This window comes from Ornithodoros turicata, unplaced genomic scaffold (assembly GCF_037126465.1).
Source record: "Ornithodoros turicata isolate Travis unplaced genomic scaffold, ASM3712646v1 Chromosome62, whole genome shotgun sequence".
Classification (NCBI taxonomy): Eukaryota; Metazoa; Arthropoda; class Arachnida; order Ixodida; family Argasidae; genus Ornithodoros; species Ornithodoros turicata.
The window spans coordinates 38071-110159 of record NW_026999386.1 but is presented as its reverse complement, the minus strand read 5'-3'; the positions used below and the strand labels follow the sequence as shown (position 1 = coordinate 110159).

General features: G+C 45.6%; 3 protein-coding genes across 3 annotated transcripts; all 3 read left to right on the top strand.

Annotated features, from left to right (window-relative positions):
• Positions 1-33719: 33719 nt before the first annotated feature.
• Positions 33720-47939, top strand: LOC135374449 (small ribosomal subunit protein uS13). Its single transcript, XM_064607408.1, has 5 exons — positions 33720-33826; positions 33994-34092; positions 34160-34246; positions 37664-37857; positions 47832-47939. The coding sequence occupies exons 1-5, from the start codon at positions 33824-33826 to the stop codon at positions 47908-47910; spliced, it is 462 nt and encodes a 153-aa protein (XP_064463478.1). The 5' UTR covers positions 33720-33823; the 3' UTR covers positions 47911-47939.
• Positions 47940-54410: 6471 nt separating this feature from the next.
• On the top strand, positions 54411-55154 carry LOC135374453 (uncharacterized). Its single transcript, XM_064607411.1, has one exon. The coding sequence runs from the start codon at positions 54411-54413 to the stop codon at positions 55152-55154; it is 744 nt and encodes a 247-aa protein (XP_064463481.1).
• A 1782-nt stretch (positions 55155-56936) lies between these two features.
• LOC135374452 (uncharacterized protein K02A2.6-like) lies at positions 56937-58358 on the top strand. Its single transcript, XM_064607410.1, has one exon. The coding sequence runs from the start codon at positions 56937-56939 to the stop codon at positions 58356-58358; it is 1422 nt and encodes a 473-aa protein (XP_064463480.1).
• Positions 58359-72089: the final 13731 nt, after the last annotated feature.

Below are 72089 nucleotides of genomic sequence, written 5' to 3'. Positions count from 1 at the left end.
ATTATTCTTAAGCCCCTCTATTGGAGAATGAAAGGGAAAAGCAGCTGACGTCGCCATTTATTTGTTAATTGTTTGTGGAATGGAAGACTTCACGTACCATTAGCTACCTCAATTGCATGAAGTGGATAGATCGCGTTGCATTTGGTAGTCAAAAGAAAAAAAAAAAAGAAAATGTTAACATCATGACGATAGAAGATGAAAAATACAAAAGGTGGAAGCTGCTGGTTGGAATCCTGGAACTGAGGTAGTGGTGCGGGCGTGGTTAGGATCACGGAACCCAAGCAACAAACAAAGGTTGGGCCAAGCTGGGCAATAGTTAGGCTGGCCTACCTGGCCTTGCATGGTACGTCATCGGCCAACAAGCTTGTTTCTTGATACGGATCTGTACCCTGGCCAATGATTTGCCAAGCATTGGCCAGCCTACGTTGTACCAAGCTTGTGCCAAGATACAGACCAAAGCATTCCTGCGGTGTCGCTCATTGTCATACTCAGTTGTCTCGCGGTGTAAGATAACGATATATCATTTGTTTGTTTTGCTCGTATTTCCCACGACGACAAGTGAGCACGACGTTTCAAAAATGCAAAAAAAAATAATAAAGAGCTTTTTAAAACTAAAAAAAAGCCCGTAAGATGCCCGAGACCACAATACGACCAAACACACAACGGCATGTGTTTCCTGAGGAAAAACAGATACTATACATAGCTTGTTTCGTGAGCTACCGCAAATTCGAGAGTCCTGTTCGCGTGTGTGTCAAAATGAAGGGTGAGGTGTCTAAGTATAAGTTGGCGTGTACAAAAACTACACTGAAATGATGAATTTCTTGTCGTATTAATTCGCCATGAAGGTAACGCTTCTGTTTCTTACGATTTTAGTTTTGAGAAATTCCTTTTGTCCATCGAAAGTCGAACTTATGTAGCGCTACACCATTCTACGTTACCCTCTCCCCCAGGCGAGATTGGTCTAAGCTTTGGCAAGTGCTTGGCCAACAAGCTCGTTTCTTGATACGGATCTGTACCCTGGCCGACGACTTTCCAATCCTCGCTCTGCCTATCACTATGCAACGTTGCGCCAACGTTGGATGGCCGAAAAAGTCGTTGGCCAACTGTCATCCGACCTTTTGCCAACCGTCAGCCATCGGCCATTGCTTGCTTGGGAAATTTCCGTGGGATTCGGAGTCGAATGTGAGCTGAACGGCTGAAACAAAACACGTAATCAGAGCGCGATGAAGCGGTTCTGATAGTACATGTATCGCGAAGCGCGCAAAAGCCTCCTGTTTCATTCACCTTGAAAGAAGTCGGAGCTTGGGCGAAAAGACGGGAAATTCGTGACAGAGTTCTGTCGTATACGCTGTGAAAGTGCGTCTCTGCGCATGAGAGGAGGTAGTGAGAGGGAAGAGGGAGGGCGCCGCCTTAGCCAATGGGGCTTCCCGAGTGGAGTAACCGGGAGAGGAGATATGCGCAGAACGCTCGGTTACTTGCAGAGCGTATTGTCCCTTCCTTCCGCAGCTCAGAATTTATCCAAGTTCCACCCAGGCATTTATCCACCAGCTAGCCTGCGCCTATGGTACATATTTTATCTGAAACCTGTTCACACGAACGTACCGACAGACCATCGACAGAATGGCGTAAATGCAGGCTAGCTGGTGGATAAATTCCATGATAGGCAAGCCTGAGCGATGGGCAAGACACGACAAACCATCTTACAACTGTGAAGGTAAAGAAAAGTAATATTACATATAAAATCCCATTTCGGACACACGCACACAAAAGTAATAATAATAATAATGCTGGTCAGTAATAAATCCGGCTCACATGCCTTTGGGCGCTCGCCTGGTCCTCAAAAACCATGTCACACAATCCGCATCGGAAGAGTGTTGCCATTTCCGTGTCCAGTTGTGTATTGATAACCCGTCGTGGAGATCGAGGCTTTTCGGCAACGAAACGTTCAGCTGGTTTCGATACCGCGCTTTTGCGGAAAAGAGCAGACGACAAAAGCATGACGTCATTACTCGAGCGAACCTTCCCTGACCGGCCTTCGAAGGAGAGTTGAATTGAGTTAACTCTCTGGTTACTCTACCTTGTTTTGGAACGTGGGTAGTGACGGCATCGAGTTACTCGACCAGGTTTTGGAACGGCGCTTCGGGTAGAGAGCTACCCCCGATTTGACTCGAATCATGGAGGAAGGAAACACAAGGAGCGGCCCCTCCGACAGTTTCCTATCGGGACGAGCGTAGCCGGCCTCGCATTGCATTCTGGGATGCTCCTGTCTACCACGTGATCACTCACGTGACCCTCCAGACAGCATGGCTCCAGCAAAGCAGACGACGCGAGCTGTAGTTGTGTCGCAGTTCAGATGGCAGTATTACGTTGAACGCGTACTTGCACTTTATTTCTGTGTGTTCGAATGTTTACTGTTCTATTAGAAAACCAGTCACAGTGTGCAGAACGCAAAAGGAGTACGCGGGACCGGAAACATCACGTGTGGCAACGGTTTCTTCCAACGTATGTACTTTTCTTGACTAAGTGGGTAAGAATGCGGTCCCATTAATCAGATTTATACAACAGAAGATATGAAATGAATCTGCGGCAGAGTTTGAGGTCCCAAATGAACAATTCAAGATGACTCGAAGACACACGGGCGACTAAAGCAAGTTACCGTGTACTAAAGGGCGACCCGCATACGACGTTTTCTCGACGCAAGAGCGCCGAGCGCTCGGCATTTTTACGTTCAGCTCCACGAACAATAGCCGTCGAGCGGGGACGCCGACATCTGAGGCGAACAGATCGGGGCGGCAAGCGCAGGAAGCGACGTGTCGGTCTTGACCAATCGCATGCTTGGCCGGAAACGACCGTCTCCACAGACGCTCTGCTGTGTGGGCATAGACGGTGTGGTCGCGAAGTACGCGCAAGTGGAAGACGGAATGAAGTGGACCAGGCAGAATTGGCAGGAAATGAAAATGAATGTGGACACTGGAGCGACAAAACGCATACCATCCCACTTGCTAGCCGTTGTTCGATTGTCGTTTCCCTCTGGCTTAGATATCGCTGCACCCAGTAGAGTGTTCTCAACGGTCTCCTTCAATCCTTCTACCGCAACATCTGTCACTTTTAGAGAAGAAACAGTTCTTCTTTATTTTTTAACAGCAGCAGCAATTTTCGCCTTTGGGCCATACTGGGAGACGCGGGAGAACAGCGGACGGAAGCGGAAGTACAAGCAAGAAATTTTCACGTTGATGGTCGGCGCGCCTTGGTTATTGCCTTTGGTTACCAGATATTGTATTTACACAAAGTTATGCTGCATGTTTTTCAAGTGATATCTGTCGAGTATGTTATGCCAGCCTGTGACCTCTTACTCATGACGAGAAATGCCACCAGGGGCCTCGAGTACAAACTTGGCGCCGGCTCCTAAGCTGCGCCGAGAAAACGCCGTTTGCGGTAGGGCCCGACGTTTCTCCATCGGGAGTGACGTCACGACCTCAAAGCTCGGCGTATCTGCGTCGAGAAAACGTCGTATGCGGTTCCCGCTTTACGAACAAAACGCGTTCCCGTGGAGCTGCTTTCAGTTCAACGAGAGCCGCAGCCGGGACAGGAACACATTACCATACGTCGTTTCTACGACGGTGCTCACATTTTCACAATAAATTACTTCAAAGAAGCAAAATCATACGGAGAGCAGCGCGAGAAACAAAGCCTTGCAAAAGCGAAACTTTAGAGGGGATCACGTGGTGGACCGGAAACAATGGCGATTTTGACTCGAGCGACCGCTAGAGGGTGGCTAGGCTAGTCTGGAGGGAAGAGCCGCTCCTTGTGTTTCCTTCCTCCATGACTCGAGTAGGTTTTGGAACGCACCCAGAATCTGTGCCGGGAGGACAAGATATCCGGCTGCCTCCGACTGCCGCTCCGGAGATCAGAAAGTGGTGACATAGCGAAGAGCGCCGGTCACGTGGCACCAGAGAGGGGTGACGTTGTCTGCCGCCTGAGCGTCAGCACGCAGAAAAATGACTCGTGTGAATACAGGGTAACTGGTGCATGAGAACCCTTGTGCTTGTCTTCGTGTCCCGTGTCTCTCGGTTATTCGTTCCTTCATCATCTGTGTCTAAGACCAGACACGAATTCCGCAGTTCCCCCTTGTAGGGCGGCGAACATAAGCATGCCAATGACAATGGGAGTGTACAGCGGCATCTGTGGACCGCTACCATCACCACATCGGCTTGCCTGACGTGGTGCATTTTTGCGTGGGTGACTCTCATGGTGTTTCTGCTAACAGTTCGTTACTCATTTCTACGATGTACCAATGTTCTTGCATTTTGAGAGAATATATGTCAGGAACTATCTCGTTTGAACAAACTTTTAAAAGAAAGTTCATGAAGCCGGCTACTTAGCCCATGACTTAGCCGACAGAAGGTTGGGGCATAGCCTCCTATATACTTCAATGCCTGCCCAGTTGTGGCGGAACGGCCGTGGACTATGAGGCGGCGGCGCCACATGCCTGGGGTTGTGACAATCATATCGCTGCGCTTGCTGGCGCGTGATGTTTGACTTGATACCTCAAAATAAACGAAGAGCATAAAAATTTCCCAGTTCATATCTATAGTGACAGGCTTGCAAGCAGATGAGGGTATCGGTTGACACCAGACAGACAGAACAAGCTGGCAGGCAGACGACGCTGCAGTCACACGCGAAACCGAAACGTCATGCGCCAGAAAACAGAGCGATATGATCAGCATACCCCGTGTATGTGGCGCCACTACAGTGGACGGCCGGTTCGCATGGGTTCCGCTTCGACTGGGCAGGCATTGAAGTATATAGGATCGGCTATGGTTGAGGACACTGATCACTATGTATATGATGCATATAGACCGTTTACAGCAGAGTTATCTGGGCGCCGCCATCTTAGCGCACGTGACCTTGCGCACCACTATTGCCTTCTCTTTCGGCTGCCTGTTGGCACGGCGCACGTAGTACGGCGGTGCAACCCAGAGACGCTTCCTCCGATTTTAAATTTTTTTGCAATGAATAAACCTCTACCCGAGAAATGTCATCATGACGTTGGTAGACACACCGAAACCAAAACAGATCGGAAGGGGAGAGCTGGGTTCCACGAATGGGCAATGGACCATTTCCGACAACGCGTATGCGCATGCCCAGCCCTTGAGTCTGCCATCTTTGAGAGGAAAACATCGCTATGGACCCACCTGCGGGAGACTGTCATGTTCACTGTGGGGAGATAATCGGTTTCAAGGTTACGCGGACGTTTGAGCAGTGGCGTAGCCAGACCTCCATGGTAGGGGGGGCTCATACGAAAACTCGCCCCCCTCATACTTTGAAAGCCATTCAAGAGTGCCCTCGCTCATACTTTGAAAACCATTCAAGAGTGCTTCTTAGATAGACGCCATGAACTGCAAGAACTTTCGCGATCGTCACAGTGGTCCCCCCCCCCCCCCATATATTATGTTCTCGGATTTGCACGATTTGTGTGGGTCGGTCCGTGGCAGGTAGGGGGGGCTCGAGCCCCCCCTAGCCCCCCCGTGGCTACGCCACTGCGTTTGAGGTCTCGTAACGAGTACAATGCGCTTCCACTCTTTCCGCATTCTACTTCTAATATTCTCTGACTACTTTCCCACGTAACGCGCCAGTCCGAAAATCCCGTCACCATTATTGGGAGGAAAGACACGACGTTCTACATTCCGTCGCCAGGGGCGACGCGAATATGGAAATGGTCCATTGTTCCCAACCTCATATTAAAAGAAAAGTAGGACCGAAGGTCGCGTCCTTTTCAGAGACCATCGTAATCCCCTAAAGACCGTGTCTTTCGGGCGCGACCTTGTTCGCCACTAGCTTTGAACGTAGTTCAACTCTAGCAAACTCGTGGCGCTGTCGGACATTATGACGTCATTTGTTTACAAACAGGTAGAGGTCTATTCCGGATGGAAGGATGACACGAGGCTTTGGCCGAAGCTTCAAAGGTCAGGTGAGTGCATTTGCTTGATTTAGAGAGATATTTCTGTCCTCGTGCGACGCAGATGATCGGCCTCACTATGCTCGAGTTACTACATATTTCGGCGTTTTTTTTTTCCTTTTCTTTTGTTGCGCATACGTTTGGGTACATTCATAATGTAATATCGTAATGTCGTGATTTCTTGCTTTTTATCGCAAGAGTTGCCGTACAACTACCTGAGAAAGATATGTATGTAAGGGCTGTTATGTTGACGTTATGAAGTAGCATACTTTTTTTTTTTTTTTTCAGATGTATACAACCACATGATCAACGAGCTAGAGGGATACGGAATGCCTGCGCTGAACTACAGAGAATTTGCAAAGGGAACGAAGCTGTTTTAGACAACTGCCATGTCGGTGTAGTACTGTGCCAGTGCAACGATGGTGTATGAATTTTAAGGGCCGACATCAGGTCGACACAAACAGTGAGAAGAACGTGTAGTACAGAGACTCGCTTCGGGCCACTTTGGCGGCAACATGCACATGTAAAGCGGGTTTGAGCAGCAGGTGCAGTAATATTTGTACACCGCTCATCAAGGTTGTAGAGGCGACAAACAAGGGGCTCACGTGTGCTTCGTGCACTGACAAGGCTTGTACACGGAACCGTTCAACTGCAAGGAACGTGACCCCTGCTACTATGGGGGAAGTATATTCTCACAAGCAGCAGCCAACGCCTTCATCGGAGTTTGGGGCTCACACAGAAATGCTGCGCCACCTTGAGGGCTGCATTACTTACCCTCGCTGACTCTCTCGGCTTGAAATCGTTCCTCTAAAGATTCGATTACTACTGTTGTTGAATCAGCTTTTTTTCTCTCTTTGTGGTAAACCGTTCATTGCAAAAGGCCTTGAACGCGGGCAGTCTTTGTATAGCGACGGCTCGTGAATTTAACAAAGAGCTTCGTCCCACACGATCAGATCTCTGTCACAGTTTGTACACTCAATCACGGAACAAGTCTTCGATCCGTCTGCTTTTCCAGATTTTGCACAGAACTGTAGCACAGCGGCAAAAAAGGTCGGAAACACTCACATGGGCAAAGGCACACAGGCACCCGCAGAAGACAAGCAATGGCGTGGCTACTGTGGCGCCATCTATTAGCGCCCGAAGCAACTGGCTGCTGTCCCCTCGTCTTTTATTTTATTTATTCATGAATACTGCAGGCTCTCTGGCCCAAGCAGGAGTGGAAAAACTAAAGAAAAATTACTTTGCATTTGTAATAATCATATGTCGAGACAGCATCCACAACATCTACATCTACATCATCATCACATCTACAACATCTACAAGGTCCGTATAATATATGCAGAGCAAACAGAGCAGCCATTGCTATAGGATACCAGCCACACACGATAACCACCAACTACGTTAAGAAGTATTCTCTTGGCAAGGCGTTCCATTCGTCAACAGTTTTAGGAAAATATGACTGCTTGAAGGATTGAGTTCTGCAAAAAAATTGTTCAAGTATGTGTACGTGTGTAGATCGCAGTGCTCGGCTTTGCCTTTGTGAAATGTAATCATCAGGATTTAAAAGAAGTTTGCGGTTATAGAGCATATGCAAGAATTTCATCCTATGTTCTTTCCTTCTTTCCGCTAACGTCGAAAGCCCGGACCTAGCAAAACGTTCAGAAACCGAGCGTCTCCGATCATAACAATTGCGCACGAAGCGAATGGCCAGGCGTTGAACTCTTTCGAGCTTTGCAATATCAACTTTAGTATATGGATCCCAGACTATTAACGCATATTCTAGTTTTGGTCTAATGAGCGTTTTATATGCATTTAGCTTTACATCAGTCGGTACTTCCTTAAGTTTCCGGCGCATAAAGTGCAGCTTTCGTAATGGCTTTGAACATATCTTTTCAATATGGCTCGTCCACTTTAACTTACTAGTCAAAGTTACTCCTAAATACTCATACTCAGACACCTCAGTAATCGGCACGCCCCCTAATGTGTACACAAACCTTTCTAGAGTCCTTTTACGAGTTATAGGCATACATACAGTCTTCTCAGAGTTCAACGTCATTCCCCACTCGGTACACCACAGCAAAATTTGGTCCAATCCCTTATTTAGCCTTTCCTGATCTCTTCTATCGTTCACAGTTGTAAACACGACACAGTCATCTGCGAAGAGCTTAATACTCACGCCGGGTTCGACCCTCTCAACAATATCATTAATGTACACTAAAAAAAGTAGTGGCCCCAGGACAGAGCCTTGGGGTACACCGGAGCTTACTTCTAAATTAACTGAGACTGATCCTCCTACATCTACGAACTGCTTCCTGTCTGTTAGATATGCCCTAACCCATGCCACCAAGTATGACGGAATTGTCGAAGGCCTTCGTAAAGTCGAGAAACACTATGTCAACCTGTCCGCCGTTATCTAGCACTTTCAAACAATTATGAACTGTGGTCACAAGTTGTGTTACTGTTGAAACTCATTTCCGAAAGCCATGTTGCTCTTGTGAAAGTATGTCATTCGTTTCTAAGAATTCACTGATAACACTTGCAATTATATGTTCGAAGATGGACCAAAAGCCAGGGGACATGTTTCTTTAATAGTATGAAGTAAACACTGGCTTGCATAACAAGTTGTAAAAGGAAAAGCGTGAACGTTTCAACGCCTATTCGGGCGTCATCATCAGCACAGGAAAATGAAACGGGGGTTTAAAACGGGAATCCTTTACCCCTGACAGGCATTTATCTCACCATGAATATGCCAAGACTCAAGGAATTTTCTCACCTCCCATCTGTGTTCAAAAGTCAAGGTTGTCGCGTTGTCAAAATTGAAAGAATGTCCTGTTCTTAACACGTGATCGACAAGTTCGGTGCGTTGATTCTTTACTGGTGGTTTTGTCAATTGTGCCTTGTGCTCCTTCATTCTGGTGACCTTCTTCCTCGCAGTTTCCCCTAAGCACGTGTCGCATTGTTGACATTCCAGTTTGTATACAACCCCAGCTTTGTACATGTGGGGCAGAGAGTCCTTGGGATGGTACAGAATGTTGCGTAATGTTTGACGGGGCTTGAAAGTGGTTGTAATACCAAGTGGCTTTAAGTGGCTTTTAAGGCCACGTACGTAAGGAATGCATACAATATTGTCGCCCCCGACAATATTGTATGCATTCTTTATGTACGTGGCCTATCAGAGTCGGTACGAAGGCTATTAAAGCTGCTTGGTATTATAACCGCTGCAAGGAACACCGAAGTCGTAAACCTCTCTTCCAATACCTTATCAAAGGAACAAGAAGCTGTATGATGAAAGATGAAAGTCACTGAAAAGGTTATCCAGCTGTAGGATTCGAACCCACATCTTCTTAATTTAATTCAGAAGATGTGGGTTCGAATCCTACAGCTGGCTAACCTTTTCAGTGACTTTCATCGTTCATTTCTTAGGCAATTTGAGGCTTTGTATGTGTTTGTCCTTTCTATGTTGTTCCAGCCTCAGAACACCAGTTCTCTCTTGTTCAACAGTTGCCGCTTGCGTCGATCCCGTCGTATGAATGTGTGTATGAGTGAGCAAAAATGTAAGAGTGAAAGGAGGATCAGTGAGAGAGAGCGGCTGGTTTGTTCCTTCAGATGGACGCACCTTTGGAAGTCGCTGTGAAGGCGTGTTAGCTTAGCTCAATTGGTAGAGCCCTGGACCGGTAATTCAGAAGATGTGGGTTCGAATACTACAGCTGGCTAACCTTTTCAGTGACGTTCATCTTTCATCGTTCATTTCTTAGGCAAGTTGAGGCTTTGTATGTGTTTGTCCTTTCTATGTTGTTCCAGCCTCAGAACACCAGTTCTCTCTTGTAAGAAGCTGTTCTCGGTAGAGGTTTGAATCTTGCCCCTACTAGCAGTAAAATACCACACAGAGACATCGTAGCAGAGGTCGAGGAGAAATTCCGTTCCATAAAGGATACTGGTGCTGTAAACCTAGCTAGAAACCGCCTCATGGGAGTCATCTCGAAGAAATGGGAGCTACCACAGAACAACTTGACAAGAAACGAAAGGCAAGCCCTGCAAAAACTGAGAATGGATAGCACCATCATGATACTTCCACCGGACAAAGGGAAAAGTACCGTAGTCATGGATAAGGAAGCATACATCAGTAGAATCACACCTGGCCCACTCATTCGGCAGAGCTTCACACCGGGCACGAAAGTAGCGACAGACGAATGACAGGACCACAGGTGCATAAGCTACAGTGACACGCAGACTTGCCTCGAACAGCGGAACGCGTGTCATCGGGCGCTGATAGACAGCTGGAAACGAGATTGGGATTATCCCGTTGAAGGGAGGGGCGGTACGCACAACGGATGCGCCTGATAAACGGTGCGGTATGGCGAACACATCCGTTGCGCGTACCGACCCTCCCTTCTAGGGGATAGTGGATCATCCCAATCTCGTTTCCAGCTGTCTATCAGCGCCCGATGACACCCGCTCCGCTGTTCGAGGCAAGTCTGCGTGTCACTGTACCTGCGCGAGGTCAACGGGACACACATGAATCTGCAGTACGCATCAGTTAACCACAACATGAAGTTTGTGTACCCCGTGACGGGCACTAACACCCAGCGTATAACTACCGTACCCTAACGTCTAACCTAACCTAACCTAACCTAGAGGAGAGCACTACCATGTATGGAGTTCTAGATTGAGCAGTGCGGCAAATATAAAAATGGAAGCCATTGACATGCTCATTGGAATGAGTCGTCCAAGTAATCCGATGAACGGTGGAGGTTGTAGCGCAGATAGGGAAGGCAATCTCACGTTATTGATAACATTGAGGCGATAAAGAAATTGACATTAGAGCACCAGAAACTGAAATACTTCTTGATGCTTTCGATAAATGTATATGGTAAGATAAATTTGTAGAAGTGAGCGAGCGGTAGCGTATTTCTTCATTTATCTATTTTTGTTCTTGTCGAAAGTACAATGATTTGGAAATTGCAAATTATCATTACAACTGCACTTTACAGGCTTTGTCGATTGTTCTAGCAATGACTCAGACAAAACAGCCAGGTATGCCTCACGAGTCATCAAACGTACCATCCAAGACCTATGTACACGGTGTTTTACCTAAGGTAACAAAATATTCTAAATGGCTGCGTACTCGCCGGAGGATTGTCGGACTTTCGCCAATTACCTTCTGGAAAGTTTTGCAACGATTGAGGAAGGCTTTGGACAATTTTTAATTGCGGGAAATTTATTTTTTCAATTCAACTTTTAAAACTGCTAAGCGAACATCACTTTTTTTTCATAGAAATATGAAGCCCCCCACTGATAAGGACACACCAAACCGAAACTATGTGCTGTATAGCAACAGAAATAGTCTAAAAAATTAGTAAAAATTTGGCTTTAGCCCCGCCTACTTCATTGTCGCAAAGAAAAGCGCACGGTATTTGTGGGGAGAGGAGAAAGTCTTCCCGCCTCTTGTTTTGCCTTTCTTTGTGCTGCGTTGACCTTGATGCTGGTGACAACTGACTTATCACAGCCTCGCAGGTGGTCAAGAATTATACTCGGATATCGTCTAATAATTTGGACATCATCAGAGGACTGTCTGTTGCATAACTTAGAGGAGGACGATGGGCGACCAGGTGCATGGGATTGCGATGAGCGCGCGGCGCCTGGCTCGAGTTGGGATTCTGGGCACTTGTTGATTAAAGCTTGTTGGGGTTAGTCATCTGGAGCCTCGGTCCGTCTGTCTCATTTACGTACAATCCCAAAATTCGCGGTCACCCCCCCGCCGGCGCACTCCGTCACTATACTCAGCCGCTATGCGGGAAGCTGCCTTACAGGATGTTAATTCAATGGGAGACAGCGTTTATGCCAATTAACAGCAAAACAGAGTAAAATTTTTAAGATGTCATCGCCTAATAGAGAAGAACACCATGTAAAGAACCCCTGGAGACATGAAAGGCACCAGCAGAATGTAAGCCTAGTGCACCCTGGCCAAATGAATTTTAATGCATTGCGCCTATGGGGATTCCGTCGATTTTTGCACATCGCCCATGTTTAGACTACGATTTTTCGACAAAGGCAGTCAAATTCTGCAAATGTCATCGCCTATTTTCGTTCAGTACGTCCTCCAGGCCACATACCAACCACGGCACGATGTGTGAGTGTTAATCCTGATGCACCCAGGGCCTTCAAAGTTGCGACTCAGACAGGGTTCCCCTCCTAGGCGCTCGACGGACTAAGTCCCAGTATTATCGTAATAGGCATGCGCTGAGACTGTACGGCCGGTCTGAAGTAGTTCGAAACGAGAACTGTCATTTTTTTCAGAACTCGAAGTGGCTGACAGAACAGACAACTTTATTTTCAGTGAGTAATAGAAATGATACCGTCTTGTATTTTATATCACTTTTATATTAAACTATACAACTTGATAAAACTGTCCATTTGGAGTGCCGTTTTGGAAGTGATTTTGTCAAACGCGACCTTTCAGGGTGCAACAGGAGAACAAGGTACGGGGCTCAAACCCCGTGATCGTACTTTCACATATACATACACATATACATTACATTATATAATCAGCTTAGGATGATGAAATTCGCCATTTGGCCGTTTTGGAAGCGATTTTGTCAAACGCGACCTCTCAGGGAGCAACAGGGGAAGATACGGGGTTCTAACCCCGTGATCTTACTTTCACGTATACATATTATAATATCAGCTTAGGACATCTTTAATATTAATTTTATATCAAATGATAATAAGCCCCGACGTTTATGAAATTGGCCACTTGGCCATTTCGAGTGCCGCTTTGGAAACGATTTTGTCAAACGCGACCTCTCAGGGTGCAACAGGGGAACAACGTACGGGTTTAAACACCGTGATCATACTTTCACGTATACATATTACAAAATTAGTTAAGGACATTTTTAATATTTTTATATCGAATGATATTGAGCCCCGAAGTTGACGAAATTAGCCATTTGGCCATTTCGAGTGCCGTTTTGGAAGCCATTTTGTCAAACCCGACCTCTCAGGGTGCAACAGGGGAACAAGATACGGGGTTCAAACCTCGTGATCTTACTTTCACATATACATACTACAGTATCAGCTTAGGACATCTTTAACATTATTTTTATATCCAATGATATTAAGCCCCGAAGTTGACGAAATTCGCCACTTTGCCATTTCGAGTGCGGTTTTGGAAGCGATTTTGTCAAACGCGACCTCTCAGGGTACAACAGGGGAACAAGATACGGGGTTCAAACCCCGTGATCTTACTTTCACATATACATATTACAAAATTAGCTTAGGACATCTTTAATATTATTTTTATATCAAATAATATTAAACCTCGAAGTTGACGAAATTTGCCACTTGGCCATTTCGAGTGCCGTTTTGGAAGCGATTTTGTCAAACGCGACCTCTCAGGGTGCAACAGGGGAACAAGATACGAGGTTCAAACCCCGTGATCTTACTGTCACATACACATACTACAAAATCAGCTTAGGACATCTTTAATATTATTTTTATATCAAATAATATTAAACCTCGAAGTTGACGAAATTTGCCACTTGGCCATTTCGAGTGCCGTTTTGGAAGCGATTTTGTCAAACGCGACCTCTCAGGGTGCAACAGGGGAACAAGGTACGGGGTCCAAACCCCGTGATCTTCCTTTCACATATACATATTACAAAATTAGCTTAGGACATCTTTAATATTATTGTTATATCGAATGATATTAAGCCCCGAAGTTGAGGAAATTGGCCATTTGATCATTTCGAGTGCCGGTTTGGAAGCCATTTTGTCAAACCCGACCTCTCAGGGTGCAACAGGGGAACAAGATAGGCGGTTCAAACCCCGTGATCTTCCTTTCACATATACATACTACAAAATCAGCTTAGGACATCTTTATTATTATTTTTATATCAAATAATATTAAGCCTCGAAGTTGACGAAATTTGCCACTTGGCCATTTCAAGTGCCGTTTTGGAAGCGATTTTGTCAAACGCGACCTGTCAGGGTGCAACAGGGGAACAAGGTACGGGGTTCAAACCCCGTGATCTTATGTTCACATATACATACTACAAAATCAGCTTAGGACATATTTAATCTTATTTTTATATCAAATGATATTAAGCCCCGAAGTTGACGAAATTGGCCATTTCGAGTGCCGGTTTGGAAGCCATTTTGTCAAACCCAACCTCTCAGGGTGCAACAGGGGAACAAGATACGGGGTTCAAACCCCGTGATCTTACTTTCACATATACATATTACGAAATTAGCTGAGGACATCTTTAGTATTATTTTTATATCAAATGATGTTAAGTCCCAAAGTTGACGAAATTGGCCACTTGGACATTTCGAGTGCCGTTTAGGAAGCGATTTTGTCAAACGCCACCTCTCAGGGTGCAACAGGGGAACAAGATACGGGGTTCAAACCCCGTGATCTTACTGTCACATACACATACTACAAAATCAGCTTAGGACATCTTTATGATTATTTTTATATCAAATAATATTAAGCCTCGAAGTTGACGAAATTTGCCACTTGGCCATTTCGAGTGCCGTTTTGGAAGCGATTTTGTCAAACGCGACCTCTCAGGGTGCAACAGGGGAACAAGGTACGGGGTTCAAACCCCGTGATCTTCCTTTCACATATACATATTACAAAAATAGCTTAGGACATCTTTAATATTATTGTTATATCGAATGATATTAAGCCCCGAAGTTGACGAAATTTGCCACTTGGCCATTTCGAGTGCCGTTTTGGAAGCGATTTTGTCAAACGCGACCTCTCAGGGTGCAGCAGGGGAACAAGGTACGGGGTTCAAACCCCGTGATCTTATGTTCACATATACATACTACAAAATCAGCTTAGGACATATTTAATCTTATTTTTATATCAAATGATATTAAGCCTCGAACTCGACGAAATTGGCCATTTGGCCATTTCGAGTGCCGGTTTGGAAGGCATTTTGTCAAACCCGACCTCTCAGGGTGCAACAGGGGAACAAGATACGGGGTTGAAACCCCGTGATCTTACTTTCACATATACGTATTACGAAATTAGCTTAGGACATCTTTAGTATTATTTTTATATCAAATGATATTAAGTCCCAAAGTTGACGAAATTGGCCACTTGGACATTTCGAGTGCCGTTTAGGAAGCGATTTTGTCAAACCCGACCTCTCAGGGTGCAACAGGGGAACAAGATACGGGGTTCAAACCCCGTGATCTTACTTTCACATATACATATTACGAAATTAGCTTAGGACATCTTTAGTATCATTTTTATATCAAATGATATTAAGTCCCAAAGTTGACGAAATTGGCCACATGGCCATTTCGAGTGCCGTTTAGGAAGCGATTTTGTCAAACCCGACCTCTCAGGGTGCAACAGGGGAACAAGATACGGGGTTCAAACCCCGTGATCTTACTTTCACATATACATATTACGAAATTAGCTTAGGACATCTTTAGTATTATTTTTATATCAAATGATATTAAGTCTCAAAGTTGACGATATTGGCCACTTGGCCATTTCGAGTGCCGTTTAGGAAGCGATTTTGTCAAACGCGACCTCTCAGGGTGCAACAGGGCAACAAGATACGATGTTCAAACCCCGTGATCTTACTTTCACCTATACATATTACAAAATTAGCTTAGGACATCTCTAATATTATTTTTATATCAAATGATATTAAGCCCCGAAGTTGACGAAATTCGCCACTTGGCCATTTCGAGTGCCGTTTTGGAAGCGATTTTGTCAAACCCGACCTCTCAGGGTGCAACAGGGAAACAAGGTACGGGGATCAAACCCCGTGATCTTCCTTTCACATATACATATTACAAAATTAGCTTAGGACATCTTTAATATTATTGTTATATCGAATGATATTAAGTCCCGAAGTTGATGAAATTGGACAATGGCCATTTCGAGCGCCGGTTTGGAAGCGATTTTGTCAAACTCGACCTGTCATGGTGCAACAGGGGAACAAGGTATATGGTTCAAACTCCATGATCTTAGTTTCAGATATACACATTAGAAAATCAGCTTTGGACATCTTTAATATTATTGTTATATAAAAATATATTAAGCCCCGAAGTTGATGAAATAGGCCATTTGGCCATTTCGAGTGCCATTTTGGAAGCGATTTTTAAAACGCGCCCTCTCAGGGTGCAACAGGGGAACAAGATACGGGGTTCAAACCCCGTGATCTTACTTTCTCATATACATACTACAAAATCAGCTTAGAACGCTTTTTCCTTAGGGAGTGTCGTTTCGGAAGCAGTTTCTTCAAACGCGACCTCTTCATGTACGGCCTGGCACCAGGATTAAAGGGGCTTCGCACGTTTTAAAGGGCTCGACCTGCTGCCGAGCGTTGCGGTATCCTCTGTTACAATCCCAGTACAAGCCGTTCATAGTATCTTTTTGGCACAATGATACAAGTCATTTGAGTCATTGTAAAGGGCCCTGCTGCCGCCTTTTCCAAATTTTGCGGTGGTTTCCGATGCAATCACAGGAGAGGGGCATAACATAAGCCGTCGCGTCTTTATAGGTGTGTAAAATGTCGGCCACCATGATTAAAGGAGTTTTTGTCCGTTTTAAAGGGCTCTGCTGTAGCCTTTTATGGAGTTTGCGGCCGCATCCGTTATAATTCCAGTAGAACGGCAATAGCATGCATAACCCATTGCGTATACTTATATGACTTTGGAACTATGATACAAGGGGTATCGACCGTTTTAAAGGGCTCTGCTGTCGCATTTTCCGTATTTTGCGGTAGTCTCTGTTACAGTTCCAGTAGAAGGGCATAGCACAAGCCATTGATGACATGTCATCGGCAGCATGATACAAGGGGTCTCGCCCATTCTGAAGGGCTATGCTGCATCCTTTTCCGATATTTGCGGTCGCCTGTTTTATGATCTCGGTAGAATGATATAGTATAAGTTGTTGATAATATGTCTTTGGCAGCATGACACAAGGGGTTTTGCTCGTTTAAGAGGGCCCTGCTGCCACGTTTTCCGAATTTGGCGATCGTCTGTGTTATAACTCCAGCAGAATAGCATTGCACCCAAGTCACTGATAACTTTCTTTCTTTCGCTCCATGATACAGGGACTATCGCCCGTTTTAAAAGGCCTTGCTGCCGCCGTATCCAAATTTTCGGCCCCCTCTTGCGCAATTCCGGTAGGAAGGCATAGCATAAGCCGTCATGAATATGCCTTTGGTACCATGATACAAGGGGTTTCGTACGTTTTAGAGGACTCTGCTGCTGCCTTTTCCGAATTTTGTGGCAGCTTCTGTTGCGATCCCTGTAGAAGAGCATCATAAGCCGTTGATAATATCTGTTTGGAACCATGATTAAAGAGGTTTCGCCCGTTCTAAAGGGCTCTGCTGCGGTCTTTTACGGATTTTGCGGTCGCCTCCGTTACAATCCCAGTGGGAAGGGCCATAGCATAAGCCGTCTCGAATATGCCTTTGGCACCATGATACAAAGGATTTTGCCCGTTTTAGAGGCCTCTGCCGGCGCTTTTTCCAAATTTTGCGGTCACCACTGTTAAAATCCCAGTACAAGGGCCTAGTATAAGTCGCTGATAATGGCTTCGCTATGCAGAATACACCATTGACTCTTTGTGGTGTATTCCTTGGTTGCCACTGCCATCATCGGGGTTGCAGAAAGGTTACTTTTTACTTTTCTCAAAGAAGTTAGCAAGTGATGCCATGTTTCAGAAGGATACTGTGGGTCATTTCTTGCAGGTCGACGTGTAAGCGAATCATGGACGACTTTATGCGTGCTGCACTTCGACAAAAATTGGTTGATTACCATGAACAGTGAAATTCAAACGGCTTCGTAACGGATATGTATTTTCATCTATGATGTCTTTTCCTCAGACTTTAGCACCAGTGCTCGTAGGTGTCTGTTGCCGTGTAAATGTTCGGACCGCCGGCGATTTGCCGTGCAAGTTCACTTTTGTGCCCCGTATCTTGGCAAGTTTTTTTTTTTCCTTGCCATATCGTCGCGGCTCTCTCATGCTGAATTCAAACGGAAGGTATCAGACTTTGGTCCGTTGCGCCACTCGTATCAGCAGCGAACAGGAACGACAATTTATTCTTTGTCATTGTTGTTGCGGCTGGCACTATCATCAATGAGCATAGAGGCCAAGATGCGGTACCCGGCGTGATAAGATGTCTGCGTGATTTCGAGTGGAGATAACCATAGGGTGGTATATCTATATGGATACATATCTATGCGTATATGCATTGGTGGCCAAGGTGTATCGGGAAATCTCATGAATTAGAGGGGAGTGGATGGAAAAATTCAGGGGGCGTGTACACCTCCCTGGGGGGTGGGGGTAATCACCCTAGAAAGGACCGCAATTATAGCAAAGTACCTTAGCGTAAACAGCTGAGCGGTATAGTTATTAGGCATTCGCATAATTCTCCAATGAGAAACTTCACTTGACACACCAGCAGAGACAAATGAGCTTCTTTTCCAAATTAGACATTGAAAATTTGAAAGGCGTTGCAAGTTCTTCGTACATCGTTCTTCACGAACGATTATCCCAACGTCCAGGAGCACTGAAATTGTCGGTTTACACACTGTATTGCTGATTTTGCTTGCATTTTCAACGTGAAAAAGAAAAAGGAAATCAGGGAAAGAGAAATAATTAAAAATATTCACACAATGACCCTCGAACATAACTATCCGCGCATGATATCCGGAGAGGCATCTGCTATGCTGTAAGCAAATAAACTTAGTGTAATAATTAAGATGATGTCATTCTCTGCACTTGTCTCCACTATAACTTCTCAATTATCATATTACTTACAGTGTAGCTTATCAAAATGCACGTTCAGACCAGATCGCTAATCGCTATAACTACTAGCTGAGGTTCATGAGTCACAAGAACTGCTCGAATGTGAATGTCCTTCCTAACGTCGACAGGAGCAACACTACATCGAGCAAGGGTAAAAACAATGCCTGAAAACCTGGTTTCATTCCCACTTCTTCATTATTGGTGTGCGTGTGTGTGTGGGGGGGCAGCTTTATTCTATTTAGTGGTCAAGAGCCCTCGGGACACAGGATAGCGACTGCAAGCCATGCACATGCGGCCCGCGTGTGTGAGAGCCCTGATTGCCCTGATCTAAGCATTACTTCATCTTAAGCGAGAAATAAATAATGTACTCGAGGGCGCGTAGCACTTGTTTAGCGTTATCTCCAAATCTGGTATTTAGTTCTGCTCCAAAATATCTGGTCCAAAGAAGTCGCGTTTGATCAAACTATTGCCACTCGCGTCGCCACAGCACTCGCAGACGCCAAACTGTCCGTATCTTCCATTTCATTTAGTAATAATTCTGGATGTAAACGTGATATCGAAGATGTCATCACTTAATTACGTAGTCTGTGTATCCATGCTTAATAGCTATGAGTCCGCGGCCCATACCTGATTCCCTTGCCAGAGCCCGCGAAGTAGCGTTTGGTCAAATCATTCATTTTCAAGCGACCAAAGAACAAACAGGAGACAAGATCAGACACAAGTCGCTCTGTTGTTGTTTCGTGTTTGTTCTTTGGTCGCTTGTGGATTTACACCAACCAGCCCAATCTATATACTTCAGACATTTTGCCAAATCGTCGCCCAACAGGCACTCACTGGCACCAATTTGTCAGTTTCCTCTATTTTAGCTCGTAATAACTCTTGATACCAATTTGATACTGATGGTATCATCATAAAATTACGTAGTCTGTGTATCGTCTGCGGACCGTAGCTGCTGTCCTTGCTGCACTCTTAGAACTCGCATTTAGTGAATTTGTCGTCCAGAACCAGAAGGCTATCACAGGCGCCAACCTGTCAATTTCATGCGGCAATCTCCCGATATCTGGAAAGTCTCATGCTCGTTCCCACAGTTATACATCACGTCTTATTCTTTATCTTATGCGAATGCTCCCGGGCGTGTTATCGGTGTTGTTATCAGGTCGGGGCGTGAAAAGGGAATTGTTCGCCTCAGATATGTCCTCCTCTCCCTGCCCAGATCTGTTCCTCCTCACGTACTCACGCACCACCCTGTAAACTTAGCTTCCTTGCGTAGTCCTCTGCTATCAGGTCAAGCCGGGTTTCAGAGGGGGTGTCCCTGAATGCTGCTCTTGACACATTTTGGTGCCGAAACCCGGGATTCGGACCGCGCTCCGGATGTCAAGCGAAGCACTCGACGGCCTACTGCGTACTCGGGCAGGAACCCGCGACGGGGTCACCCATGCCACCGAACATCTCGCCGTACTTCTGTCTCGACCGGTAAAAGTTAAGGCAGCAATTGAAGCAGACCTCCGATGCCTGATTGCCGGGAAGGCAGCCCTAGCGGAGCTGGACGCCCAGGTCATGGGTTTGATAAGTGATGAGAGATTCGATGACGAACTGCAAGATATACTGGAGCAAGAATGGCAAGTGGAACTGGCAATTTCGAAAGCGAGAAGCGCACTCCGCCTGGCTCTCTTGCCTACCTTGCCTACTGGGACGTTCACTGTGTGGACCAGGGGAACAGTTCATCTCACTACAGCTGGTCAGCTCGGAAGTCAAGTCTCGGTCAGCCAGCCTCCTGCTTCTCCAGCTGGCGCAATTGAAGGTCAATCAAATTCGACGGAGAGTGACACAATTCAAGAACGCTCGATGTCACGCCATCCGCACCAGTCGGACCTCACAGCAAACATTGAGGCATCTTTCGAGGAATGGCGATGGCACCATACGAACAGCGCGACCACAGAACACCAGGAAACCGCTGAGGGTCAGTGTGATGCAAAAGTATGGCAAGCATGGCCAGAAGACTGCAACCTCAGTAAGCGACCAGGGAAAGACTGCACTGACTGTAAGGATTCGCTAGTTCAAACCAGGTTGTCGGAAGGCCTACCTCCCGTCTACACGAGCAACATAGCACAAAAATCGTCGAACTCCGAATGTGATTCGCACGACGTTGTGCAAAGGCACCAACGATCTTCGCAGATCTTCGCTGAAAGAGAAATAATCCCTCCAGCTCTTTTTGAAGCCGGCTCTAAGATAGGGAGAATGTCGTCGAACGTCGGCAGCAGAATCAACGCTCAACCGCAATCGGCGGAGGACCTTGGCAGCGCTTTAGAAGCCACACCTTTGCCCACAGTCGTCCACGTTTGCACGAGTCAGCAGACACCCGCATCGGTCTCCTTTGTGACACTCAGCGACCCAGCGGCAGCTGCCACAGACCACAGACGGTTCGCCAAGGACTACTGTACAGCACACCATACCCTGTGCCGCACCGCGAGGATGTTTCGGATGTTTTGGGGTCTTCACGTCAGACGACGACGCGGACGATTGAAATATTGCAAGTCTTCGTAAACCCAGACCGTGAGGACACCTGCCTCGATCGGCCACGTCCCCACCTGATGTCACTTGGACACTGCACAGATATGATCGCCGCCAACGCGGTCACCCTGTCGGCGCGGGAGTGTGTTGCATAACTTAGAGGAGGACGATGGGCGACCAGGTGCATGGGATTGCGATGAGCGCGCGGCGCCTGGCTCGAGTTGGGATTCTGGGCACTTGTTGATTAAAGCTTGTTGGGGTTAGTCATCTGGAGCCTCGGTCCGTCTGTCTCATTTACGTAACACTGTCTGCATGTCAGAGCATTCGATTGTCCTCATGTTATTGTATTGGGTCTATTGGTTGTACGTTTTTGCCCCCCCCCCCGTCCTCCCTTCGCGAATTCTTTGCACTACGCTGAAAAAAAAGTCACAGGGACGCCCATGGTACAGACAGAGAAATTGTGCCAAAAATGCACATAATTTTACAAAGAATACGAAGGGGACCAGCTCCGGTGGCGCAGCGGTAACGCGTGCGCTTGGAGACTGGGAGGTCCGCGGTTCGAATCCGCGGGCCGGCTGTGCCGTCTGGGGTTTTTCCTGGGTTTCCCTCAGATGTGTAATAGGCGTATGCCGGCACAGTTCCCCTGAAGTCGGCCCATGGACGCAGCTATCCTCCCCACGAGCGGATTCCGCTCGGTCTTCCACTTCACCCTTTCCTCCTGTCCACCATCTTTCCCTTCCCGAGAAACATGCCGCCTAATCAGGCAGGCAGACCTCTCGGGTTCCTCCCAACGACACACCTCCTCCTCCTCCTCCTCAATACGAAGGGGAGACAACGATACGAAGCAACACAAGCTGCTGCGTAAGGCGTGTCCTGAGGCTGGAACATACAGACGGACACGTGTTCGTGAACCTTCCATTTTTCTGTAACCGGTCTGTAGCCTCGATCACTACGTTCACATAATCCCCTCCACACTCTAACAAAGCAGCCATTCACTCCAGCCGTAAAAGCCCGTACGGAACCTTTCTTCCCTCCGGGCTGTTGACCCACAATTCGCATGAACCTTTAAACACGTCACACCTAACCCTTTAAATACCATGCCAATGATGAGGACGGTGCCCAGAAGAAGAACAGTCTCTGTTCGAAATATCGGCGGCTTCTGTCCTGAGGCAACTCCCTTCCTAGACGGACAAACAGAACGACCAGCCCCGCGTGATCCAGTATCGCACCTGACCGGCAATCATGATGTACAGGTGCATGTCCCACCGTTGTTTGCTTTTCCTTTTTTCTTTTTTATTGTTGTTGTTAATCGCTGCGACCTTCCATGGAGTCGAACCCATCAGTGCTCACATGCTCCTTTCCCTTGACGACCTTCACAGCGTGATGTCACCGGTGGACTATAGCTGGTGGACGTTGACCCCACCGAGACGAGGTCGCGTTCACGAGGTACATAAATACTTTTTTTGATAACCCACACCATATGCGCAAGTTGCACCACATTACATGCTATAAATTCATCACTGTCAAGTTGAAAGTGCCACTCCGTTATGGGGTACACGACCCCACAACACAAACAAGGAAAAGTAAAGGAGATCAGTACAGACCATGGGAGTACGGGGGAAGGGGGTGGGGCAGGCGGGGGTAGTTCGGGCTCTTCACTCGCAGCTAGGTAGTCAAGAACTATACCCGGTTAACCTTTCCTTCTTTTTCCCGGTTGAGCTAACCTTTCAGTCTTTTTTCTTTTCTTAATAAGTTAATCCCCCACCCCCAGTTATCATCATAATGATTTAAACCTCATCAGCGGACCGTCTGCATATCCGAGCTTTCGATTGCCCTCATGCTAGTCTTTTGCCTATTAGTTGTAAGTAATTCCTCCGCCCCTGAGGGAATTCTTTGTGGTAGTACAGAAAAAGGCAAAAGAAAAAGACAAAAAAGGAAGATCCAAAACAAAAACAAAAAGAGAAAGAAATCGTGCGAAATAAAAATGCACACAATGTTACATAGGATAAGAAGGAGAGAAAACGACACGAAGCAACACAAGCGGCTCCGTAAAGTGGGCCTTCACCTGATACCAAATTGCTAGATTTCGCCATTCATGGCGAAAACTTACGTACAGTTTGGCCACAATGGTAAGTTTTGTAAGGTGGGCTTCACCGCTTCACCTAATGCATTCGTGCGCTAGGTGAAGCTGACTTGGGAAATGGTGACGCCAACCAAAACAATGAACCTAGGAGCCAACCAGCCAACAGAATCCGAAAACCACACTACCGTAGCTTCCTCTTCCGCAAGTCTATACCAGTAACTACATGAGTAACAAGTATAAAGAAGTATAGTATAGTAATAATAATATGTATAGTACATCAGTATAGAGGATATGTCATTACGTCGCTACCATGCTCGCTACTGCGCTCACGACCTACTAGATTATAATGACTACATAACGACCATGTCACAATCAGAAAACCCTATGAGGAGCCTGTCCGCACGATCCGCCAGGGGCGCTACTGATCGGCACAACACGATTGGACGATGGAAATTTGAATTCTGAACGCGCAGAAGCGTGTGTACGACTAGAGTCACTAAATAAGCTTATTTAGTGACTCTATGTACGACTACCCACTGATCTCGATTGTAAAAGGCTGGATCGCGGATAGGGAGCGCGAGCGTGAAGAAACCGGCCGCCATCTTACTGTACCCACAACAGTCGCCGCAGCGATCATGGCAATTACGGTTGTACCAACCGTACTGGCAAGGTTACAGGGCCTAAATTTATACAGGTGAGTCACTCTTCATCAAGGAATAAATAGGCGTCCATTCTGTACATTTAGTTGACCATTATGAAGTGTTTTTTTGCCCAAAACGAGCACTGGATGCAGGTTGCTTGATCGCTCTTCCGACGTTCAATCGAGCACACTTGCATTTTACCCGGCGGCAAATACAGTTTGAGTGCATAATATGCTTGAAAGAACACGTTACACTACGCAGGTAGTGTTGTCATCAATATATGTGCGAGCACTCGAGCGCTTTTTTGCATGCATTGCTAGCATGGTACACCGTGTTCTCTGCGGAAGCAAGTGCCACATTCATTTCTTTGAATTACCTTTACGCACAAGTTCGGTATTACGTCATAATGAGACCACGATTGTCACCTTTTTTCATGTATTGGTATTGTTTTGTGCCTTGGTTTGATTTGTGACAAAGAATCTTACGTAACGGTGGTGTGGCGAGACTTGAATAACGCCTTTGTGTCTGAGCTTTGATCGTCAGCTTGTTACGATAGTAATAATTTGTAGCGTGTCGTGCTATTTGTAGCAGTTTTAAGGCAAAAGTGGTCTCTCAATACAGGTTTCGTCATGAGGGCTGCCCAGTGAATAATCTGTGCAGTGTGATACGGCTGGGGGTACAGGTAAGTATCACGTTCCTCATCCACTGGTTTCTACTTTACAGGAAGGAACAACCTCAGTGCACGCACTGTGGTTAGCCTCTCTCAGTTTTGCATATTTTCTTACATGTTCACCGTCAGAAACACACCTTACACTTTAGGCTCCTTCACCCAGCAATATAATAGAGATTATAATTCTTTTTAGAAGAGTTTTTAATCTTTTCAATTTTTAGAAGATACAGGGATTGTAAACCATGTTTTAAACTGATGTTTTAACATTTGTCCAATGCATTTATTAAACAACATATTCATTTTTAACTGGTTGCACCCAAACCAATGTTCTGATGTATTATTTCCTTTGTTGTTGATGCACCATAAAAATTGGAATAATCATCATCAATGCAGGTTACTTCACAGCTGCCTCGACATACTCAAGAAATTGGTGCAGAACCTGCGTAATGCCCACAAACTTTGACTACCACAGCACCTCCAGAAAGTAAAGGCATATGTGTCACATGGGATTTTTAAAGGCATTCACAGTATATAATACGTTGTATGAACTGTTGTAGATCTAAGCAGCCTCTACAGTACACTCTCAGAAATTAAAACTTGTCAACTGTTCATACTGTGATAATTGTGAACTGTGATAATTGTTTCAGTTAATAGGCATGCACATATACGCTATAAGAAGAAATTTATTGAGAATGCACTTCTCTGGCTACTCATGTTGTTTACATCTACTGTTGATCACATTCATTTATCACATATTATATTCTTATATATTATTATTATATTATCACATATTCAAGCACGTTAAATTTAAAATTTAGCATATATGAGAAAATATCAGGAGGGAAGTTGCTATTCATTGCTCATTCTAACCTAAAATTGAGTGCTACAAATTTAGAGAGCGTACCTGACCATTGTCATTCCTAAAATATATACAGTCAACCCTCGATTTATGAACACCCTCGGTTCCCCGAGAAATCGTTCATAAATCGAGGGATTCATAAATCGAAAATTCCGTTAACTGAGTTCTATCGAGCAAATCGAACAGTATTTCCGAGTTGGGATTGTGTTTATAATGCCATATAGATATATTGTGTAATTTTGCTTCTGACCATGCCTTCTGCTGTATCAATCTCACACAGAACAGACGTTAGCGCATTCACACTCTGTTTATTATGCAATACTAAATTGTTTAATTTTGCTTTGGACCATGCCTTCCGCTGTGTCAATCTTGGAAAGAAGAGATGTCACCATATTCGCACTGGACTGGTCTCGGATTTCCTCCGGGATTTTTAACCTCCGTTTATTAATCTCTGGGTGACAGCGACCACCTTACTCATCAACTGAGGTCAGGAACACTTGGTCTCACCTTGTGCGACCCGGGAAAACCCGTTTGTTGTTCGGATTTCGAGGGGTTAAGAACCGAGGCTGCAATACCTGGAAAACGTTTTGTCCGTTCAGGCGTCATTCATAAGACCACGAAATAATCCCTTTGAAGGTTTCTGTTGACCTCGGGACGGTCCGTTCATAAATTGAGGGCAAAAAAGCTGGGCAACTCCTAGTTGGTTCCCAGAAATTCCGTTCATTATTCAAATATCGAGGTTCATAAAACGAGAGAAAAATGAATGGAAAAAGTTTGGTTCCCAGTGCTTATTTAGTGACTCTACCATGCGCGATCCAGCCTTTATACATAGAGATCAGTGCGACTACCGTAGCAGACGACAGCGATAGCTCCTATGAAAACGCGTAGAATGATGATGATAATCAACCTCAGAATGAAACATCTGTGGAACGTCTACCGCTTGTACAGAAATACTAAGGTAAGCTGAAGTACAAAGTATTGTAGATGTTGAGGAACCAATAACTGGGACGATCAGAAGCGCCACCGCTACCTTCCAAAAATGCGGCACATAGAAGGGGTGCGCTGGATCGCGGATAGGGAGCGCGAGCGTGAAGAAACCGGCCGCCATCTTACGGTGCCTACAACAGCCGCCGCAGCAATCATGGCAACTTCTTGCAATTACGGTCGTACCAACCGTACTGGCAAGGTTACAGGGCCTAAACTTATACAGGTGAGTCACTCTTCATCAAGGAATAAATAGGCGTCCATTCTGTACATTTATTTGACCATTATGAAGTGTTTTTTTGCCCAAAACGAGCACTGGATGCAGGTTGCTTGATCGCTCTTCCGACGTTCAATCGAGCACACTTGCATTTTACCCGGCGGCAAATACAGTTTGAGTGCATAATATGCTTGGGAGAACACGTTACGCTACACAGGTAGTGTTGTCATCAATATATCTGCAAGCACTCGAGCGCTTTTTTGCATGCATTGCTAGCATGGTACACGGTGTTCTCTGCGGAAGCAAGTGCCACATTCATTTCTTTGAATTACCTTCGCGCACAAATTCGGTATTACGTCATAATAAGACCACGATTGTCACATTTTTTCATGTATTGGTATTGTTTTGTGTCTTGGTTTGATTTGTGACAAAGAATCCTACGTAACGGTGGTGTGGCGCGACTTGAATAACGCCTTTGTGTCTGAGCTGTATCGTCAGCTTGTTACTATAGTAATAATTTGTAGCGTGTCGTGCTATTTGTAGCAGTTTTAAGGCAAAAGTGGTCTCTCAATACAGGTTTCGTCATGAGGGCTGCCCAGTGAATAATCTGTGCAGTGTGATACGGCTGGGGGTACAGGTAAGTATCACGTTCCTCATCCACTGGTTTCGACTTTACAGGAAGGAACAACCTCAGTGCACGCACTGTGGTTAGCCTCTCTCAGTTTTGCATATTTTCTTACATGTTCACATCAGAAACACACCTTAAACTTTAGGCTCGTTCACCCAGCAATATAATAATTAGAGATTATAATTCTTTTTAGAAGAGCTCCCCATATTCTTTTTAGAATAGTTTTTAATCTTTTTAATTAGAAGATACAGGGATTGTAAACCATGTTTTAAACTGATGTTTTAACATTTGTCCAATGCATTTATTAAACAACATATTCATTTTTAACTGGTTGCACCCAAACCAATGTTCTGATGTATTATTTCCTTTGTTGTCGATGCACCATAAAAGTTGGGATAATCATCATCAATGCAGGTTACTTCACAGCTGCCTCGACATACTCAAGAAATGGGTGCAGAACCTGCGTAATGCCCACAAACTTTGACTACCACAGCACCTCCAGAAAGTAAAGGCATATGTGTCACATGGGATTTTTAAAGGCATTCACAGTATATAATACGTTGTATGAACTGTTGTAGGTCTAAGCAGCCTCTACAGTACACTCTCAGAAATTAAAACTTGTCAACTGTTCATACTGTGATAATTGTGAACTGTGATAATTGTTTCAGTTAATAGGCATGCACATATACGCTATAAGAAGACAATTATTTATTGAGAATGCACTTCTCTGGCTACTCATGTTGTTTACATCTACTGTTGATCACATTCATTTATCACATATTATATTCTTATATATTATTATTATATTATCACATATTCGATCACATTAAATTTAAAATTTAGCGTATATGAGAAAATATCAGTGGGGAAGTTGCTATTCATTGCTCATTCCAACCTAAAATTGAGTGCTACAAATTTAGAGAGCGTACCTGACCATTGTCATTCCTAAAATATATATTGCCATTGTAGCAAGGTCACAAAACAATAAATGTAGCCTTTTGCGACCTCCCTGCACGTTCATTGTATCATGAAACGCATAAGTGCAAGAAATAAATCTTGAATAAACTTGATGTTGTATAAACTTGACATAAAATGTTGAATAATATAATGAATGATATAAAATATTGAATAAACTTGAACTCGTATATTCTCTTTACTCATCATCAGTGATCTTCATTACAAAAGCATATCGTGTTGGACTTTTTTGTTTGCGTTTCACAGACTGGGTACACGAGGGCCAAAATGACAAAATCACAACTGTTTCAACCTCCAAATAGTCCTGTTGGAATTTGAAGACCATACGTGGAGCTGCATTGTTTGGAACATGCTCCACATAACAAGCATGACAAAGTCAGCAAGGCAGCTTTTCTCACGCTGCAGTTGTATTCAACAAAAGCATGTGAGTGCTGGAGAAGGACATTCAGTTTGGCACAACCGCGCCTGCAAATAATCAGAACAAATGAAGGAAGAAACAAACAAACATAGAAGGGATGTACTTCAAAAAGAGGTAAATCTTGTGTCTCAAGGAGGTGTTACCACTTTTAAGTAACTTAATTGATTAAGCTTACATCACTACCTGATTAACTGTCCTAACGAGTGTGATCTAATTGCGTGAAGTAATTATTTGGGCTGCTTCGGTGTGTCCATACTTGCGAGGCAAAGCACCGCTGTCGTTTACTAAAAGACTCTTTCTATGGCGATGCTTGATATAAATCATACTAAACACATACACGGCTAAAACAACGGCTGTGATTCTACAGAACGATCTCTTTCTGCCATGCGAGTATATCTTTTCCCGGACCGTCCTTTATGGAACAATTTTTGTCCAGAACGCAGTACGGGATATTATATACAAGGTTGTTGTTAACCTCAAGTCGTCTCTTATTGAAATATTGGCTGGGAAACGTGCTCTAGTACAATCCCCAGCGCTGCACTGCAGTGACGGTCTAGTTTCGGAATGCAAAACATAACGTAATTACGAATCGAACGGCAGGACACCTGTGAAACACTGTTAGGATACATCAGTATACTGGTACCTTACAAAATTGTGTGATGACAAACAACGATCAATGCTAGCAGCGCAATAAATACTCACAATCTCTGTTGCCTCCCATTGTTTTCTATGGGCACACACAGCACTTTAGGGCACCCCAACATGGCGGCCCGAAGGCACGCCTCTCCCCCACGAGCCCCTCTTCCATGCGCGATCCAGCCTTTATACATAGAGGTCAGTGGGTGCGCCTGACGTCGTCATTATAATCTAGTAGGTCGTGACCATGGAGGAAGGAAACACAAGGAGCGGCCCCTCCGACAGTTTTCTATCGGGACGAGCGTAGCCGGCCTCGCATTGCATTCTGGGATGCTCCTGTCTACCACGTGACCGTTCACGTGACCCTCCAGACAGCACGGCTCCAGCCTCCAGCAAAGCAGACGACGCGAGCTGTAGTTGTGTTGCAGTTCAGATGGCAGTATTACGGTGAACGCGTGCTTGCACTTTATTTCTGTGTGTTACGAATGTTTACTGTTCTATTAGAAGACCAGTCACAGTGTGCAGAACGCAAAAGGAGTACGCGGGACCGGAAACCTTACGTGTGGCAACGGTTACTTCCAACGTATGTACTTTTCTTGACTAAGTGGTTAAGAATGCCGTTCCATTAATCAGATTTGTACAATTGAAGATATGAAATGAATCTGCGGCAGAGTTTGAGGTCCCAAATGAACAATTCAAGATGACTCGAAGACACACGGGCGACTAAAGCAAGTTACCGTGTACTTACGAACAAAACGCGTTCCCGTGACAGAGCTGATTTCAGTTCAACGAGAGCGACAGCCGGGACAGGAACACATTACCATACGTCGTTCCTACGACGGTGCTCACATTTTCACAATAAATTACTTCCAAGAAGCAAAATCATACGGACAGCAGCGCGAGAAACAAAGCCTTGGAAAACCGAAACTTTAGAGGGGATCACGTGGTGGACAGGAAGCAATGGCGATTTTGACCCGAGCGACCGCTAGAGGGTGGCTACGCTAGTCTGGAGGGAAGAGCCGCTCCTTGTGTTTCCTTCCTCCATGGTCGTGACCACTGATCTCTATCTATAAAGGCTGGATGGCGCATGGGAGAGGGGCTCGCGGGGGAGAGGCGTGCATTTGGGCCGCAATGTTGGGAGGCCCTAAAGCGCAGTGTGCGCCCATAGAAAACAATGGGAGGCAACGGAGATTGTGAGTATTTATAGCGCTGCAGGCGTTGATCGTTGCTTGTCATCACACAATTTTGTAAGGTGCCAGGATACTGATGTATCCTAACAGTGTTTCACAGGTGTCCTGCCGTTCGATTCTTAATTACGTTATGTTTTGCATTCCGAAACTAGACCGTCACAGCAGTGCAGCGCTGGGGATTGTACTACAGTACGTTTCCCAGCCAATATTTCAACAAGAAGCGATGTGAGGTTAACAACCACCATGTATGTAATATCCCGTGCTGCGTTCTGCACAAAAATTGTTCCATAAAGAAGGGTCCGGGAAAGCATATACTCGCATGGCAGAAAGAGATCGTTCTGTAGAATCACAGCCGTTGTTTTAGCCGTGTATCGGTTTCGTATGATTTATATCAAGCACCGCCGCAGAAAGTGTCTTTTAGTGAACGACTGCGGTGCTTTGCCTCGCAAATATGGACACACCGAAGCAGCCCAAATACGTTGTGAGCGTGATTTAATTGCTTCACGCAATTAGAACACGCTCGTTAGGACAGTTAATCAGGTAGTGATGTAAGCTTAATCAATTAAGTTACTTAAAAGTGGTAACACCTCCTTGAGACACAAGATTTACCTCTTTTTGAAGTACAGCCCTTCTATGTTTGTTTGTTTCTTCCTTCATTTGTTCTGATTATTTGCAGGCGCAGTTGTGCCAAACTGAATGTCCTTCTCGAGTACTCACATGCTTTTGCTGAATACAACTGCAGCGTGAGCAAAGCTGCTTAGGAACGGGGGCCTGCTATCCAGTGCTGACTTTGTCATGCTTGTTATGTGGAGCACGTTCGAAAAAATGCAGCTGCACATCTGAAACTCCAATGAGTATCATCGTCATCTAAAAGAGAGCGTCCTAGCACCGTTGTGAGACCAGACACGCTTTCTGAATATCTTCTATGGCACCTTCCGCAGTTTGCACAATTTTGTTCAGCATCGAAGTCTCTCATAGGAACCACTTTGCATTAACTGTGACTCCCATCTTACATTTTGATGTGCAAGGGCCTTCTTGCACTACACACGTATGATCTGCAACAGGATAATTGCAGCAGGACGATTTGGAGCTTGAAACAGTTGTGATTTTGTCATTTTGGCCCTCGTGTACCCCGTCTGTGAAACGTAAACAAAAAATATCTAACACGATATGCTTTTGTAAAGAAGGTCACTGATGGTGAGTAAAGAGAATATACAAGTTCAAGTTTATTCAACATTTTATATCATACATTATATTATTCAACATTTTATATCAAGTTTATACAACATCAAGTTTATTCAAGTTATTTCTTGCACTTATGCGTTTCAGGATACAATGAACGTGCAGGGAGGTCACAAAAGACTACATTTATTGTTTTATGACCTTGCTACAATGACAATATATATTTTAGGAATGACAATGGACAGGTACTCTCTCTAAATTTGTAGCACTCAATTTTAGGTTAGAATGAGCAATGAATAGCAACTTCCCTCCTGGTATTTTCTTATATATGACGAATTTTGAATTTAATGTGATCAAATATGTGTTAATATAATAATATATATAAGAATATAATATGTGATAAATGAATGTGATCAACAGTAGATGTAAACAACACCAGTAGCCAGAGAAGTGCATTCTCAAGAAATAATTTTCTTATTATAGCATATATGTGCATGCCTATTAACTGAAACAATTATCACGGTTTTAATTCCTGAGAGTGTACTGTAGAGACGGCTTACATCTACAACAGTTAATACAAGGTATTATATACTGTGAATACATTTAAAAATCCCATCTGACACATACTTTCTGGAGGTGCAGCGGTAATCAAAGTTTGTGGGCATTACGCAGGTTCTGCACCCATTTCTTGAGTATGTATCGCCAGCTGTGAAGTAACCTGCATTGATGATGATTATTCCAATTTTTATGGTGCATCGACAACAAAGGAAATAATACATCAGAACATTGGTTTGGGTGCAACCAGTTATAAATTAATTATGTTGTTTAATAAATGCATTGGACAAATGTTAAAACATCAGTTTAAAACATGGTTTACAATCCCTGTATCTTCTAATAAGTAAAAAGATTAAAAACTATTCTAAAAAGAATATGGGGAACTCTTCTAAAAATAATTATAATCTCTAATTATTATATTGCTGGGTGAACGAGCCTAAAGTGTAAGGTGTGTTTCTGATGTGAACATGTAAGAAAATATGCAAAACTGAGAGAGGCTAACCACAGTGCGTGCACTGAGGTTGTTCCTTCCTGTAAAGTCGAAACCAGTGGATGAGGAACGTGATACTTACCTGTACACCCAGCCGTATCACACTGCACAGATTATTCACTGGGCAGCCCTCATGACGAAACCTGTATTGAGAGACCACTTTTGCCTTAAAACTGCTACAAATAGCACGACACGCTACAAATTATTACTATCGTAACAAGCTGACGATACAGCTCAGACACAAAGGCGGTATTCGAGTCGCGCCACACCACCGTTACGTAGGATTCTTTGTCACAAATCAAACCAAGACACAAAACAATACCAATACATGAAAAAATGTGACAATCGTGGTCTTATTATGACGAAATACCGAACTTGTGCGCGAAGGTAATTCAAAGAAATGAATGTGGCACTTGCTTCCGCAGAGAACACCGTGTACCATGCTAGCAATGCATGCAAAAAAGCGCTCGAGTGTTCGCACATATATTGATGACAACACTACCTGTGTAGTGTAACATGTTGTTTCAAGCATATTATGCACTCAAACTGTATTTGCCGCCGGGTAAAATGCAAGTGTGCTCGATTGAACGTCGGAAGAGCGATCAAGCAACCTGCATCCAGTGCTCGTTTTGGGCAAAAAAACACTTCATAATGGTCAAATAAATGTACAGAATGGACGCCTATTTATTCCTTGATGAAGAGTGACTCACCTGTATAAATTTAGGCCCTGTAACCTTGCCAGTACGGTTGGTACGACCGTAATTGCAAGAAGTTGCCATGATCGCTGCGGCGACTGTTGTGGGCACCGTAAGATGGCGGCCGGTTTCTTCACGCTCGCGCTCCCTATCCGCGATCCAGCCTTTTACAATCGAGATCAGTGGTCGTGACTGCGCCACTGCGCTACTTCTCGCTACAAAGAGGCCTGCTAGGGGGCACCACGATTCATCCATCCAACCGGATGTGGAGCGTGTGTTGTGTCAACCGTGAACCCTTGTGGTGCCTCTTCACTTCCTTTTCATTTCCGGCGTTGTGGGTTCTAAAATGGTATGTCCTCACAAGTTTTTAATCGTTGACATCCTGAAAAAATACACAGTTCTGTGCATAGCCGCATTTGAATAACGTTAGAGGAAGGTTCTTCGTAGTAATTTTGCGAGCTATTCGCGTTAGAATTTTATCGACGACTACGATATGTGTCTGCTTCTCTCTTGCAGTCGCTGGTTATCCCAGACAAGTTTCAGCACATTTTGCGTGTCCTGAACACGAATATTGATGGACGGCGTAAGGTGATGTTCGCCCTTACCGCGATCAAGGTGCGTTTTCATTTTACATTGGTTGTTACAATATGCCGTGCAAACGCTTACTCCACTCCCTGTGTAGGGTGTCGGACGACGCTTCTCAAACATGGTGTGCAAAAAAGCTGACGTGGACCTGAATAAGAGGGCGGGTGAACTTTCGGAGGAGGAGGTACGTATCACACAGAATCCAAAAATATCCCGTGTACCACACCCTGTAATGTTCTGCGTGATAAGTCTATCAACAGCACATGGGTTGTGTTCGTTTTGGACTCCAGAGTCAAGTCAGTCGACTCTTGGTTCGTGAAGATAGAGTGCTTGCAGAAAAAGTTGCGGTTCATGCCTAGTTTAGCGGCGCCACTCGATTTTAAATTTGTAATCTACAGGGTGTGTGCAGAAAAACGTGACCCGCATTTAGGCACGTAGCTTGTTGCCTACCTAACTAACGAACTTCCGGTGGCGCACGATGGTGCATTTATGCGTGCGAAATCTGCAGAAAAATTGTGGAAGCCATACTCAGCTTATAAAATAAGCAGAACAACGAAAACGTCGGCTTCCGTGTATCAGAATAGGGCAACATGGCGGACAACAGGGTGTATGTGAAAGGGCAACATAGTGGACGTAGGAGAGTTGTGTTCAAGTACCGCTAGGGGAGTTATCGGTGCATAACTTGAAACGATGTCCCACATGGATGCTCATCGGCAGTACCCCTAGCGGTGCCTGCACATAACTCTCCTGAAACCGAAATGCACTACCATGCACTGTCATGACCGCCCTATTCTAATGCATGGAAGCGCATGTTTTCGTGCTCTGTTTATTTTTTTACTCCGAGTATGTCTTACAGGATTTTTTTGTAGCTTTCGCACGCATTAATATGCCCTCGTGCGCCACCGGAAGTTCCTCGGCTAAGTAGACAACGAGTTACATGTAAAAATGCGGGTCACGTTTTTTTGCACACACCCTGTACATACCTGGCTGGAACTATGCATGGTGCTTTGTAATCCATAATAATCAAGCGGCGGTTGGTTCCACGAATTCCTCCAGAGATCATTTACTCACGGAAAGTTTCGACAGCGGCGACCATGTCATCTCCATGCGCCCATTGTTTACCTACGATAACCTACGCACACCTCGCACTCTTACCAGCGTACTTTTCGCCTGTTCCCTCTCACTCGCTGCCAAGAGTACACAAGAAAAGCACTACGTCTTGACGGGTGTCATCTGTGATACTCCTACGCATCAGCCATAAAGCCTGGTTTTCCTGGTAGTCCCCCAGCAGTTGTTCGAGACTGTGCTGGCAGAAGACAGTGCCATTTTTATTGCGGAGCAATGAGGAGCGTCAGGAGGAGGCCGACAGTCGTCCGCCAGCGGAGTTGCTGTGCATCTAAGGGTTGATTCACATGATGCCACTTTAGTTGCGAGCAACCAGGTTGTGCCACCAAGTTCCACTGTGTGAACGGCGAGGCTCTGGTTGTGCAACCAGAGTTGCGGAGCCGATTGCTTCACGAGCGATTTCTTCTGCAACTCTAGCTGCAACCTATCAATCACACGGCACTGCCTTGCAAGCGTGACCAATCAGGAGAAGACAGTGAGAAGAAAATATTTTACAGCTGTAGGTGATCAAACCAAGCATACGAAGTGCAGCAGAACGAATTGCTCTCACATGCTTATGAAATTGAAGCTTTGCAACAAAGACAACACCGAGATCACAAATGGTGTCGATTCGGGCTATTTCGCCATCTTGAAAAGTACTGAAATCTGGTTACTTGAGACTTACGCATGAATGAGGTAACTTCAGTTTTTGACGTGCTGATTTTGAGGAAATTAGAAGTACACCAAGAAGTAACACTAAACATCCTCCTGAAGCAGTAAGCAGTCAGATGAGGAGGTTATGCTTTTCATTATTTTGAAGTCATCCGGATACTATAGCATGGTGGAATGTTTAACGCAGGATACAAGATCATTAATAAAAATATTAAACAGTAGAGGTCAGAGATTTGATCTTTGGGGTACACCAGAAGTAGAAATGTAGGTATCAGAGTAGGATCCGGACACACAGTATAAGTGATGCCGTAAGTAAGAGGCAAACACACATACAAGAGTCAGAAACACCATATAAAGTAAGCTTACGAAGGTACAGATCATGGTTCACTAAGAGGGCGCATCAGCTCCCCGTCCCAATGCATTTCCTGGCACCATGCAAACCAGGCAGTGTCTAAAAATATAGTACTAAAGTTTCCGGGCAATAATCAGCGCGTTATGAGGCGGAATTTGTGCTCAGAGACCTTCGTGTCAAGTTCCTTTCATTTTATCTTGTCCATTTATACATAAAGACAGAGTTCAAGGAGTTTTAGGAACTTCCTTTTCTTTTTGTTCCGGGACATTTGGTTGAGAGTCGTTTGATCGAACACAGTTTAATCGAAACGGCAGCGGTCGTCTGATCGATTTTTTTATTGGTTCGCTCGGAGCGTGATGAAACAAAAAAGAATAAAACAAAAAAAGCTTCAGTTCTAAATGCTGTTATCCTAAGGAATATTTCACTCTGTGTAATCCGCTTGCCTATAACCACATTCCTCATCCTAATCCACTTTTTCGCATCCAGAAGGCGATCTGACAACTTGATAGGTTTTTCCTCTCTGACAGATAGTGACTAAACATGGCATACATGCCTTTCACCCCTAGTCCCCCAACACTTTGTCAAATAATAATTGATGTCAATTGTCAAATAATCAACATTTTTGACAAATAATATTTTTGAATGATTTATTCGCAAAAGCACAAATTCATTTTTCAGATGAAATATAAGGAGGTTGTACTGCATTGTTTCCTACTCTGACACAAGATGTTATGTTGTCAAGCGACTGTTATTACTTTTTTTTTTACTCTGTCCTTTTATTATTTGTCACATTGTTCCTCTTGATGTCCGGGGGAAAAAAAGAAACAGCCTCTGTTGGAAATATTGCGGCTCCAGCTGCGAGGCCCCGCCGTTCGACCTTGGCTGGTTTCGTGTGTGTCAACCCAAAGCCTTTATCCCCCCCAATCTGCCTTTATTTGTACGGCTTGGTAAACGGGGACGATTAGAGTCACTAAATAGGAGGATCAGTCAAAACAAAAGAAGGTTCCTGTCACTGGGGGTTCTCCTCTGACGTCATTTTTCGGGGCTCGTGTAATGTGAAAGAAAAAGAACGGAAAACATGGGGGGGAAGGAGTCTGTAAAATATATTACTGAAGTTTCCGGGTAATAATAAGCGGTGTATTTTGCGACAAATTTTGTAAAGTATTTTGCACCAATGCCAAGAAAATGAATTCAGATATCTGGTAATACCTACATGGAACGCGACGTACCTTGCTTATCTTACAAACTTCTGTTGGCGTGTGACGATGCACCTATGGAACGAAAATGGAACACTGGGGCCTCCTTTGCCATTCCGAAGCAATCCAAATGATATTGTTCCCAACATTGCACAGCCGGCAGAATCTTTGGGTCTCTGCAGCCCATAAATGCATTCATAGTACCTTCAATGGTGCCTGGAATCTTGTTGCTGCATGATTGAAGAATGTTCTTGAAAAATATTTTCTTCCATTTCAGGTTGAGAAACTGATAACTATTATGTCGAACCCACGCCAGTACAAGATTCCAGACTGGTTTCTTAACCGTCAAAAGGACATAAAAGATGGCAAGTACAGCCAAGTGACTTCAAACGCACTGGAGAACAAGCTCAGAGAGGATCTTGAGCGGCTGAAGAAGATCCGAGCTCACAGAGGTCTGCGACACTTCTGGGGGTGAGTCATTCAGCTTACCTGTGGGGTCAAGGTGGTGTCTGACAAGGATGAACACATCTTAGTTGTTATCCCCTAACAGTGAACAATTGTTAGAACAAAGTCACTTTTTTCTACTCCTTTCATGCAAAATTTCACCCTGTCCAGAACACATGTGCTTTCAACAGGATTATTCAGTGTACTCTCCGCACAGTACGGAGAGTGAGCCACTGGAAGTATGTACTGATTTACTGATACTTGCACGGGCAAAGCACAGCTTTTGGAAGCTTTCCTCTATGCCAGCATGATTATGTGCCCGTGCCCACATGAAACATTGGTGAATGGCCTATTACATAACCTTTTTCATCCATCGATCTATAGCTGGGAACGTATATGAAAGATGCTACCTGTGATTCAGTACATGAACTCAAACACAACTTGGAATATACGCACACTGCAATGCAGGAAGAAGTACAATAATCCGCTATTTTGCAACATGCGCAGACTTTGATGTGTGTGGAGCAAGGGGTTTCACATCAGAATATCTCATTTGCAGAGGAAGATGACGTATGAATTTGTAACAAGATTTTTCCACTTCGAACCATAGTTTTGGCAGGAACAGCATTGTAGAGCATACAAGAGGTGCACTTGACAATCACACGAGAGCACTATTATAGCAGTCCAAACATTGTTCTGGCTTGTGCTCACGCATCTGCCATGTCATCATTATTGCTTCGGTCGCAGTTGATAGTACCTCTGGCTGCCACTATTACAGATTGTGTATCTACGCGATGCAGCCAAGTCTGAGCTTCTCTTGTGTGGTGTTGATTGGACAAAGAAATGCGAGAAGGTGACGTTCCCGCGTGTGTTCCTTGGATAGTTGGATGCACTGTAGATGACGTACCCTTGATGTCTTCAGCTATTTTGGATGAAGGAAAGAGGAACCTCCAATTTGGCATTTCATTTTTTATTTTTGTTGCAAATGGTGCAGTGGATGAACCCTGGTCCTTCTGTGTTAGTGTTGAGGTGACTGGATCTTCCATACAGTGATGAGAAATTTTTGCACCTTAATGCCCCTTTAACATTAGTGGCTAGCTGTGTTTCTGCCTTGATAAAACCCCACACTATAAAGAGTATGTCTAAGAGGCAGTGTTGCTATTACATTGCACTCGCACCTTGTTATGCAGTAGATGATGCACTTGAATGTCTACACCACTTCATTGAACATTGCTCCTCGTACAGCCACTGAAGCTCATACATGCACAAGGAAACTAAGTACAGTAGAATCTCGATGATACAATCACACAGATTGTACAAAATTGTTCAAAGTCCTAGCTGGAACGCCTTATGTGCAATAGGTTACGTTTCGGGATAGTGCAAGCACTTTTCCGGGCCATGGTGGATGATACAAACAGGCGAGATGCCATGCGCCGGAAGCGATACAGCACATCCGGCGACACGCTGCGTGGACAATGCTACGCATGCGCAATCAGTTGCAGTCACGGCATACATCGATCTTATATTGCTACCTGGAGGATGGTACGTCACAATACTTGAGGACTTCACATTAGAAAAATATTACTGCCCTCGCTCTAAAGAGTAAGAGCAGGTTCTCATCGTGATGGACCCCTCCACGGTGAACGATTATGACGCAGAGTTGAAGAGAGACAGACCTTTCGCCTTGCAAAAGCACGATGGTTGAAGCACCTCAACTGGGACTTTCTGATACCGACAGTCGCGACAACGATGAAACAAGCAATGTCTGGGTCGTAGTGGATTATACGAACAAGCAAGGCGCTTGTGCATGGAAAACAACAGCGCTGCACAACTGGCTCTGGTGCCTTGCTGAGTAAACCACATGCGTGTGATTTTATGTGCTTTAAAAGTGCGTATCAAACTTGCACGAAAGATAATGTTACAATGTTCTTCAGTTCTGTAGTCACTATGTTCTTCAGTTAATATAAGAAGCTCCAAACTAACTTCTCTTGCCACGAGTAAAGAAAAAATACGCAGCAAATATGTGTTTCCTGCACTTTGGTATGCTCATCTGCCTCATTTCTGATCATACGAATTGTGCATGATGCAAATATTTTCCGCAACCCCCCGAGAGATTTTTTATCATCGAGATCCTACTGTATATATTATGCGACTTCTCCATACATTGCAAACGTAGCAGGTAAACAAAAATTCTGAATGTCGATAAGGAATTGGGCTAGTTGGTATTCACTAATATTTGAACAGAAGTGCAAGCTACAGGAAAAAAGGTGAAAAACAGCGCAGCACTACTCTCAGCTCGAGGCTTCATTAAGCAAGTATGTGGCTTTTTCGTAAACCCCTACACAAGAGAAGTAAGATGCACCCAAAATGCTGCATACAGAGTTTATCCAGAAGCAACACTATATAGTGAACTTCCGTTAACTTGCTCCTGATGGGAACTTGAAATTTGATCGAATTATCCAAAGGTCCAATTAAAGACTGGGTGGAAAAGCGAACCAGGTCAGTGTCACTTAAAATCCAAGAATAGTCAGATTGTCCGTTGCGCTTGAAACACTCATTTGAAAATATGCCACGTAGCGCACTGATGTGATGGAACGCCCTTTCTGCGTTGTCTTTGTACGACGAGTTCCAGGGTGTTGAGTCTTGTTTCAATGGCGGCTCACACTGCGTACCCTCGGCGAAATCATCTGAAGTTTTGAACATTGCTCACAATATCGGCGTCCGTAAGTGCCCACGTTTGTTTCCACAAAGTCATGGAACGTAAAAGATCCGGAGAGCTAACTATTGGCGTATTCAGGTGGTCATTTCGTTTTTTTTCTTCCAGATCCCAAGCAGTCATGTTTGCTTGATCATAGCGCAGCTATCTCGCATGTTAGTGTGGCACTTTCCGAGCGCCAGGAATTTGCCGGCAAGCACCTTTTTTGCTCAGCTTCAATAGAACTAAACAGTGGCTCCTCAGCTATATGCGGTGTTGTCACACCACAAGGGTAGCAAGGGCCTGCACATCGAAGGTCACATGGGTTAGCAGGCGATGAAACCCGAAGACTGTTAACCGCGATGCCCCTAGCATGATCCAACTGACTAAAACAGCTAGATTCCTGGCACTCGCGTTCGGGTGGCAACAGTTGCATGATCCAGCGCGGGTATAAGAAAGGATCGCTTGTGGAGCTAGTATGGATCAGTACCAGCGCGCCCAAGGTGAAGTGTCCCTTAAGTTCCTGTGCACTGCCGAGGTAATGCTTAGTGTTCTATCCCTACCGCACAGCAATGCTGAGTTTAAGCGACAGTTGCACATGGTGAAAAAAAAACGTGCCTTTGTATCCAACAAAACTCGTTCGGGTGTTTTCTCCTGACAGAATGACTTACTCAGAGGACCTCTTGAAGAAGGCAAAGTCTGCTGCTACAAAACTTTTCCAATAATAAGTTGTGTCTGATAAACTGCCGGGGCAAAGCCTGCTGTTGTATGTGGAAATAAAGGTCTTCCCTTCCATAAAATACCAAGTATTTCTCGCGCAAACGAAACACCCCCCCTGGCTTGGTTTTCCCAAACTTGGCAGATCTGTGCATAGATTGCAGCTGCAGAGGCTCCAGTGGCAACGACATGAGTGGGCGGGGATCAGAAGAGAAAGGAGCCGTCCAAATCCTTTTCGAAAGGCCATGCTCTCATTGGTGGTGTAGGGAATGACGTTTGCGCATTTTCCAGAAAAGGCATACTTTCAACATCTGGAGTCTGTTCTTGTCATGTATTCCATCAAATAAGTGAACCTATGCCACTATTTCACATGGGATTTTTGATACCACGAGGAATAAAATGTCATCATACTTTCAAGATCGATTGGAAAGGATGTGACCATCCCTTTAATATTGCCAAGGGCACATGCATCGGAATCTTTTTCGTATAGGGTCAAGTCCAACTTGAAAGGATTCGTACATTGCAGGATGGTTAGAGATGACAAAACCACACTTGCAGAAGAATTTATATAGTTTCTTTATCTATGGGCTATCACTTCTTTGCAGAGATGTCTTTTCGGAACATCTTTGAGAATGGCTACCTTGGTGCCACCAGTAGTGTCTGTATTTGCCATGTGTTGCCGGAGTTGCTGGCTCCGTCCAGAAAACTGAGAGGACTGAAAAATTCTGCCTGGTGAAACGTGGGGAAAAAGATTAGACATTTCCTTCTCACCTGAGACGATGTGGCAGGCTTGCCATTGGTTGTACTGACACAGTGCCAGCATGCAATAGAGGGGATCTACAAACCCGATTGCCGCTACCAAATGTGTATTATTGGTACTGTTCACTTGTCATCCTCCACTAGAGCTCTTTGGCTTCCATCCCTCTTGCTTTGTGATATCACTTGCACCAGCTCTGTAGCTGACAGAATCCCCCAAATGCTTAGTGAACCATCAACACTCGTAATGAACTCTCAAAGGAGAAAATGTAGGTAATATTGATAAGCTTGTCCTTCTTGAGCCACCAGTTTTTTTCTTTTTAGTGTTTGTTAAGCATGAGTTTTTTTGCAAACTACATTATCTGCAGCTAGTTTTGGGCTTTCATATAGACTGTTGCTGGGTGCCGCGTTTTTCTCCATTTCATTTGAACTTCTCACAACATGCGGGGGTTATTTAATCTTTTTATGCGCCACACGAGTTTTTTTATGTATTCCTTTTCATTTTCACCTGCTGGTGTGCTTTTTGCGATAAAATGATATTTTCTCGCGTTAGAAATATCTCGCGCTCATTTGAAATATTGTACACATTTTCAGTGTCCTTCACAAACCAGATCCCTTGAGATAGATTTTCCTTCCTCACGAGCACACAACCTGCCTAGGGAAGCCTTATCTTCTTACCTAATTTAAAAATTTTAAATTTAAATTTAAACATTTAAATTTTAAAGTTGTATTAGATGGACACACAGAATATCAGTTTTAATTAATGCCAGCCTACTGTATGGGTTAAATTGGCAACATTGGTTGGTACAGTAATGTCGAGCACAAATTTTCATATCAGATGCACGTTTTTTCATATCAGACGCACATTTTTTTTTCTCTATGGTTTCGTATCTGTGCAATGGAAAAACACTTTTGGTCTTGGTTTGGGACCGATCAGAAGGCTTCTATGATCAAAGTGCATGAAAAATGCTTATTTTGCCATATTATCAGGTGCAAGAGCTTACTTTTTATTCATAGATGATTTTGCTGGTTTGAGGACTGCGTTGAGTCATCTTTCGGGAAAATTTTGGTCGGAATTGAATATTTTCAATGTTTCGGTGGGGTGAGGTGCAGTGTTCAGCCCATACCCTGGCTGCTCCATCCTCCTGTGCATGCATGGCTGATGGGCCATGCTTCACCTTCGCAGCATTACCGTTACGAAGATGCGTGCCGTTTGCATTTTAATCTGCGTGATGCAGTCCCGAACGCCAAGCCTGAGTATGGGCAACATGAAGGATATGAACATGTGTATGTTCGTGATTATGTTGCCCATCCTCAGGCTTGTTTTGTTATAAGTTTTGTCCACCAGCTAGTCTGTGTATGTTATCTTATGATTTATATCTGTGGTACAAGTATTCTTTGTTGTGTGCTGCAGAACGAAGGTGGCTTTATTTTACCGTGTTGTTCCTGGGCCATTCCGCGCCAAATGATCCAGAGGTGCCGCTTGACCCCCCCAAGAATTTTAGGTGAATTTTTTTGGTGGTTCCTTATGACTCCGAAGGCAACAGAACATCGGTCTTTTCAAACGAAATTGAAATTTAAGGGGTGCAGAGTCCATCCAAGATGCAGTGCTTGACAAAAACCTATGGGTAGTTTCATTTTAAAGGAGCATTAAAGTGGTATCTAACATTTCCAAAAACTGCTGTCATCTTGTAAAGCAGTATGTGAAAAGCATTCCCACAAAATATTTCTGTCCAAAGTTGTTTCACCATGGTGCAGTTAATTTGGAAAATCGCTGCCGCGGTGACAGGCCAGAGCGCTCCAACTGCAGACCACACACACACTGTACTGTGATGTTGGTGGTAGAGAACCCCTCATTCGTTCGTAGGAAAAACTGTCTGCTACGAACATTGCGAGCTGTTACTTGTTGACTTCTATTCTTTATATGATTTATATCACGTTTTCTAAAAAAAAAACAAAGCATATATGCAGCCTGAGGAAATAAGATTACGATCCCAAGAGTAATATATCCGTGGCTTCTGTACAATCTCAGAATTCACAGTAGCAGAAAGCAAGCGATGGCGGCGGTATTGTGGCGCCACCTCTGTTAGCCACTGAACCAACTGTGCGGTGAAAAGGGTCGGACAGGCTGCACACTGTCGGGAAGCACAGGGTTTTTGCTGTACCAGTGCAGTTAATTTTGACCTGCCCCCTCTCGTTCTTCCAGTGGTGTCTGCTGCCCCAGAAAATCGTGGTGGTGTCGTGGACAGCCTTCAAACCCTCCGTTTCGGACATCACGTAGCCGGAGAACGCATGGCGTTTCCGAAGCGGTAGCAGACGCTCCGGCCTGCGTGATGTTGCTCCCCTCGATCATGTGATCTCAGGTCCAATGAGGAGCGTCCTTACCACTTGCGTCACATAGTGACACGCGTGGTGGCGCTCATCACGTGTCTATCGTGAAGGTGAAGGAGTGTGTTTCGTGCACGGGAGGTTCGGGGAGCTATTGCAGGTGTCCCAATTTCGCTACGGTTGCACTAATTGTGGGGAAACTGTTTTTGGCCGCCTAACATTCCATACTGACCAAAAACAAACAAAGTTGTGGGCCTCTAGATTGAAGCAAATTGGTAATAAAGTTTGGCCTTCTTGAACGTTTATGCCAAGTTTGGCATTTTTTAACAGAAAATCTGTGACCCTCAGAGTTCTGTGGGTGGCAGTTGACAGTGTCTATGGTGCAGCCTATAATCACAAACAACCTCCAGTTCCTAGGCATTAAATCAGCGGTACTAGATCCCGTCAAAGTCAGTCTAAATGAAAGCACGCTCAAGCAGCCTCAGACTTTCCTCCTCTCCCATGCGGAAACTACTCCACGCATGAGCGTCGCACGTGGCGCGATTTGTCGTTTGAGCTGTCCTGTAACATATATTTTTTCTGGGTGAATTAAAAAATGCGACTTTCACTGGTTGTTCGATTTAAAATGAAACTACCCCTATGTCGTTTTAAGCAGGGATGGAAGCGGTATTTTTTTCCGGCCTGGTTCGGGTTCAGGCATATTGGTTCGGTTCGGGTTTAGCTCCGCTGATCCGAAATGATCAGCTTGAACAGGTTCATGTATATCGGTTTGGTGCAGGTTTGACTGCGGGAGAAACGAGGGTGGGGAGGGGAGTCATCAAGACACTTAGAGATTGGAACCGTTACTTTTTGCGGTCCTGGTTTAACCGGTTCATCGGCAGTAATTTTGCTACATGAAAGCGAGCTTACCCTCACCGCACACGGTTGTAAGAGAAAGGTGTGTAGAAGAGATGGTGTTCCTCTACATGAGTCCTGACTGGCGATGATGGAATGTCCCAGCGGGCAGATGGTCGTGGCTTCACACTAGGACAGTGCTGGTAGAACTGGCTGCCAGGCGCAGTGGCATGTGTCAGCAGAGGCACGTCTTCGTTATCCACAGGCCGCCACATCACTCCCCCCACTCAGACAGGCAGTGCATGCAGTTGAGGTCCGCGTTGATACCATGAAGAGAATGAGGACGACTCGTGGATGTTGGACGACTGGACACATAGCTTGTGATTGTGGCTGTTGATGCAGCAGCAGCGGGATGGTGGGAACAAGAGTGCTGCGATTCAGCGGGTTCCAGTGATTAGATGTGAATGTCGAGTGCTTGACTGCTTGGATGCTTGAGTTGCCGCTGATTGTGTTGAGTGGCGCTGAGTGTGTTGTGTGGCATTGAGTGATCGTTACTGCGTTGCTTGTTGCTCAGTAAGTGCATTGAGTGATCGTTGCTGAGTGGGCGACAGTACCGCGACCGGTACGTAAGCGTGGATGCGCTGTTTGTCGCCATAGAAATGCTGGGGAGGACCATCATGAGGCAGGCGGAGGCCGGAAACTCAGCTTACTGTGGTCTTCCTGCGGGTAGCCGATGAAAGTGAGGTCCCGATGCGACTTGTCCGCCAGAAGGTGGTTCTCTGCTGCTTTGCCGCCGAAATATTTAGGATGGTGAATGGCCGAATTACGCTGAACATGCTGTTCACCAAATGTAGAGATGGTAATTCCCCTACATGAGTCCTGAACGGCGGTGATGGAATGTCCCAGCGGGCAGATGGTCGTGGCCTCACACTAGGACGGTGCCTGTAGAACGGGCTGCCAGGCACAGTGGCACGTCTTCGTCATCCACGGGCCACAGGTGTGAGATAACTGTTTCAGGAAGCGTCTACTGCTGCCTCGGGTAGACCACTTGCTTCACAAGAGGAAGCGTTCTTAGGGAAACTCAAAGTTTTGCATAGTTTCGGTTTCACTCTCTGCTCCTTCGTTGCACAAGATGATCAGGGCATCTGAATGGAGTAGCTGGGCTCTGATATTTTATTGTGTTGCACTCCCGTGGTCGTCTGCTAAAAACGAAAAGCGAAGTGCTGGAAGCCTTTTGGCAGAATCCGGTCAGGGCCGCCATTTGTTCCGGCAAAAAACTGGCGGTACAGTCACAAACTTCCAAAAAAAAAGGTCGGTCGATAGTACAATTAGGTATTTCTTTCCACAGACGTCTACAAAACTAACTTTGGGTAACGTTTTCTTAAACAAAACTAAACACTGTCCGGCCTGTGTTGGTCCTGCAGCAAGGGCAATTTCGTAAAGGAGGCTTCACCTCATGCACGTAAGCATCAGGTGAAGCCCACTTTCAGGTTGTCGTTCATATTCGTGGAATAGTCGAATATTCGAAAAATCGAATATTGGATATTCGATTCGCGTTTCAAATAGTTCGAGCGTTTGATATTCGACTCAAATTCGAATATTCGCACACCCCTAAAAATAACGTTTTTTTTTTTTTTTTTTTTTTCTGTTTTGGTTCGGGTTCTGTACCGGTTCCTATCCCTGGTTTTAAGCAGGAATTACAGCCAATGTAAGGCACGGAGCATGTTAAAAACCATCTTATTTGATAGGGGAGGGTTAAATTTACTGTGTGTAAGCAATTATCACATCGCACTCAACGGGCTCTGCGCTTGTGGCCTGCACGAAATTTGCAAGTTTACCAATTTTTTGCAATAAAAAATTCCGGAATTCTTCAAAATTTCTTGTTGCATAGTCCCCGTGCGTACAGCACATAAGTTACCTTCATTTTAAAAAAAATTTGAGTAACAAAAAGTACCTCTGAGATTTTTTGCTACACCTTGCTAGGAAGACGGTGCATTGAATGACACCTTGATCACGCTTCTATCCAGACCTCCTCACACCGAATTTTCCGAATGTGCAACTTTTTTGCACAACTTCCCAATTACAAGTGTAAGAACAAGAAATTCCAGAATTTTGTATTGCAAAAAAATTGATAAACTTGCACAAATCTTGCAAAGTCATCGTCGTCGAGCCCGTCGAGTGTGATGATGAAAATTGCTTACATACTGTAAAATGAACTCTCCTCTATCAAATAAGACGCTTTTTAACATGCTCCTTACGTGGGTCGTAATGCCTGCTTAAAACGACATAGGTTTTCGCCAAGCACATCATCTTTGAGGGGCTCTGCACCCTATAAATTTCGATTTCGTTAGAAAAGACCAATGTTCTGTTGCTTTCGGAGTCATATGGAACCACCAAAAAAATTCACATAAAATTCTGGGGGAGGGGGGGGGGTTTGAGTGGATCACTTGGCGTGGAATGGCCCTCGTAAAAAAATATTTTTTAAATGGGCGTTTGTGTCATTGCTTTCGTACCAAGAACAATGAAAAACATTGCATGTATTGAGGATTTATACTGCACATTTCGAAGATTTTCAGTGCGTAGTTGCATGCTTATTCAAGGAGTTTTTAGTGCATATGTGTCCGCGCCCTAGTAATGTCTTTCATTTGAAACTCATTCCCGTCTGTTTCAGCCTCCGTGTTCGTGGCCAGCATACGAAGACCACTGGCAGAAGGGGCAGGACTGTTGGTGTCTCCAAAAAGAAGAACTGAGAAAGTCAATAAATGCATAGTTCAAAGCAGTGTTTGCTGACTGAGCCAGTTAAGCGAGTATGATACCACTCAAATCCACTCAATGTTTATACCTAGAAGTGGATATCATAAGTGGGATTGTTTTATGAAGCTTAGGTTGTCATTTTTGAGTGACCTTTCTTGCTAGCATATACATATGACAAGCCATGATCTTGTGCCAGAGATGTGCAGTAGTTAACTACTGCTTGGTAGGTAAAAGGTAGAAACAACACGGCACTGTCTTTTAAATAAAAATCTAAATCTTTTAAAATAGAACATTACAGGTCAGCTGCGCTGATTTCGCGATGTGTTAAAACTGTTGTGATATTCAGAACGAGCCCCCGAAACGCACCTTCGTTTCTCAATTTTGTCTTCCTATTACAATAATTAATTGATCAAAGAAACCAAAAGAAGCTATGGGCGCAGCCATTTTTGTGACTTAGATGGGAAAAACCTGCTCCATCTCCGTAAATAGAGAACCTTGCTTTTGATTGGATGAAAGCTGAGGAAGGTTTCTCTGACTTCCCTGGCGGCCTCTGCCATTTGTGAGGAAATGCAGTTATGGCGGCCGGCTACGATGAGTGTTTCGTCCGAGGTACTCCCGAGAACTATTGAACGATGGAAAAAACAACTGCGAACTCACCTCAACATTTTGGACGTGAAATTGTGATTATATGCTCGAGAACTTCGCAGTTCAACCGTTCAGCTGCCATTCACGTCGACCCGTTTGCTGCTTTTACTGCAAGTGCAGGAATGGGAGCGATTGAACAACATGACTTTTAGTGAGGTGGTCGTTTGAGCATGGTCGTCAAAGAAAGAAGGCTGTATTTCTGCCCGTGTGCACACCGTGCGATTGCCCGGCTTCTTACACAAGATGCATATATTGTGCAGCATCATAGCGTGACCGCAGTGACCAACGTATGAATGTATCGTTATTCTTCGAACTGCATTCGTTCAACCATTCGTCGGTTATATGAGAATGGTCATGAGAGTTGCCCCGCACAAAAAGTGTTTGATGTAGTGTGTTGTTTATCTCGTAGAGCGCATCTCGGCATGTAGATCGAGAGCCCTTATACGTATTTTTTGCATGTTTACTCGAGTGTGCGCATTGCTCTATACCACACAGGCCATATTTCATTTATAATAGTTTCGCAAATACGCAAAAGTACGCAAAAGTTTCGCAAAAGTACGGGTCGATCTCATCCTGCTTTTGAGTTAGGCATAGTGTCTTCAAATCAGGGTCTGTGTATCCTGTTTGCTGGGCCGAAGAGATGTTATTAAGGGTAGTGCAACATTTCCCACTTCTTGAACCATGCTAACATTGCCAGGATAAGGAACATGACACTGTGCTGTGTATTCCACACTCAGTTCTCTTGCGACGTAAACCCCCCATTTATTATACTGTGTACTCCACATGTTCAACCGGACAGCACTTCCCATACCCTAATTTTTTTTTAACATGTGCTTAAAATTGCACAACTGCCACTTAAGAAACTTTGCCACCAAATTAGTCAGTGACAAAAGGTATATGTACTTTATTACAAATTTAATAACCTTTGTGGAAATGGTTGATGCTGTCCTCTGCCTTGTATGGTGCACTTCGTAGCAAAATACACAGTCCAAATGTTTTCCTTGTCCACAAATGCCCCGTCAAAGCTGAAAGACCCTGATCAAAATGGGGAAGCCCGGGCTTGCTCAACGTAAATGACTGAATGCTCAGCAACTAAGGCTGGTGATGCCGAAGACTCAATATTTCTAGGTTAAAAAAAAACAATGTGCTGTACCAAGTGTATTCAAATACAAATATACTTTGTTTTAGCTATGTGCATGTTAGCAGATGACCGACAGGTGACCGATGACACACAATGGCATCAAGGGTGAGAACACAAGTATACTACCACAACAGGCACTGTCCAGAAATTCTATATCACCATTTGTTAGAAAGCGATAACCACGCATAGCCTACGGATCATATTGAGCTCCTTCCATTATTTTTTTTATTGACAGCACATTGGCTGCCATCCAGTTCATGAAAGTGACCTTTATCGTTGAAACGACGGTTCAATAGTAAGCGAGCTGGCAATAGTGTCCATGATGGCGAGACCTGAAGAGGAGATACAAGAAGGGACATACACACACAATGTTGAGACACTGTGTATGCTAAAGTTGTTGTGTATGCCCCTTCCTATCCCTTGCCTCATGGTTTTTGCTATGGACCTTCATCATGTTTCCTTCCAGAAACTCTACATATTTTTATGTAGAATTGTGAAGGTACAGCCAGGCACTGTTCGTAAATCGCAGTACTTTTCTTGAAAAGAGAATCCATAGAAGGTACACAGTCATCTTCAGCATTGCACATATCTATGGGACATGTTAATCACTTTGGAATGTCACAGACATGCCATGGAGGCCGGCACATGATTAGTGCTGTTGAACAGACAACTATTTGTCATGTTTCAGGCACAAAAAGCAGTTTTGGCACTTCTATGTTGAGACAGATGCATTTCTACATACTATGCCATGACACAAATATATCAAGCAACAAATGTACGCTCTACTTTATTATGGTTATTAGTCAACACTGCCAAGAATGTGGGAACAATCTTGTACCACCTACACTGTTCAAAAGTACCTTCACACACAACACATCGTAGGTCAACGAGAGTCCAGAATGATGTCCTCTCACCCCCCATTGGCTGAAAACATTTTTCTACAAAATGTTTTGTTGGGCTAGTTGGTAATTCATTGCTAGACCGGGAAAAAACACAGCGCGAAACAGACAACCACGGGAGGAACATGAGAGACACACGGGCGCTGACTCCAACTGAACTTTACTGCACAGGAGGGTGCGCCGCAACAGGAAAGAGCAAAAAAAAAAAAGGAAAAGCAGGTAGATAAGAACAACCAGAACAACTTAAAAATTTACTAGACAACCTAGTTCTTCGCCTGTTCAAGTAACCGCCTCTCACCCGAGGCAAGCGAGATAGATGTATCGCTGATACAGAGAGAACCTTTTTTTCCGATAAAGAAGGGAATTTCACGGGCAAATTTATCTCTGCACCTGCCCATAATCCTAATTGATTTAAAATCGGGGGTACATTTGCATTTTTTACAGTGAGTGGCTAGGTGCACTTTGTCCGTACTTTTTAAAGGGACGGTCTCGTACAGATCGAGCGATTCCGAAACTTAGCTGAAATTATATTCAAGAGTGCTACAGAAACACAGTCGCGAAGTTTCAACCAGAACAACGAAGTGGTTTTCGAGAAATTTGAAGGAATATGCCGTGACAGCAGACGACGGAAGTCGCAGCTGGATTCAACTCCCTCTCATGCAACGTCATATGTGACGTGGTTATGGTATTTATGGTGGCAGGTCGCCCATTGGGCGACTGAAGCACAATGCACAATACAGTCGGAGGTGTATGCGCTTTGCGCTTGGAAGTTGTCACGCGCGACGTCGTAATGTCTGATAGCAAATTTAGCGATAGTGACGGGCCCCTGTCACTAAGCGGTGAAGATGAGCTCATCGGCGCCGATCGATTGAAGAACCGGGGACGTTGATGAACCTTTAGCTACTGACCCTTGCCACAACAACGTGGTTAGCCAGTGAAAGTAGTGGATGATCCGGAATCGATGGACGGGTAAGACTCATCCATAAAAGCGCACGTTTTTGCTTATATATGTTCCGCCTGATCGTGACACCATTCTAAATTGTACAAACATTGCAGGTGTGTGTGTAGCCACTGCTCGCCAATACCAGCATGTGTTGTGCGCACAATCCGGAACCTGTTTCGATCCGTCTCGTACACATGGTGTTGTATTCTCCTGAAAGGGGTTGTAAGGTTTGTTTTTGTTGCGCAGCTTTTTATTTGCATATAAAAATGTGTGTTTCATGGTACGTTATGCAAAATTTCAGATTTGGGCATTTCGTCATATGTATCAGAACTTGGATAGACTGCTGAAGAAAGCTGCTCTCTCTATCCATTCCCGCAAGCGGCACGAGGTTGTCAACGTGATAAGTGAAGGCTTTCCATTCATATCATTACACCTGGAGCAAATGACAAAATCAAGGATAAGCTGATCTACGTCAACGTCTTCAATTACCCCTGGCCTATGAAAAAAAAAAAGCCCTTTTCAGGACCATCCAACATATCTGCATCAAAGACCATGCTTCTGCATCGAATAAGCCCTTATCATCATTGATGATTATAATATTTCATATCAAAAATACCTAGACATGCATTACGAATGTGCAAGATGGAAAAGCCGTATTTTTGCTAATGTTACACCGGTGTGTTCATGAGCCCATACTGGCTCAGATTTTGATTGTGTCAGGGGTTGCACACTAAGATGTCCAGCACGTTGAATATGAAAGATGTGTAGATGTTTAAAAAATATGAAAAATACCTAGACGTGCATGACAAATTTGCAAGATCTAACAGCGGTTTGCAACATGTTTACATGTCGTCAGTCTTATTTTTGCTCATGCTACACCGGTGTGTTCATGAGCCCATACTGGCTCAGATTTTGATCGTGTCAGGGGTTCCACACTAAGATGTCCAGCACGTTGAATATAAACGACTTGGAAATGTTTAAAAACTTTCAAAAATATCAAAAATACCTAGACGTCCATGACAAATTTGTAAGATGGAACAGCGGTTTGCAACATGTTTACATGTCGTCTGGCTTATTGTTGCTCATGTTACACCGGTGTGTTCACGAGCCCATACTGGCTCAGATTTTGATCGTGTCAGGGGTTCCACACTAAGATGTCCAGCACGTTGAATATAAAAGATGTGGAAATGTTTAAAAACTTTCAAAAATATCAAAAATACCTAGACATCCATGACAAATTTGTAAGATGGAACAGCGGTTTGCAACATGTTTACATGTCGTCTGGCTTATTGTTGCTCATGTTACACCGGTGTGTCCAAGAGCCCATACTGGCTCACATTTTGATTGTGTCAGGGGTTGCACACTAACATGTCCAGCACGTTGAATATAAAAGATGTGGAAATGTTTAAAAAATATGAAAAATACCTAGACGTGCATGACAAATTTGTAAGATGGAACAGCGGTTTGCAACTTGTCGTCATGTCGTCAGTCTTATTTTTGCTCATGTTACACCGGTGTGTTCATGAGCCCATACTGGCTCACATTTTGATTCGATATCAGGAGTTGCAGACTAACATGTCCAACACGTTGAATATAAAGGTTGCGGAAGATGAGTGTTTATGTAGTCATCTTTTATTGTCCCTTATTGTAATGTACGTCCACAGCACTGACCAATTGTGTTAAAACTGGGCTGTTGGTATCGAGTAGTCATAATGATGTTCAAGCAGCAAGCTCTGAGCAACCTGTCGTCCTGTCCTGTCAACAAGGTTGTCTTGTCTTTTGCTGCTTGAACATCATATAATCACAACACTGATTTGTGGATATAACTTACATATTTATATTATGCAATACTTTTCTCACATCAGCAATGTGCAGGGAAAAATTAAATAGAGCTGTGAAGCCTGCGAATTGGAGTTGTTATATTTGTGACCCATTAATAGGTGTTGATTCTGGCACAGGAAGGAGTGCCACTCTGATCAGTTAGTGTCAGCTACTGAAGGGGTACAAGACAACATTATTGAGCATAGTTTGGCGATATACTGCTCCGGTAGGAATAATACCTTAGAGAGGCTATATGCAAAACAAACTGATGTAGCCTGCTGGATCAAGCACTTCCTTCCCGCAATACTACCGCGGTACGCGGGACTGCCGTTTCGTGCGGTGCCGACAATTTCTGTACACATCACTGTTGGCTGTTATCAACAAAGTAATACCTACATTTCAATACTGCGCGTATCCAGTTCTTTGGACACCGTTGCCGCTAACAGTTGACTGCGTGACAGTCGACATCTTTTAGTTTGAGCTGCGTCCGGCGCCGTCCCATACATATCGTGCTCGCAGAACGTCTCTTACCTCATATGCATCGTGAACAAAACGTGCGGAGTACACGCACGCGTGCGACAATCAGACCTTTTGTTGAAGATGCTTGAGTATGTGCCTCCTATTTAGAGATGTATAAGCCAGATGGCATCACTCCTCACGGGCGCATCATATAACACCCCTGCTCAGACGCCCTCTGTACGCTCCACAAATATATATATAGTGTGCACGCAAGTGTACCTCTCTCTCTCTGTACGCAGCAATGTAGTCAACCAGTTATACAGTTCAATAAACGTCCTATAAGGACACGAAACATGGTGTCAGAAGTGGGATGTCACCTGCATCACCTTGTAGAGGAAGACCACGTCCGTGTGAGGCCACGTCCATCTGCCCGCTGGGACATTCCATCAACCTCATCTAGCAAGGTGTAACAACAGCGGCTTTCCGACAGAACAGAAGTTCGAGTGCCGATCGTGAGCACAACGTTTTGAAGACGCCTTTGATCTCGCACGCCCGCCCAGCAAGGTAGGCCTGTCATATAGTTTCGGAATGGCGATGGCCAAAGTTGAAACGCCGCAAGGAATGTGCTTTAAAGGTGATATCGCCACAGAATGGAAGTCTTTCAAACAACGCTTCAAACTATACTTACTAGCAACAGGAGGCAGTAAAAAATCGGATGCAGAGAAGGTTGCCTTATTCTTATCGCTTGGAGGCACAGCTCTCATTGATGTCTATAACACGCTTGACTTCGGAGAGGCAACCGAGGCAACACCAGAGCCAGATTTAGTGTGGAACACGGTTATAGAGAAGCTTGACAAGTATTTTGCGCCTAAGGAAAACGAAATCCAAGCACGGTACTCCTTTCGCTGCCGAGTTCAGGGCACTGATGAAGCCTTTGATACGTTCTTAACGGAGTTGAAGCTGCGTGCCAAAGCATGTAATTTTCAAGCACAAACTGACAAAATGATACGAGACCAAGTTGTCTTCGGGGTTGAAAGTAACGCTCTACGAACAGACATTTTAAAGCACGTGGATCCAACCCTTGACAACGTAGTTAAAATATGTCTTGCACATGAGTCAGCGGCAACGCAACTGAAGGCATTCCAAGACAACTCACCTGCGAAACGAACCGAGAGTGTCATTAACGCCATACGATGCAAAGAACAGCGTTCCAAAACGAAGCCAACTCAGACAGGTAACAACGAAAACAAGAAGGAAGTGCAGAACTGTCGCTATTGTGGGGGACGACATAAGCGGCTGAGAAGTGAATGCCCAGCTTGGACTAAAAATTGAGCAAAGTGCGGTAAAAAGAATCATTTTGCAAAAGTATGCAAAGCGGGCAAAGTTCACGGTTTGCAAGAAGACAGTCCCATTAGTTCTGAAGAGGAAGTGCTTCACGTATCCACAAATAATGACAAGAAACGAATATTCGCAACTATGCTACTTGAAGATGGCAGCGCAGTGAAATTCCAGGTAGACAGCGGAGCAACCTTGAACGTGATTCCTGCGAAGTTCGTTGAAGGCAGGAAGCTGAGCCCAACAACAACAGCTCTGAGAGCTTGGAATAGGAGTACAGTTACACCAGTCGGGACCTGCCAACTCTGGATAAGGAATGTAAAGCAACGAAAGACTCGCTCTCTCGTTGAATTTGTTGTGGTAAAAGAAGGTTACACACCTCTACTCGGCAAGGATGTGTCCGAAAAAATGGGTCTTCTCACTTTTAACTATGACCTCGTGTCACAAGTATATGAGGAGACAGCTATTTTTGACAAGCACAACGATGTGTTTAATGAAGAACTTGGACATTTGTCAGGAAAGGTACATCTGACCGTGGACCCAACTGTACAACCACAACTATGCACCACCAGCAGAGTGCCGGTGAACATTAAGGCTGAAGTCAAAAAGCTACTTGACAAACTCGAAGCTAACGGTGTAATCACCTCTGTAGATGAGCCGACCCCGTGGGTGAACAGAATGGTCATTGCAGAAAAGAAGTCGGGAGAAATGCGCATCTGCATAGATCCACAAGCCTTAAACAAAGCATTGCAAAGAGAGGTTCATCCTCTGCCAGTGCTTGATGACCTCTTGCCAGATCTTGCAGAGGCAAAAGTGTTCGCCAGGTTTGATCTGAGAAACGGATACTGGCACTGCGAACTCGACGAAGAATCAAGTTTCCTGACAACTTTTCAAACGCCATTTGGAAGAAAGAGATGGCTCAGACTGCCATTCGGGTTGAAGGTCAGCAGCGAAATATTTCAGAAGCATCTTCAAATGGCACTACGGGACATGCCTGGTGTAGTCTGTGTGGCCGACGACATTCTAGTCTACGGCGTAGGTTCCACTCAAGGACAAGCGCAAGAAGACCACAATAATAAGGTTGAGAAGCTGCTAAATCGATGCCGTCAAGAGGGCATCAAACTCAACAAAAGGAAATGTGAGCTTAACAAGGCAGAAACTCTCTTTTTGGGACACAGACTTACAAAGGAAGGTCTTGCAGTAGACACAGACAAGGTGAAGGCAATTACAGGGATGCTACCACCCCAATATGTGCAAGGAGTGCAACGATTCTGCGGCATGGCTAACTATCTTTCGCGCTATATGCCACGTCTGTCCAGCGAACTAGAACCGTTGCGGAGACTAACCATGAAAGATACGCCATGGATATGGGGAGCTGAGCAAGATGCAGCCTTCAACAAGGTCAAGAGCATGGTTACGCAAACCCCAGTGCTTGCATACTACGACAATAAAAAGGAGTTGACTATACAATGCGACACCAGCAAAGACGGACTAGGTGCAGTCCTGCTACAGGAAGGACATCCATTGGAATTTGCAAGCAGAGCTCTAAGCCAACCAGAGACCAGATATGCTCAGATTGAGAAGGAGATGCTCGCAATCAAATTCGCCCTGCAGAGGTTTCATCAATACACTTATGGAAGAAAGACAATGGTCATTACTGACCACAAGCCTCTACAAGCAATCAAACAAAAGTCGCTCGCACAAATGCCCCGACGACTACAAGGAATGATGCTTCAGGTACAAAGGTACAACGTAGACATTGTCTAACAACCAGGAAAGATGGTCGTCATTGCAGATACCCTCTCACGAGCATACCTCGAGCAAGACACTGAAAATGAGGAAGCGCCCATTGTGAATGTTATCACACACATACCAGTACGTCCGGCAACGCTGGAAAAGGTGCGCAAAGCCACAGCAGGCGACGCGACATCTCAAGTACTTGCGGAAATGATAACAACGGGATGGCCAGACGATAAAGCGAAGGTCCCACCGGAAGCGTTACCATACTTTACGTTTCGCGAAGAGCTGAGTGTGGAAGACGGACTACTATACCGAGGACAAAGGCTGGTAATACCAAAGGAAATACGAACAGAGATCAAACAGAAGCTTCACGCGTCCCACATAGGCATTGAAAGTTGTCTCCGGCGAGCAAGAGAATGTGTATACTGGCCGGGAATCAGCGCTAAACTGAAAGAACTTGTGCGAGCTTGTGACATTTGCCAGGCACACATGACAAAACAACAAAAGGAACCCCTGATGTCCCACCCTGTTCCAGCAAATCCCTGGGAGAAAATAGGCGTGGACTTAATGGAATGCGCAGGACGTCATTTTCTCGTCACGGTCGACTACCTCAGCAACTTCTGGGAAGTGGACGAACTCCGTTCCACAACGAGTGACGCAGTTATCAGAAAGCTGAAAGCTCACTTCGGCAGATATGGCATTCTGCTAAAAGTGTTCACGGATAATGGACCCCAATTTGCCAGCCAGCAGTTCGCCCAGTTCACGAATGAATGGGACTTTAGGCATCACACGAGCAGCCCACACTACCTACAATCAAACGGCATGGTGGAGTCTGCAGTGAAAACGGCGAAGAAACTAATAACGAAAGCACTCGAGAGTGGGCGAGAACCACAGCTAGCTTTCCTTGACTACAGGAACACACCCCAGCAAGGAACGCAAATGTCGCCCGCAGAAGCATTTCTAGGGCGCAGAACGCGAACCACACTACCTACAACGGAGGTCCTCTTGCAGCCGAGATATGGGACACCACAAATAGCAAAGCAAGCACAACAAAGACGAAGTGCCACTTACTACAACAAAAGTGCGAAGCAGCTCAGTGAGCTACAACCAGGACAGACTGTAAGAGTACAACCAGTGGCAAGCACGAGCAAATGGAAGCTCGGGACAATAACAAAAAGATGTGGACCACGTTCATACGAAGTTCGCAGCAAGGGCCAACTTCTCAGACACAATCGCGTACATCTACGTGAAGTCCCTCACCACGAGAAGAAGCACAATGAACCAATATCCATCTCTCAAAGATGCAGTCGACCGAACCAACCCCTGTTGGACCACAATGACCTGCTGGACACAGAAGACAATGCTTGCAACACCCCTCCAACAATACAAGAGGAGGATCAGCACCGGCCTACAAGAGATCGAAGACCGCCCCGCCGTTTCAAGGACTTTCTGTTTCACTAAGCTTACAGTTATGTTGCATTTATTTAAAGAAGACAAGCGATTTCTTTCAAAGGGGAGGATGTTTAGAGATGTATAAGCCAGATGGCATCACTCCTCACGGGCGCATCATATAACACCCCTGCTCAGACGCCCTCTGTACGCTCCACAAATATATATATATAGTGTGCACGCAAGTGTACCTCTTTCTCTCTGTACGCAGCAATGTAGTCAACCAGTTATACAGTTCAATAAACGTCCTATAAGGACACGAAACACCTCCCAACAGGTGCTTTTCTATATCCACTTTCGTCACATTGTCGTCGACAAAAGAGTTGTTATACACCCGGGTTACGTTTCCACCACTTCCATACGGAATATTCTTTTCGCAGGTAAGACGAACTTGAAGTGCTCAAAATACCGAACGAGAGAGACAAGTTAGTAAATAAGCATCAACTGCCTTTATTAGGTGGAGTCATCCACGTAAACACCCGCTCGAAGTGAAGATGCGAGACGTATTGACATTGTTGTTCGGCCACATTTTACAATACGCGTGTGTCGTTTGACCAGACCACATATGCAGCAAATTTATTGCCGTCGCCGTCATCCTCGAGCACCTTTTGGAAGTCGTCTGCTCTCACCGCTGCAAAAAGGCGCGAGAGCAGACGATTTGTTCATCCAATAAGCGGTCTGCCATCGTAGCGGATATCGCTGTTGCCAACAGAAATCGCAATGTGCTGGCGCTGTTCTTATCAACTTAATTCGTTTATTTAATAACCGTGACGATTCTGGACGAGCGAATTCACAGTATTACGTTTTCAACAATGAGGAATCGAATGGTACGCTTTGTGGATGGGCCAGGGTGTACGAGACCGTCCCTTTAACGACCTTTCGTGCTCCCTAGCTCTGTCACTGATACGTCTGCCTGTCTGTCCGATGTAAACTCTACCACAGGAGAGAGGAATTTCTTACACGACATTCCACATAAGGCGACATGTTTTTTACCACAGCCCTTCACATCAACTGCAGGACCTGTGGTAGAGTTTACATCGGACAGGCAGGCAGATGTATCAATGACAGAGCTAGGGAGCACGAAAGGTCGTTAAAAAGTACGGACAAATTGCACCTACCCACTCACTGTAAAAAATGCACATGTACCCCCGATTTTAAATCAATTAGGATTCTGAGCAGGAGCAGAGATAAATTTTTGCCCGTGAAATTTTGGAGGCCTTCTTTATCGGAAAAAAAGGTTCCATTCTTTTTACGACTTTGCCTAAGGGGAAGTACACTGACACTGGATCGTATTGGAGCAACCGGATTGGACTGCCACTTACTACTTTGAAAAACGCGTCGACGCAGACAGACCCTTCTTTGCAGGCAGAGATCTCATGATGGTTGTATACGGCCTAAGTTCTAGCTGGATCGACACAACTACCAACATCTTTGCACAACTACTGCTGTTGTCCTCTCCGAACACAAGACTTAATGAATAACAGTGGTAATAACAATGAATAATAATTATAATGAGTAACTAAGAAAACGACTGGTGACTGCGGAGTTGGGTCTGTGCTCCAGATGTATTCAAGCTGTAGTGGAATGTTGAAGGGAAAATCCCGTAAAAGCCCTTATGAAAGGTCTTGAGCCACAAATACCGGCAAAAATCTGCCAGTATCACCTTCCTACCGGCAACCGGCAGAGAGCGCAAATAACCGTCCGTGCCGGTATAATACCGGCCTTGTGGCAACCCTAGGTGTACCTGGAAGTAAGAATGTAAATGTTAGCTGAAGTCATTGAATAACTAGTATTATCAATATACTGCTGCAGATGATAACAACAATAGCACACAAGATTCTCCGATATGTTCTGCAGGAATGTCTGTACTCGCAATATGAGTATAGCAGCTACAGAAAGGTATAAAACAAGTTTTTGTATACATGATACCACTTGAATGCAACACAAGCTTCTGTTGCAATGCCAGAACACAACAGCGGACAGATTTACCTTGCTTAAACCTGAGAAGAAGAATGTACTGTTGCACACATGATGCTGTTTGAATGTAATCCTGAAACGTCTCGAAAAACATAATTGATGACTGAAACACACCAACTGGAAGATTTCGATTTACCTTTCTCAAATATGAGAAAAGGTATGTGCTGTTGCACACATGAATCTGCTTGAATGTAACCCTTGAGGGCTCTGGAAGAACACCTTGTTTGTGACCAAAATACAACAGCTGAGCCAAATTTAATTTATAACTTACTGAAAATACACGATGTGCTGGCGTGCATATGAGTAAGAACATAAAAACCTCGGGCATGGTAAGCAGGGGATGAGCGTCGAGATGCATGAAATGAAGCGGTGGGTCGTGAGTGTGCCGGAGGCCGTGGATAGCGCAGGTCGGTCCCTGGAAGCCGTGAAGCGGGTCGGTGGGCGCATGGGATGATGAATCCAGACGTTGCGTGGTTGGTCGGATCGGTAGCGTGGACCGGTAGGATCGGTTGCGTGGATCGGTAGCGGAAGCGGGACGGATGCGGTCGGTCGTGATGCGTCAGGTAATGGTGGTGGCTTCCAGGGATAGCTTGCCTTGGTAGTGCTCGTCGATTTTGTCAGAAATTTGACATGGAGAAGGGCCGAATTGCGCCGAACGTGGTGTTCATAGTTCGGGTCACAAAATGTAGAGGAGGTGTTGTTCCTCTACATGAGTCCCGACCGACGGTGATCGTATGCCACGGAGAGGCGATGACAGTGGCCTATCTCCATTGCCACGCTGGTGGAACCGAGGCAGGTGCTCCAGGCGCGTGGTCATCTTCGTCATTGTCCACGGCCCGCTACACGAGCAACAACGAGGGTATACGAATAAAAGAAGTCGAGCACAAGTGATGCAATGCACCTGATTCATCAGAAGATGAAATGTCTCAGTACCAGGTGTCACTGTTCCGTCAACAAAAACTGATGAACTTTGACGGGGCGTCTGGTTGCACTGGTGACAGCCTTCAGCTTGAAACCCAGATGGTGATAGTTGGGACGTGGAGTGCAATGATTTCGCAGGCATTCTGGCACCACCGAAAAGGTGGTGCCAGAATGCCTGCGAAATCATTTAACAAATAAGGCAATTCCAAATCTGTACTGAGAATACACCCGCCGGGGCCTAATCTCTGAGATGAAGCAGTAACTGACGGATAGCGTATTTTTCTTTTCTATGGGATGGCATTTGCACCGCATGACTGACTTGTCGAACATTACGCGTCTTACCTTTATCTGCTGCCTAGTCCTGCCACTGCAATCTCCTGCGGCAGATAACGTTGGCACAGCATCCCGGACGAGACTTCTTTGGCTTCGTGTGAAACAAGTTGCGTATTGCTTCCGCAACATTCGTATGAGCGAAATGAACAGATCAAATAGCTGCTTTCGGAGGTGGCACCCAGTCGGAGTTGTAACCGATTGTTGCAGTCAATAGCTTTTTCTTTCGCCTTTCGGAAAGTTGTGGTTTGAAACATTGGAACTGCATGCTGAAGTGTTCTTGCAGACGGGAGCAAAACGCTCACGCATTCTCGGCACGCAGCACAGAACACGAAACACACCAGGAGTCCGTACTGGCCTAGCAAATGCTTTGCAGTCGAAGGAAGCAAAACTCACGTTCTTCGTGGGTTCAGTGAAGTCCAGAAATATACTGGCTCCCTAATAGCGAACTGTTTATCGCTTCCCCAATGTCAATCTGCGCAGCAGACGGCTCGGTAGAAGAAACCAAGCCAAATGTGTCATGCCAAGCCGGAGCACGGGCAGACCACGAATGTGTCGTCGACACAGGGTTTGCGGGCCACAAGACGGAATGTCAATGAAACTAAAAAGTCACTTTTTCGAAAAACCGCTAGGAGTTTGGGATAACTACGAGGGGCGTTCAAGTCAAACCGGGACTTTTCATTTTTCGCAAAAGTAAAATGAACTTACAGGCGAGAAATTACTTTTATTTTTCAACGTAATCTCCAGCTGCACTAATGCTCTTGTCCCAGCGTTTCACGAGGGCTTGGTTGCCAGCAGCATAGAAATCATTACCGACGCGTAGCAGCCATGATCGGACCGCATTCTTGACCTTGTTACAGTGCCCTAGAAGATTGTAGTGGAAAATGCGACGCTCCCTCTGTGAGGCTCTTGAGGCGGATGCCGCTGTGGGGCGCTGGCGTAGTTACCCCGAGCAGAAACTGGCGCCGGCGTATTGAGTTATCGCACTTCCTATGATTGTTATTTGTGTGTGCGTGTCTCTCTGTGAATCATAGGCGCCGACTGCGGGGGGGCGCGGGGGCCCTTGCCCCCCCGGAACATGAACTGGGGGGGGGGCGCCTCCCCCGGGAAGTCCCGCTAAGAGACTGACACCAACCTTTGGGGCTCGGCACGCCCGGGTCAAAAGAGCGAAGAGGAACCAACCCCAAAAATGTACCTTGCAATTCGTAAAATATGTATCCGCCCACCATACTCATTATCACAGTAGAAGGTGAGGGGAAGAAACAGAGGATGACACAACACATAGCTTGAATTTCGCCCAAAGCAATCAGATCCATGAAACGAAGCAGTCGAAAAGGAACAAGCAGCTGCCAGTGAGGTGTAACGGTAGAATCTTCTGAACGCATATTCGTTGGGAGCGGGTTCAACTCCCGCTGCTCCATTTCATTGACCATATTCATAACATTGCGCGCATTTCGGGTCAAACACCGAGGATTCAATGCATTTTGTTCCCTCTTGCACTCAGTTTTCAAAGACGTAATGCCTTCAGTTGTGCACATGTTCACTGTTTACGTTCTCTCTGTTTTTTCTTTTTTCTTTTTTTTCTGTCCTTCCTCTTATTTCTATACCAGTTCTGCATACATCATAAGATCCCATCAGAGTGTGTGATTCTTCAGCTTTAGTTTTGTGTTCTTCATTTTTCTTTTCCTTTTCTTTCCGTCTTTTGTTTTCTTTTGCTTTCTTTTTTCTTTGCCCTTTTTGTCTTCCCCATTTCACTCTTTCTTTTGGAATAACACACCGACATCAATCTGGTTTACCTTTCTTTTTTTTCTTAATAAACATATCCCCCCCCCCCCGCGAGAGTACTTATTTCGCGGTGCGCTTTTGCCCCCCCTGGGAAAATGAAAACTCTCCGCCTCTGCTGTGAATTATTCCTTGTTACTTCTTTCAAAAACTTTTACTACACGACACAGTTCTACCGGCATATGCCACATAAAACAGGAAGCACACGCAATGAGAGAGACAGGTTTAAGCTTTTAGTTATGGAATGATCGCAGGCTATGACGATGTAAAGTTGGCTGATAAGTACAAGACACAAGATTATAACGACCACAGAGTATGAATATATAGAAAAACAATGAAACTGCAATTAAATGCAACACTGGATGCACATAATGTAAAGAACAAAATTAATTACTGGCAGGTAAAAATGACAAGTTTTGTGCAGCGACTGAGCTTCGGATATTTTGCACAGTCGCGTTTCTGTGCTTTGGCTCGATTCAGCGACTTAACAAAAAAATGAAGCCTTGTGGTGACATAAAATACCATAACTTCAGCATTCAATTGCTTGCTATGTTCAGTGCAACCAATGGCATCCTGTCGAGTTCTATGAAGAAGTGCAATGACGTCCATAATGCTTTCATGGTGAAGTTCCTGCGTACTGAAGCAGCTGGTAAACACATTTTCCAAATTTTCCACGAACCTAAGTATAAAGCCTGATGGATACAACAGGCCCCCCTTATCTTTCAGCTGAGTCAGCTGAGCTGCCTGCAGGTTCTGTACATCATTCTTGTCACGAAGCAACAACTTTCTACACATGTCACACTTTGATTTAGACAGGAATTTTCTGGCAACATAGCCAGCTATATAAAAAATTAGTCTCTGGTCGCTTCTTGAGGATACATATGCGACATGGTCTGTTGACATTTCAATTACAAGTTCGGCGCTGCTGAGGTCACCATCTCCAATGAACTTGTCTATCAGAGTCTGCTTTGCGCATTTGTATTCCTCTATGCCGTTTGTACTGAGCAGAGCATCTAACACACCAGGCTCCGCATTTCCATTTGCAACAGATTTTGCCATACTATAAAAGCTAAGGCAAGAAACAGTTATCAAAAACTGTTGTGGTGTTGGATGTGACAGCCTGAGGATTGCCTCACGATGCCAAAAACGTTGTCAAGCGGATCTTGACTTCGTGATGTCACGATGAACTTATACCCCACGTGCCCTGTTAAGTAGTCCATCAGGGATATCGTGGTGGCAATGGTGCTTTAAGCTCGACAGAAAGCTACCCGGGTAGCCAGTCTTGCAACGGGGCGCGAAACAATGTGTCACTAACTTCTTTTTCTTCTTCTCCATCGAGGACTAGCACACTCAAATACCAGCAAAATTTACAGGAAGCTTCACACACAGGAAGCGTCACACATCGCCTTCTTTCGGAGTCACCAAAGCATCACGGAAACCACGCAAAAACAGCAAAAACGCTGCAGCGTACATAGGCGCTTCACAGTTTTTCCTCGGGAATTCGACAGCAGCGCCAGGAGATCCAGCAGCGGCCGTCCGCTCGTCCTTCCTCAGCTATCGGGCTGAAACCGGTTCCGCTCTTTCCACTATACTCTTCTAGGGCACTGTAACCTTGTAGAGGCGAGTGAGCTCTACGATGTATGATGGTTTAATGACGGAATGGCGATGCAGTCGAAAACGAAACCTCGCGCCGCGGGGCAGGTGCGCAGGAGGTATTGATGGTGATCACTCGTGTGCTGAAGATGCGGTGATCGCTACATGGCTCTCCCCCCCGGAGAGGAGAATGGCGCGACGCTTGCTGGACGAGGACAGGAGACCAGCGTACGTGGCGGAGGGGTCTCGTCGCGCTGGGCGACTGGGGGGCTGAAACTGTGTCGGCTGAACAGACTCCTACCGAAGGAGACGGGCAAGGATCCAGCTAGGCTGGCTTGAGGCGGTCGACCGTAACAGAGTCCGGACCTCGGGGAAGGAGCAGGCGGAAGGGCTTCGGCGACCGTGACAGGACCTCGTGCGGCCCGCTGTAAGGAGGCTGGAGCGGTGGTCGCACGGCGTCCAGGCGCAGAAGCACGTGCGTAGCCGTGTCAAGGGGGGGGGGGGGCGGTCGAAAAGTCAGGCGTGAAGACTGGTTCCGGGTGGGAGTGGCCTGGAGGTCTTGGAAGGTGGACCGCAGGCGTGCGATGTAGGACGAATAGTCCGGTACAGCGTCAGCGGGGACTGGGGTGAAAAAGGAACCGAGCAAGCGCAGCGTGGTGCCAAGGGCCAACTCGGCAGGGCAGCATCGCAGATCCTGTTTAACGGCCGAACGCAGGCCCAAAAGGACCAGCGGGAGACGATCAGGCCAGGAAAGCGGGCTGCCAGTGGCGCACAGGGCGGTCTTGAGTTGCCGGTGGAAGCGCTCGACCAGGCCATTCGCTGCCGGATGGTTGGCGGTGGTGCGGCAGTGTTGGGTCCCGAGGAGACAGCAGAGCTCACGGAAGAGATGAGATTCAAATTGTCTGCCGCGGTCGATTGTTACGGTGGACGGTACGCCGAAACGGGACACCCAGCCGGCGACGAAAGCGGCGGCGACAGTCTCTGCTGTTATCTCAGGTATGGGAATGGCTTCAGACCACCGCGTGAACCTGTCTATACAGGTCACGAGGTAGCGGTGGCCACGGACTTGCGGCAAGGGGCCCACGATATCCATGTGGACGTGGTCAAATCTGGCGTCTGGAACGAGGAAACTGGCAGGTGGAGTGGATGTATGGCGGTGGACTTTAGCGCGCTGGCAGGACAGACAGGAACGGACCCAGGTCGCAACGTTGCGGTTCATTGAGGGCCAGATGTACCGGGCTTGCACGAGCTTGCGCGACGCACGGATCCCAGGGTGCGCCAGAAAGACTGCACGGCGCAGGGATGGAGGAACGTAAGGTCGCGCAGAACCGGTTGACATGTCGCACCAAATGGGAGTAGCAGATGATGGAAATTCAACAGGCTCCCATCGGAGGTTGCTGGCAGTAGCGGTTCTGAGGGTGCGCAAGGTGCTGTCGGTGGCCTGGGCAGCGGCGAGAGCCTCGAAGTCGACTTTTGAATGCTGGGGAGGCGCTGTGAGCGGCGCGACGAACGGCCGGGAGAGAGCGTCAGCCGCAACGTTGTGGTGGCCGGAAATATGCCTCACGTCATCCGTGAACTCCAAGATGAAAGCCATATGGCGAGCTTCACGGGGAGAGTGGTTGGCCGTAGGAGCGCGTATCGCAAACGTGAGGGGCTTGTGGTCCGTATATAATGAGAATGAGCGGCCCTGTTCTAGGATTCCAGGAAATGCTGATAGTGCCGCATGGCGGCGTACGCGGCGAGGAGCCGAATGTACTGTAGCGGCGCTCAGCGGGTGACAGCTTGCGAGAAAAGAAACCGAGAGGCTTCCAAACACCGCCTTGTCGCGGCTGCAACACGGCGCCGAGAGCTTGGCTGGAGGCGTCAACGAGCAGGGCCGTTTCAGCGTGGGGTTGAGGGTGGTGGAGGAGGGCGGCGTTCGCGAGATGAGTCTTGACAGATTCGAACGCTTCCCGAGCTGCTGGGGTCCATTCGAGAGGTAAACCAAGCGGTCGCTTCTGGTGGGTGGGCGAGAGGAGTGCATGGAGCGGGGCCAATAGGGTGGCGCAATGGGGCACAAAACGGCGGAAGAAGTTGACAAGCCCCAGGAACTTCCGCAGGCCTCGTTGGGTGTCCGGCAAAGGGTAGTCGGTGATAGCCTGCACTTTGCCGTGAAGCGGGTGAATGCCGTCGGGCGTGATGGTATGCCCGAGGAAAGTGATGGAAGAAACTCCAAACTCGCACTTGTTGGGGGTAATGACCACGCCGTACTCCTGCAACCGGGCGAATAATTGCCGGAGGTGCTCGTGATGTTCGGCCTCGGTGTTGCTGGCGACTAGAATGTCGTCTAGGTAGCCGAAAGCGAAGTCCAGGCCACGCAGAACTTGGTCCATGAACCGTTGAAACGTCTGCGCGGCGTTGCGGAGACCGAACGGCATACGGACGTATTCGAAAAGGCCAAATGGCGTCGTAATGGCCGTCTTCCGGATATCTGGCGGATGGACCGGTATCTGGTGATACGCTTTCACCAAGTCTACCTTCGAGAAGAAACGAGCACCGTGAAGATGGGCCGTAAAATCCTGAATATGAGGCAGGGGGTAACGGTCGGGTAAGGAGGCGAGGTTTAAGGCCCTATAATCGCCACAGGGGCGCCAATCACCGGGTGTAGACTTCGGGACCATATGGAGAGCAGACGCCCAAGGACTTGACGAGGGGCGGATGATACCGAGCTGCAGCATATGGTCAAATTTGTGCTTTGTGATGCGGAGGCGTTCAGGAGCAAGGTGTCGAGGGCGAGCGTTCACGGGAGGGCCGCGGGTCACGATGTGGTGAGTGACGGCATGCTTGGGTGGACAGTCGGAATGAGTCGGCCTCGTGATTGATTCAAACTCCCGGAGCAGGTTGGCGTACACGATGGAATCGGGTAGTCTGAGGGTGGGCGAAACGACGGCGACGGATGATGGAATACCGCAGACGTGTAGGGAAGTGGTATTGTCTATCAAACGTGAGCGACGCTATGAAAGAGACGAGTGAGCTCTACGATGTATGATGGTTTAATGACAGGGAATGGCGATGCAGTCGAAAACGAAACCTCGCGCCGCGGGGCAGGTGCGCAGGAGGTATTGATGGTGATCACTCGTGTGCTGAAGATGCGGTGACCGCTACAACCTCGTCGTCGCAGCTGAAGTGGCGGCCCCCAAGGAACGCCTTCAGTGGCCCGAAGTGATGGAAAACGCTGGGGGCGAGGTCTGGACTGTAAGGGGGATGTGGCAGCAACTCCCAGCCAAAATTTCATTAAGGTGCGTGTCGTGAGATGCGCGGTATGTGGGCGTGCGTTGTCCTGTAGGAGGAGGACTCCTTTGGTGATGAGGCCCGGCTTTCCGAAACTGGATGTGTTCATGAATGATAGTGTTCAACGTTCCCACAGAAAGGTCCGTCTTTCGAGCCAGTTCGAGACATGTTATTCGTCGGTCCTTGAGGATCAAGCGCTCCACAAGTTGGATGTTCTCAGGAACTCTGACACCAGGCTCTGAGCCGCCCCAGCCGGGATCGTCCTGCACTGATGTACGGCCGTCTCGGAGCCGTTTGCACCACTCAAACGCTTTGCTGCGGCTAAGTGCATCGTGGCCATACTCAGCATGAAGTCTTCTGTGAATTTCAGATGACTTTACGCCTTCATTCACGAGAAGCTTCATGACAATTCGCTGTTCGATGTGCGTGCTCACCTCGTTGTCGGCCATGTTGTCTAGCACGTGTCTTCTGTTTTGCACAAACGCGGAGGCATGTCGCGTGTGAAAATGATGAAAAAGAAGTAGCGGGAGCCATTTGTACTCTCAGAAGACAGAAAGTCCCGGTTTGACTTGAACGCCCCTCGTATTTTGCACGCATAATCAGTGTTCCCTTATGAACACATCGTGTGAGTACCATTCCATTCTGTAACACCCGAAAATCGGCGTAGCTGAGCTTTAGAAAACCACGACAAAAAAGTCACGGAAGCTAGCAACAACTGTGCAACAGGAATTTCCATTTCGTAATAAGGGAGGGCAGCCGGGGACACTTTCGGAGACATTTTGTCCGGATTCCCGTAAAACCTGAGTCTGACCAACAGTAGAGAAATACTAGCATCCAGCGAACGATATCGTTGGCGAACTAATGTAGCGAATGATATCCATTTTATGTTGCTCATTGAATGGAATCTAAATTTAATTATTCATTAACGCATGAAAAAAAGAACCCCATGTCTCCCAATTTCAACAAATCCGCGAAGCAAATGATAACACTCGGTCGGCTGTGATGTGCTTCCTCGGCTATTTAGATTTCAGTTCACTAGTTGCATCTATATTTCAAGGGCTTTTAGTGCGCTTCCGGTCAAGACATCCATCGAGTCAGGAGATCCAACCGGTCACGTGACAGGCGAGTCAAAAGATCCAGAGCGTCAACAACCCGGTCAAGAGATCCATCGAGTCAGGAGATCCAACCGGTCACGTGACAGGCGTGTCAAGAGATCCAACCAGTCAAATCGTCATACTGGTCAAAGAAAGTATCCCTTACCATGTTCATTGCAGAACGATTGTGCTGTACGTAGTATTAAAGATACTGTAAAGCAGTAGACAAGCATGATATGCCGGTGATGTGACTAGCGACTTTGTTGCTTCTAAATACCATATGCGGAACCATACGACCGACAATGCGCTATAAATATTTTTAATTTGCCATGAAAGATGCGGCGTAGTGGAGCGGTGCGACGCCTGGTGTGAAACAACCCCCCTGTACAGCGGGCAACACTGAAAATTGGTATTACACACTATTACATCGGAACTTCGTTATTTTAGTAACCATATTATTAGTTTTCCTGTTTACCTATGCATTCTGAAACCCCTGTTAACAGTGTTTTTTGCGAAGTAACCCTGCGCTGGCCGCTGTTCGATGGAGGCTCTCCCTACTTCTCTGCTGCGCCTGCGCGCTACTTCTGTTCGCGGCCTCTTTCGAACGAACAAACTTTCTCTCTGAACCTCTGTGAAAAAACAAGTCCCGACGCTGTCTGGCTTCTTGAGCGTCTGACACATTTTTATCAACGGCTCAGCATTTCATTTCAGTTCGCTTATCCGTTTATCCTTAGATATGGATCGTTGTGTGGATTGTTATGACGGGCCCAGTGTTATCCGCATGCAATGTGGTTGCCGCCGTATGTCAAGAGCACGGATTCATTTCGAATACTAGTACAGTGTTGCCTGTAGTGTAATTTTCTAATTAATTGCACCGTCGATTGGAATGAAACTTGCGCAGATTTTGTCCTGGTGGGTTGGACTATTGAATAGCCACACTAAATGACATTTGATCGGTGCTGCTTTACAGTACCTTTAAGTTAGGAAGTAATATGCCCGGTAACAGTGAAGACTTTTCGGTCTTTTCTCTCTTTTTACCACACACGCACAAAAAAAAAAGCAAGTAAGCGAGAAAATCCTGTGGTTGTGGCGTAGGTTACGGCGGCCAGTCCCCCTTTTGCCTTTGCACGTTTATGTCTATTGGCCCCAGCGCCGTAACACGATATGCCAGAACGGATGCTTGTTACCAAAAATATTGAGCTCAACTTACAAAGAATCGTAGGCCGCAGGGCTTAAAACTTATCCTTGTCGCGTCCTTTTCATTGGTCCCCACCCTTATCACGTCATTCTATTCTTTTACTGACCGTGCGGGAAAATACTGTCTCACTCTGCTTTCCAATCGACATTGACCTGTCACGTTCATTGATCTCAACCCCAAAATGCAGGGTATACTGCTGGACTCGGAGTTGTCTGTGTACTTTTGTGTCCATTGGCGCAGCCGTCCCCATGTTATGCCAGAACTGAAGTTTGTTACCAATAATAATGGGCCTAGAAAGCGCTTTGTCTTTGTCCTTTTGTGGACGGCGGGAAAAATTAAGGGAGAACTTGATACAGAAAAACACACACACACACACACACAAAAGAAAAAAAAGATGTTCGGGCATATGAAGCTATCTTTCGTACCCTGAGAGAGTCCATGATCCGCCATGTAGAACCACAACAGCGACTTGGCTCTTCGACTACGAGCCTGCTGTGATACCAGAAGTGTTTGAATAATCAACGTGTTTGAAACAGCAGCCGGCCCACCCAACGTGAGTGTACATAGCCTAACTGTAGAAATAATCTCTAACACGAAGCGCTGAAAAAAAAAAAAAGGACAGCATTCCTATAAATCTTGTGTTACAAACAGGTTGATCTTACAATGCAACCACTTGTTTTTAACACAAATGACATAAGAGAACTGTCGGCATTTTCTTTGACTGCGCTATGTGTTACAAAGTGAGTAACTAAGTCAATAAAAATCAGATGTTGATTTGCGACCTGCATCTGTATGCTATTTATACCGCATGTGAAACGAGTCCCTCGTATTTCAATACGAGTAATTTCTGCTTAGCGATGTTAGAGTTAACGACGTAACACGAAGGGGTCAAAAGATCCAAGCCGGGCGAACCCTCAGACGAGTAAAGGGATCCAACCGGGTCAAGAGATCCATCCGTGGATCTCTTGATGTGGAATTCATTTGGTCCTCGGAAATAGACTAGCCAGAGAAGATAAAACAAAATAATAAAAAAAGCTGCAACATGTTCACTACCAAAAGAAAGTATGTGGTGGGGATTCCACGTCAAGAAATCCAACGAGTCAAGAGATCCACCGATGGATCTCTTGACTCGATGGATCTCTTGACCCGTTGGATCTCTTGACCCGGTTGGATCTCTTGACTCGTCTGAGCGTTCGCCAGGCTTGGATCTTTTGACCCCTTTGTGTTACGTCGTTAACTCTAACATCGCTAAGCAGAAATTACTCGTATCGAAATACGAGGGACTCGTTTTACGTGCGGTGTAAGTAGAATACAAATGCAGGTGGCAAATCAACATCTAATTTTTATTGACTTAGTTACTTACTTTGTAACACATAGCGCAGTCCAAGAAAAGCCGACATTTCTCTTATGTCATTTCTGTTAAAAACAGGTGGTTGCATTGTAAGATCAACCTGTTTGTAACACAGGATTTATAGGAATGCTGTCTTTTTTTTTCAGCGCTTCGTGTTAGAGATTATTTCTACAGTTAGCGTGGGCTACGTACACTCACGTTGGGTGGGTCGGCCGCTGTTTCAAACA

Excerpts from the sequence above, each read along its gene's own strand:
- LOC135374449 (XM_064607408.1), top strand. Across the intron at positions 34,093-34,159 it reads TCGCCCTTACCGCGATCAAG|GGTGTCGGACGACGCTTCTC; the intron begins GTGCGTTTTCAT and ends CTCCCTGTGTAG. Across the intron at positions 37,858-47,831 it reads GGTCTGCGACACTTCTGGGG|CCTCCGTGTTCGTGGCCAGC; the intron begins GTGAGTCATTCA and ends CGTCTGTTTCAG.
- LOC135374453 (XM_064607411.1), top strand. The coding sequence starts at position 54,411 with ATGGCGATGGCCAAAGTTGAAACGCCGCAAGGAATGTGCTTTAAAGGT.
- LOC135374452 (XM_064607410.1), top strand. The coding sequence starts at position 56,937 with ATGGTCGTCATTGCAGATACCCTCTCACGAGCATACCTCGAGCAAGAC.